Source organism: Quercus lobata, chromosome 2, assembly GCF_001633185.2.
Source record: "Quercus lobata isolate SW786 chromosome 2, ValleyOak3.0 Primary Assembly, whole genome shotgun sequence".
NCBI lineage: Eukaryota > Viridiplantae > Streptophyta > Magnoliopsida > Fagales > Fagaceae > Quercus > Quercus lobata.
Window position 1 is genome coordinate 75,314,060 of NC_044905.1, and position 62,926 is coordinate 75,376,985.

Sequence of the window (62,926 nt, forward strand, 5' to 3'; positions counted from 1 at the left end):
TCAGTTGATGATGGGTTTTTGGAGAGCTTTGTCAATGTGCCCAATTTGATCTCTATGGGCTGATTGATTTCTGGTCTTGTGCTTGATTGGTATGTTTTATTTTTTCTTTTGATAATTTACGTTCTATTTGGTTGATGGGAAATTTGAGTATTTGATTAGAGGGTTTGTTAGTTTTGTTAAAAACCTGAGATTTTTGTATTTATCAGTGAAAATGCTTGTGTGGGTAGTGGTGATTAATTTCTGGTGGGTGGGTGGTGGCGGTATTATGTGGAGGTGGTTAGTTTTGATTGTGGAGGTGGTGTTAAGTTATTTTTGTGGTTGGGATGTGGGGGTTGGTTTTATTTGTGGTTGTGGGTGGAGAGATAGAGGTTAGGAAGAAAGAGAAAGAGAAGTAGTTTGAAATTAGGGGTGTGCAAAAAACCGAGAAACCGAAAAAACTGCTTTAAACCGACCAAACCGTTGCAAAAATTTCGGTTCGGTTCGGTTTCGATTTTATTATATAAAAAACTGAAAATTTCAATTCGGTTTTCGATGGCAAATTTGAATGCATCGAACCGACTGAACCGAACTGAAATATATTATTATATGTTAAATATATAATATAAAGTTTGTAAACGTGGGCTTGGCCTTGCCAAAATTATTCAAACCCATTGCCTTTTTTTTTTTTTTTTTGAAAGAAGCCCACTGCCCATTAGATGGTTAGATTAACTAAATAAAATTAAACTAATTAACTTAAATTAAATGAGTGTTTGTATCCAGATGAAACGCACGTTTTGCGTTTTGCGTTTTGCCTTTTACTTTTTTTTTTCCTTGCATGCGTTTTTGCTTTAAGGGACAACAGTACTGTTCACGCACTGTTGAGTACTGTTCATGCATTATTTAGCATGGTTCACGGGTTAAAAAATATTAAAAATCGGTCCCACGGTATTATTCAAAAATTTAAAAATTATTTTGTTATAGTATTTTCAGTTTTCAATTTTCAATTTCAACAAAAATAAGTTGTATCTAAACGGACCCTAATTAAGTTAAAAGAGAAACTATTTTTTATTTGAGAATCGTTTAAACAGAAACTAATTGAAAATTAAAATAAAAACCCTACCCTTACCCTACCTACGGACCCTAATTAAGTTAAAAGAGAAACTATTTTTTATTTGAGAATCGTTTAAACAGAAACTAATTGAAAATAAAAATGAAAACCCTACCCTTACCCTACCTACCTTCACTTTTACTTACACGCCTCCCTCATCTCCCTCACGCCTCACGCCTCCATCTCCCTCACGCCTCCATCACTCCCTCTCACAGAAAGGGTCCGTTTGGATTGAGCTTATTGTTGCTGAAAACTGAAAACACTGTAGCAAAATAATTTTTAAATGGGTAAATAGTATCGTGGGACCCATTTTTAATATTTTTTAATACATGAACAGTGTCAGCACAGTGTATGAACAGTGTATTCACTGTTCATAACAGTAAAATTTGTCCCCCAAAGTCAACAAATGCGGGCCAAAAAAAAAAAAGGGGGGGGGAAAACGTGAATTGGAGAAAACGCAAACGCAGAAACGCGCAGCCCAAACGCCCTCAAAGCCTCCATCACTCCCTCTCACACACACACCAGCCTCCATCAGTCGATATCTGCCACCGGCCTCCACACTCCGGCCTCCACGGCTACTCCACACGCTGGCCTCCACAGCTACTCTACATATCCCACAGCCCACACGTATTCACTGTCACGCCTCACAGCCTCCACTCCACACGAAGCTGTCTCTGCTGCCGCTTCCACATGCCGACCTTTACACGCCGGCCTCCCCACGCAGCTTGATCTTTTCATTCTCATGGTGACCTTCTCTCTTTTTAATTTCTTGATAACCCTCTCTCTTTTTTGTATTTTGGGTTTTGTTTAATACTAAATCAATGCTATTTTTTGTGAATCTGTGACTGTGATGTTGAGTTGTTATTTTCTTTTTGTGACTGTGATGTTGAATTAGAGTTTTGGAAAAATCGATAGCCCCATGTGCTTAACCGAAAACCAACTGAAACCGACGGAAACCGAAATACCATCGAAACCGATTGATTTCCAATTATTTTGGTCAGTTTCGGTTAGGTATTTCACAAACCGAAAATTTCGGTTTCAGTTGGCCAAAACTAAAAAAACTGACCGAACCGAACCGAACCGATTACTCCCCTAGTTTATATTATTTTATTAGGTAGTATATATTAATTTATTGGGTTGTATATAAAAATAGAAACAGGGATGTTGAGTGTATTGTTAAGGGAGTTGGTATAATAGATAAAGTAGGGTATTGATCCCCGGCTGCTAATGCTCTAATAGGATATGAAATGATAGAGCGAAAACAAAAGTTAAGAGTTTTTAACCTAATCAATGCAATAATTCTTATGTGAATTTAGCAATAATCCATTGTCTAAAAATGTTTGACATGACTTACGAACAAAACAAAAACAGCATGGGTTTTTACGAGTTAGGGTTTGGTCTTAATGGGTTCGGGTCATACGGATAATGTGACATGATAAAACATGACCCATTTAACACAATTTATTCATGTCAACCTGAAATGACCCATTTAACACAATTTGTTTATCTTAAATACTCATTTTATTTTACATTCACCAAATACCTTTTATATCCAACCTATATTTTAAACTTAAAAAGAAGAATAAGAAGATAAGAGGGACATAAATGAGTGGAGTAAGTTTTGAAGAAAACAGAAATGAGACAAGAAAATACATCTCAAATGATGTTTTAACTTGCCTATGGAAATGAAATTAAAAGAAAAGGAAGGGACACAAAACATTATGAAGAATCAAATCACAAGACAGTTGAACTTGACCAATATGTGAAATTAACATAGACTCTCCATTGGGAAGATTGACAGAGATATGAGTAACTGATGTGATATTGGATAGAAGTGAAATGGAATGAAACATGTGGTCTGTGGCACCACTGTCAATTATCCACTCATTTCATGTAAGATTGGGTGGGGCATTAAGATTGGAAGAGAAGACAGAATGATCTAGGTTAATGGAGGAAGTAAGACACAAGTGTGTGGGTGAATCAATACTCGCAGTATTAGGCAAGCTAGATGAATAGGTTGTGTAGACCAAGCAATGGCAGTGGCTACTTGAGTAGACCTAAGAGCGAACTCTGAATTAGACTAACTGCTAGGTTGTGAACCTAAGGCATGAGAATGAAGTATTGAAATAATCAGCTGGCATTGAGACGCAGAGAGGGCAGTCAATTCTTTTGCACCATCCATAGAAAAATCAGTAGATAGTGAAACTTGATTAGCTGGGTTGTCTTTCCCTTTGTTTCTATAACTAGGTGGATAGACATGGATCTTATAGCATTTATCCACCACATGACCTAGCAACCCACAATGTGAACAAAACATATCTTTCTTTATTCCTATTAGACCTTTTAGCATTACCATTCTTGACATAGGAATTGGAATCTCTAGAGAGCAAGGCTGCAAACTCAATAACAGTAGAATCAGAGCCAATCTTTTTTTGCTTCTCTTCTTGAGTAATAAGAGAGAAAACCTTGGTCAAAGAGGGTAAGGGCTTCATCATCAAAATATGTCCTCTAACTGAAGCAAAAGATTTTTTTAAGGCCCATTAAGAAATTCATTATGCATTCCTCTTCTTGGTACTCAGCATGTGCAGCCATAGAACCACAAGTGCAAACTCCACAAGAACAAGATGGAATAAACTTGTAATTGATTAGTTCATCCTAGATAATCTTGAAGTATAGTAGCTACTTACAGTGAGATTTTCTTGAGAATGATTGCTCACCATCCTCCTTAGCTCGAAAGCCCTTGGACCATTGCCTTGAGAAAACCTATTCTCCAAGTTGGTCCAAACTTCTTGTGCAGTGCTCAAGTATATAACACTTGAAATCAAGTCTTCTGACTTGGAGTTGAGAATCCATGACAAAAATATTCTGTTGCAGCGTTTCCATATTGGGAACAATGGTTCTAAAGTGCTAGCAAGTGCTGTAATGGTGTCATCGATAAACTCTGTTTTGTTCTTGGGATCAAGGGCATAGAGGATGGAACAACTCCAAGTAGCATATTTATCATCAATTAGAGGCTAATTAACCAATATTGAGCCAATATTATCCCCATTATGCAGATAATAGGGTAAATTTTGGTGGTATCATCTAATTTACCATAACACCATTTTCTCGGTAATTGCTTCATGTAATCATGTAGAGTACAGTCGATTCTCTCAATTACCAGCCAAATGCTATTGGATTTTATGACCATCAGTGGGCTCACAATCTCTTCTATCCCAGCTGTTTGGAAGATATGCATGTTCAAATTAGCGTCTTTAATATTCGGATACCGAACAAAAGAGACCATGTTGCCTTCCAATGCACCCTGACTTATGTCTGCACTTATCTGGTTTGAGGCGGTGTCGGGTCTAAAGATAAACCTGGGCAAGTTAGAATTGGTTCCAGTTGGGGTAGTCGATAATATTGACCTTTTGCTGGTTGTTCTTGGCTGCAAGCAGGGTTCTCTTCCAATGAAATATCTGGGTCTTCCTTTGGGTGCTAAATTCAAGGATAAGACTTAATGGAATCCAATTTTGGAGAAAATGGAGAGGAGATTGGCGGGTTGGAAACACTTAGGGTATGCTTGGTAATTGTTTTTTTCCTCAGTTTTCTGTTTTCAAAAACAATTTTCTGTTTTCTAAGGCAAAAAACTTGTTTGGTAACTGTTTTTAGGCAAAAATCAAAAACTATTTTCAATTTTCATATTGTGAAGGAAACTGAAAACTGGTCTGGAGCTGTTTTTGTTTTTTAGTTTTCCCTCACCTAAGAAAACACGCTAAAACACGCCTGAAAAACAGCCAATTAATGAACCAGCGCACTGGTTCGACCCACAAGAATGACAAAAAGTTTTTCCCGTGCCTTTTTTTTTTTTTCACTCAATATTTTAGCGCCTAACTTTGATAACCCTTTATCTTACTCTGCTCTTCCACTGCCTCCTTTTCTCTCACAGAGAAAACCTTGATTGAGAGAACAACTTGTAAGGTAAGTGAAAGGTCTTCACTGGATTGTCCTTCATGAATGCCTCTTGTTTTTCACTAGATTCTTCTACTCCTTTTCTATCCATCATCTCACTCTTCTTTTTTTATTTTTTCTTTTTTTGTGTGTGCGTGATGTTGTAGGTCTGTGCGATCTTAGATTTGGGGGAGTATTTCATAATTTTAGGGACCCAATCACTCAAAGGTATGGGTCTTTTCCTTTTTTCTTTGTTCATGGATTATTTTGAAATTGCTAGAAGTTTGCTATGTATTTTATGTTGAATCTGGGTTTATTTAGAATGGGTATTTTCTGTGTGTGTTTGGTTTGGGATTTTGGGTTGGCTTTGGCTGTGTTGGTATGCTTGTGGGTTCTATAGTGTTGGGTTTGTGTGTGTCTTGCATTCCTGTCCGATATATATATGCTCTGTTTAATATGCTTTGTTTAATAAAAAACTGTCCAATATATATATGTATAAATTCCAAATTGAAGGCTTGAGAAAGTCCTTGATCCCATGGAGTTTATTCAAGTGCGAGGGAAACAATGAGAAACAGTCCACGATGATATAATCTAATGTTAATTCAAATACAGAATCTTGTCTGCAATGGCATATTCAAATTGAAATTAGTAATCAATGCTTGAACATGTTATCACATTCACAGTTGAAAAATTAAATAAAAAAATAGACGAGTATTTTGGAGTAGAAGCTGGTACTTCCTTGCCATATTCTTAATTTTAAAACTTTCCATTTTCTTTGAATGTTTTTAGCCCTTATCTTGGATGTTTAAATTAGTAAAATGAAAAACAAGCATTGAGGGTTTGTTTGATCAGCCCATGGGAATTTAGTGGCTCAATCTTATTCTGATTGGCATTTTAAGGAACTTTTATGTGGCCATTTGAGAACTGCTTTGTCAGTCAAATTGATGTTATGACTTCTGTTCGAACTTCTCATGAATATTTTTGTTTCTAGTTTATTATATTTTTGTTGTTGATGACTGCTTTTTTGGTAATGGCCTTAATTAGAGTGATAGATTTCTCTATGAAGTTATATAAAATAATGGTTCTTTTTAATTTCCATGGGATGTTCAAATGCATGTTAAAATTTTTTTTTATGTTTCTCTGGCTACCTTGATGTATATGGATGGGACCATTTGAATTTTTCTTCTATGATGGCTAGTTGCACCAGAGATTCTTCTATAATAAGGAGTTTATAAATTATATAAACAAAAGATCTTAGAGTTCATAAAAATTTAGGTAGAAGGATATTAGAAAAGTCAGCTTGAGAATTGTTAGGAGCTTGGTAATGAAGAGAGGTTTTGCTGGATTTGTGTGGGAATTATTGTGTTTTTTTTCTAAGGGGTTGAGTTTTAACAATTTGGGTTGTTTTCTGGTTTGAGTTTGATTTGTTCTTGTCAGTTGTTGAGTGTTTATATCCTGTTTATGGTGAGGGTTTTTTTTTTTAAGGCATTTGTTGTATACAATAATTTTGACTCATAATAGGAACAAAAAATTTCAGACAAAGGGGAAAGTGAGAAGACGAGTATTTGACTCATAATCAATGCATTCTAGGTGAAAATGTATCTTCTATATAAAGGACAAATCAAACTAATACCACAATCAGGTTATCCAAATTATTTTTTTGGGGTTTAATCATGACTAGGCAAACTTGTTTTGCTGTCAGATGTCCCAAGTATGACTGAACTCTTCTCTCTGGTTTGGGTTCAGCCATTTTACCCTTAGGCCAATAAAATGTTTTATTTATGATGATAATGTTTTATTTATGTTAATAAAAATCACTGTTTGAGATCAAATTTGCTGTTTAATTCTCCAGGATGAATGTTGAACGAAATTATTATTTAGTGGATTCTGGTTATCCTTGCACCTTGGGGTTTCTACCTTCGTACCGTACTGAGAGATACCATCTATGAGACTTTCGAGGTGAGGATCATCTTGAAGGTGCTAAAGAGCTTCTCAATTATAGACATTCATCTCTTTGTAATGTAATTGAAAGATGTTTTGGCGTTTTAAAGGCAAGATTTCCAATTTTAAAAATGATGCCCCGTTACAAACCATGTCGACAAGGGAATGTGATGAGAGCTTGTTGCACAATTCATAACTTCATTCGAATGGCAACAAGAAATGATCGCTTGTTTACTCAATTCAATATTGATAACCTTACTGTTGAAGGTGAAGGTGGGGATACTTTGGGTGAGCCATCGCATACTATTGACTTAACTGATCAAGTCGCTGAAGCTATGGCAACTTATAGGGATCATATCGCAAGATTGATGTTGGCAAAAAATAAGCATCATTGATGCCATGTTATTTTATTTTTATTTTTTAGATGAAATTGATTCCCTGGCATTGATGCCTCAATGCCATGTAGTAAACTTTTTAGTTATTGATTATCTTTTATAATACTTGATAATTGTTATAGTTTCAGTCTTACTCATATGATTAAAGTTTTAGGTTTGAATGTTATATACGAAACAATTGATTTATAATTTCTTTTGGTGTAAGGATTTTAAATACTTCGGAGCAAACATGTTTTTGAATTAGAATAAATATAATTTAAAAAAAAATTAACTAAAGAAAGAAAAATTCAACTTTTTCAAAAACAACTACCAAACAAATTTCCTGAATTTTGTTTTTGAAAAATATGTTTTTCAAAACAACTAACCAAACGTGTTTTTCATTTTGAAAACAGAAAAAAATTGTTTTTTTCTTTTTCCTTTGAAAACAAGAAAACGAAAATAGAAAACAAAAGCAGTTACTAAACATGCCCTTGTATTTATCTATAGGAGGTAGAGTCACTCTAATCAAAAGCACCTTATCTAATTTACCCACTTATTTTTTATCGTTATTTCCTATACTTGCTAGTGTGGCTAATCGAATTGAGAGGCTCCAACAGAATTTCTTATGGGGCAGTTTTGGAGATGATCCTAAAATTCATTTGGTTAAATGGGCTACTGTTTGTGCTCCTATTTCTTCGGGTGGCTTAGGGATAAGGAAGATAAGACTTTTCAATGAAAGCTTTACTTGGGAAGTGGCTATGGAGATTTGGGATTGAGAAAGATGCCCTTTGGAGACAAGTGATAGAGATGAAATATGGATGTGTGTGTGTGTGTGTGTTTGGGGGGGGGGGGGGGGGCTGGTGTACCAGATTTGTGAATGGCCCTTATGGTGTTGGTTTATGGAAAAATATCAATCAGGGATGACCTTCTTTCTCACGCCATATTCTGTATGATATTGGTGATGGGTCTTGAGTGAAGTTTTGGCAAGACCGGTGGTGTGGAGAGACATCTCTTGCTGTTAGATATCCTAACTTGTTCAAATTTTGTAGGAATAAGGATGCTAGTGTGGCTGAGCTTATGAAGTCCTCCAATGGTGTCCTCTTTTGGGATGTGAGACTCTTTAGGGGTGTGCATGCTTGGGATCTAGAGGCTATGTCAGACTTCATGGAAACCATATATGGTTCTCCTATAAAGGGGCTAGGTGAGGATAAAATGTGTTGGATACCTAGCAAAGCTAAGGGTTTTATGGTTAGTGATTATTATAGAATTTTAGTTGGCAACACTTTCTATGGTTTTCCTTGGAAAAGTATTTGGAAGTAGAAGATTCCCTCTAGAGTAGCTTTCTTTGTTTGGATTGTTGCCTTAGGGAAATGCTAGACGATTGATAATTTACGAAAAAGGAAGGTGTGGATTTTGGATTGATGCTACATGTGTAAGAGAAATGGTGAATCGGTTGACCATCTATTCCTTCATTGTCCTTTTGCTATGGATCTATGATCTATTGTTTTGGGTCTATTTTGAGTAACTTGGGTTATGCCACACACTGTTTTGGGGCTGTTATGGTGTTGGCAAGGCAGCTTTGGTCGTCATCGAAATGGTTATATTTGGTCCATCATTCCTCATTGCTTAATGTGGTGTCTTTGGAGGAGAGAAATAGTAGATGTTTTGAAGATATTAAGAGATCTATTCTGGACCTCAAGCTACTCTTTTTTAGAACTTTAATGGATTGGTTGTTTGCTTTGCAAAAGCAATCATTTCCTTCTTTTATTGATTTCCTAGACTCTTGCAGTTTTTGTATTTGATTTCTTAACTCTTGTTCACTCCCTGTGTACTAGGGTGTTGCTTTTTGTTATCAATATAACTTATTACTTATCAAAAAAAAAAAAAAAAAATTTCTTGTCAGGTATGTTATGTCTTAATATGTTATTTTTATATGAACCTTCAATGGTAACCTTTCTTAATATGTTATATCATGTTCTACTAACCATTTGTTTTTTATCAGAGATATCATTGGGGGAGTTGTAGAAGTGGAAAGACACGGGCTTGTGGCCAAATTAAACACCAAAGATATTGGGATTATTAATGGTCATGCCAAGCTGATGAAGCTTTCGAGTTCTAATGGGTGTCAGCTTTTAATGCAAAGGCAAAATCTAAAAGCATTAATGGAAGAATTGTTAGGACTGAGTCATAATTCGAAGGAATTAGGAGATTTTTACTCTCGGGTTAACAGGTTTCCTATGTAAGTATTATATGAACTATTTCTCATATATCTTCTCTTTGCTAAATTTAATGATTCCAACTAGAGCAAAACAAAGTGCTATCGTTTTATTTATAAATTGATTTTTTGTTCATGATTAATTAATTTATTTTTTACTTTTGAAAGGTGTCGACTTGGCCACCTAAGAAATCATCCGTTGTTGTTGACGCCAAAAGAAAGATTTCTCCTCCCTGTTATAGCGATTATTCTTCTGAATTACGGGAGGACTGCATCAACTTGGAGAACATCATACAATCAACAATTTAAACCTCATAAAGTGGATATAAAGAAAAAAGTTCAAGGAGATAGGGAGTATTGGAGAATTTTCACTCATAGAGAGATGAGCCGTTACCAACCGACGCCAGCAAATCAAGTTGTTTTTAGCCAAAACGCCAAATCTCATTTAAATGATGAGTATCAATGTGTAAGTCCTGTTAACTTCTTTTAGAAATAGGTTGTATTAGAAGCCATATCATATGTTAATTAATGTTGTAATATTTCATTTTTATTTCAATGACTTTTTGCATTTATGTTATTTTATTTTATTTTTATTTTATATATACAAAATAGAAATTCTACTCTATTTTAAAACAAAATATTACAATATTGATGTAACACCCCAAATAAAAAGATAGGAAAAAAAAAGGGGTTTTGGCTATAGAATTTTAGGTGAGGATAATTCTGTAAATCTGTTCCTAACAAAGCCCCCTCCACACGTTATCTCACCCTCCCCTTCTCAGCCCCTGTTTCTCTTTCTACTGGTTGGCCGAACTACCTCCCTCTCTCTCATCTCTCATTACTCTCAGATACCTGTTGCCCATTGCTTCCATTGTGCTTTCATTTTTCATTTTGTGGTGGAAGCTTTTGGGTTAAGGATTTTGGTAAGAAACTTATTCAGAGTTCTACTTATTACTCCTAAGATTTAGTCTTCCATTGTACAAGTCTAAGTAAGAGGGTATTTAGTTCATTTGTTTTTGGTTGTGCTAAGTTTCATTGGTAATTCTTAATCTATCTATATGACAATCCTTTGAGTGGCATATAATCAAATTTGAACTTACAAGAACTTAGATTATGTGAATGTCTCATTAGATGTATTCAATACTCATTGTGCCTTGAGCTTGCATTGTGTTTGCATACCACGTGTTTGATAAAAGGCATCAACGAACATATTGTTGTTCTTTGAAAATTGGGGCATGAACCCTTCACTAAAATTGTCTCCTTTCATAAGGAAAGCTTTACTCCAAAATCTAGATCATTCTTAGTCATGTTAAGGTTTTAAGGTTTTAAATTCCATTTTGAATGTCTTGTCTTCGTATAGACACCTTTGTTATACAAGCTTGTTATGAACTAGTTTGCACATCTTTTGGAATTCTGGATAGTTGCTTTGTCTCACTTGGGTTTTGTTGTTTAGTATCAAATGAAATACATATGCCTTGCTACCTCTATATTAAAGAGATGTGTTTTATGTTATGCTATAAATCTACATTGTTTACGGCTGGAAATTAAAATTATTTTGAGGTTTTATATGGTCAAATGGATTTCTTGTATGCTTATTTGGTTCCTGTTAGGGAAGGGGTACTTGTCTTAGGATGGTTAAGTTAGGCTTTAGTACCCTTGGTTTGATTTTAGGGGATCCTTTTCGATCTTGGACACAAGTATGATGGTAAAGTTTGTGATAGGCCTTATTATTGATAGGCTTGATCCTTATGTTTATAGGTTTTGATATTCTTGGTGATGGGCCTAGTGATTGGGTTGCTTGATTTGGTGGTGCATGGTTGAGGTAAAATTGGTTGGCATTTCGAGGTAAGTGGCTTCTTAATGGGATTTTTGAAAAAGAGTCATTATTGCACTCAATTATTTTATGGTTAAACCCATTTTGGAACTTTATTCATGATTTTCCTAAAATGTACTATGTGTGTATTATTGTTAGTTATCATTTAGGAAAAACGCATGAAGAATTGAAAGTGCATCATATTTGTCAATGCATTTGTCAGCATGGAAAGGACAAGCATCCTTGATTTAATTCTTGGGAATGGATTATATGGATTTATTGCATTATTTGCAAATTCTATTATTGTTTTTGTACATAAATTTGAATATATATTTGATTTTTTTATAGAAAACCCTTGAGGAGGTGGAGGAGGACCTAAATAGGTTTTTCCCAAACATGCTCCCTGATCTTAATGCATTTTTGATGGATCAAGGGATCGATGCTTTTCATAAAGAAAAGTAAGTGGAAATTAATGAAATATTCTTTAGTAGAAAACATGTAATATTATGTGCTTACTAATTGAGTTATTTAAAAATAATAGTGACAAATATGGAGAAGATGTCCTTAGCCATTTGCACCCTATCCTAAAGCGTTGCATGTTCAAAAATGGTGATTGGGATACTAAATACTTTTGTGAGATTTGTCGATTGATTTTCTCCTTAATTGGTAAAATTCACCTCTTTATCATAGTGTGTAATTGTCATAATTTCTTTTTTTTTTTTAAGTGAGAAATATGCTTAAGTAAATCATTACTAACAATTTTTTCATAAACATACTCTATCAAATGCTAAGGACTTAACTAAACATTGTTGAAAATTATGAATTATGATGCCTGTAGTTCTTTTCAATTGTTAGTATAGATAGAAAATTGTTAAAAACACTAACCCTGTTTTTCCCAAATAGCCCCCTAGAATTAGGAAAAATGTAAAATTAGGATGAACAAAGTAATGTAAGGTTTTTAGAAAACAAATATGACTAAACTTATTATGATTTGTTTGAGTAATCTCCACCTTACTGGTTGTTTGAAATTATTTGATGGATAGTAGAAGAAAAAGTAGACTCTATTAATATCCATAATTTTTTTTTTTTTCATATTATCCTTTGGATACTAATTAAAAGATTTGCATGGTATATGATGCTAGAGATCTGTTCTTATGTGATACCTGAGGCTTCTCAGAGTCAAGACCTATCAAGCGATCAAACCAATTTTAAAGAAAAAATTCAGGTTTGTTCATCCCATTTAACTACTGAAAGTCTGAAACTCAAATGTGGGTCTTGATTTGAGCCAAAATCAATAGTGTGATGTTATACCATTTGAACTTAGTTGAGTGTTTCTCAACAAAAAAAAAGACTTAGTTGAGTGTTATTTTTCTTCTTCTCTATTGTAGGGGTTGGAATCACATTTTTTAAAAAATCAATTTAGATTTCGAAACTTGAGGTTGATGAGTCAAGATCCAGTGGTTGATAATTGCAAATCATTATTCTCTTTTTTCCAAAGGTAACTATGATTGATAATGAATGACTTTATAGAGGAATATGCCTGTAATCTTGAAGCTGATGTAAGCAAACTGGTTAGAACAATCATTGATAAATTGGAAAATCCACAGGAATTTCGTGTATGCTTCCATCTATCTCAAGACTTTTTCTTTGTTGATGTAGATGTCTAGCATTTATCCTACTTATAATTTGTTGGCTTGGCAGTATCTACTTAAATATGTTCCCAGTAGCTACCAGCTAAAGGAACCGCTAGCAAATCCTAAAGATATCAGGTGTGGATCAAGTATAGCAGGTTTCTTATTTCAGTTGGCAAGTCATTTGGGTCAATTAGCGGTAAGTTGTTTTTATGCTTTAGAAACATTTTTTGTGTAGTGTCTTGTGCTTCCTAAATAGATGCCGATTTATTCTTCTATTCATAAAATGAAAATTAGTTGGACACTTTAACATTGAGTTGTATTGTTTTACTTTTGCTATAAATAAACTTGAGACAGAAAGTGAGAGACTCCTAAATGGCCAAAATGGTCAAATGACCATAAAATTCTAACTATATAGTTAGTAGACCCAGTTTCTAAACTTTATCATTTACTAGCATCTCGAGTCTGTGAGACTCGATTTTGGCCCATAAATCGAGTCTCAAAGACTCAATTTTCATGGTCTGATGTGGCAGTTGTTTCCTATGTGGAAATCGAGTCTCTAAGACAAAATTTATAAACCAAAAAAATTTTAAAAAATTCTAAGTCTCTCGTACAAGTTGAAATATCCAAAATCCAAAAAAAAATTTAAGAAATCCGGAGAGACTCAGATCAGAGAAGCCAAAATACCGAATAAAAATTTAAGAAATCCAGATCAGAGGGAGAGACTCAGATCAGAGAAGCCGAAATACCCAAAAAAAATTTTAGAAATCCAAATCAGAGGGAGAGACTCAGATCAGATCAGATCTCGGCCAGCGTGCTGCCTGGGTCGCGCGAGGCAGTGCATTGCCTGGGTTGCGCCCTCGACCCAGGCAGCGCGCGATCTGGGCCGCGCGACCCAGGTCGCACGTTGCCTGGGTCGCGGGCCGTGCTCTGTCTCGTGCAACCCAGGCAGTGCGCAATTAGACCATAAAAATGGAGTTTTTGAGAGTCGATTTATAGGCCAAAATCAAGTCTCATAGAATCGAGATGCTAGTAAATGATAAAGTTTGGAAACTGAGTCTACTAACTATATAGTTACAATTTTATGGCCATTTGGCCATTTTGGCCCTCCTAAATCTAAGCCAAACAAACATATTATGGCATACTATGAATTAGCAGTTGAAAAATACAAATGAAAGACAGAAAAGAGCAATTAGGTGTGGATCAAGAGCTCCGGGCTCCACTTAGTGAAATATATCTTATTGTACAAATTTTTATCCTAGTTGTTAAAAGAGTAATACAAGTCCTAAAATGCTTAGCAAAAATTAAATAATGTACAAATTTTTATAGGGTACATAATCTATTTTTATTTGATACCTAGAGATTTTTCGGTTGCTGCCTTAATTATATACACTGAAAATGATGTTCTTACCTATTTTCTTTTCATTATGTATAGCAATAGACTGCCCAATCACTATTGGTATAATGGTAGACTTTCGGGTTCTTTCATTTTTTTTTTAAATTTTATTTAACTTGCATATATCTAAGATCATTTAATTTCAAGAAAAGGGTTACTCATCCATAACTATTTGAGGAATCTTTTATTAGTAGTTATGAATGATCAATTTTCCTCAATCTTAAGATTGAGAAATACAACCATCAAATTTGATTAATTCTCAATAGCCATTTCTCAATCCGTTTGTCTATAGATGTTCTATTACACTCATAGTCTTTAAAGGGTGCAAACCAACTATGTAGGATCTATGTTGACATATCTAGTATTGTGCATGTCATTAGTATGCCAGGAACCATATTTAAACTGGTGACATGAGTATTTCAGTCCTCTGCTCTAGTAGCTGACTTATCCTTGACCATTACAGTGCATCATCCTTACTTTTGATACAAACCATTGTTAATCATTCAAATTTGTAGTGCATCTGTGCCTTACTATATGAACAAGTTCAATAATACCATTGTGATTGTTACAGGGAAAACGACCAAAGTAATTTCTTGGGGATCAATTTATGTGAAAGACCTAAGTCATGATAAAAGGCACTGGCCTCCAAAGAGAAATCTTTTGAAGAAACAAAAAAAATTTTGTGGTGTATGACAATCTTTCACACAATCAAATTTTTGGTGTATATTTTTCTACATATCATATCTCGCCTTTTAATTCAACTCTATTGATATTGCAATTTCTATTTCTACCTTACATTTGTATACTTGGCATTTGGCATATACAAATTAAACAGACTACAACTTCATTTTTATACTCCAGTTAGTTCATTGGTGTGAGGAGATTACTTGGGTTATAGTTAATTCTTCCTAAGGTGCTTCATTTAGAATACAAATCGCTGCTAGGATTAGAAGTATACGAGTTGCTACCTGAATGGGTTATGAGTTGCCAAGGAAGGTATGTGAACTTCCATGAGCATTGGCTACTGTGGCAAAAAGAAACCAATAATTATTTGCAATGCAATCTTCTAAATGGAGGCAGCCTACTCAGGGTACTATATACGTGTGGAACCTTACGTCACCTGGAGACACAAGGTTTAATTGGCGAGTTCTTACTTCTTGGATCGGAGTTCATGACATGAGTGGAGTCCAGAATTCCTTTATTGTTGGGTAATCTGAAAAAGCTACGGGTTTGTCCCTTGGTGATATTGTCATCATTGATGACGATATCACCAGCCATTTATTTATTTACATACATAAAACCCCTGTAAATCTATAATATGACTAATTGGACTGACAAATTTTTGCCACATGAAAAATTGCCAGCTCCACTCCAACTCAGCCAAGTCACTAATGGAGCTCTAAACACCACTCACCCTGTTCACCACCTTTTCTCTTCAGCAATCTAAGTACATTTTCAATACCGTACCTTGATCGATCTCAATTTACATGTAAAAAATTCTAGTTTGAGCCTTAAAAGTTCCAAAAACTGCATTTTCCATCTGGAAATTGGGAAATCATAATACTTGAATGCTTGTCCTGATTTGATGTCCGACAAACCAATTTTATGATTAGAGAGCAGAAGAATATATGTTATTTCGTGCAGATGCAGAATTTTAAGGCTTGGGAATTGAAAGGAAGGAGGAGGATCAATCAAGTAGAATTCCGCCGGTTGATTCCAAAACCGCATCTGTTTTGCAAGTAGAAAACTTGAAATGTTCTCCCTAGAAAGCATGGACACTTCATTTGAAGAGTCATACCTGTGTTGGACACTTAATACTCCTCAAACAATTCTACATGCGTGTCCCAGTAGTGTCAGTTTAAAAAAAAAAAACGCAAGATATAGCCAGAACACGAGAACAGTAGGAATCGAATGCCCTTTCACAAAAAAAGAAAATATTCATGCTCTTAATAATAATATTCCACTTGAAAATTAATATATATCTTTAATCTTTATTTGTATTCTAATTTCTGAACATCTTTTAATAGTAAAGAATTTGTTTTATTATCCATTATTACTCTTAATTTGATAAAATAATTAATAATATAGAAAAATAAAATATTTATTATTTCTCTTAAATTGATATATGTTTAATATTGTATGAAAAATAAATTCTCAACTATATATAAAAATAATAACAAAAATAAATTTAATAATTAATATATATTCACACACACATACATCCATGCCGTATCATATTCTACTTTTTCAAAAATTGTTGTGTCGCCATTCCCGTATTCGTATAGGTGCTTCCTTTAATGTCGTGATGGAGTTTTTTGATATTGCGCGCTATGGTGATGAGTACCTTTTTATTTTATTTTTTATTTTATTATTTTTATATATATATAGTAAATAGTAATACTTATTAGAATACACATAAAAATAGTAATACTAGTGTTTTAAACCGGGTTTATAATACATTACATAACCAGAGTACAATTACAAAATGGCCTAACCTTTATAGTTGTAGACTAGGATTATAAATAACGGATATTAGACACACACAACCAAGATGAAAAAAGTTACAAAGCAGTCGTGCAAATCATCTTTAGGCAATATGCTATTTTATTTTAGAAACATGTTGTCCTTTTTTACTAAATACTTGTGGTAATTTCTTGTTAGTGTTTTCGTGTGATATTTGTTTTTGAATTATCATGCCATCTTAGATTTTATGAAGTTGGCATATATATTTATTGGAGTTTAAATAGAAATTAATGGTTTAATCAAGAAATATATCGATAAGTGATTGTCATCCTTTTTAAAAGAAAAAAAAAAATTTAATCATATGATTAACAATTTTAATCTTGTGGGTTCCAATTAGCTCAACTGGTAAAGTCTTTGATGGTTGAATATGAAATTTAGGATTCAATCGCCTATACTAAAAAACCAATTGGTGTCTTAGTCTAATGATAAATAACATAACACAATAATTTTTTAAGGGTTCAGCTAATGTCTGCCCATCAATTTTGAAAAAGTTTTTATGGGGAATTGAAAAAATTGTCAAAGCAGTTAATCATTTTTTTTTTCATAAAAAGTTTCCTAAAATGGTTTACTAACATAAAAGTTTCCTAAAATTTTCCTAAAAGTTTTATTGATATTTTAAAAATATCAATGAAAATTTAGAAATCAGTCATATTGGTTATTATAGATACTTCATTTTGTACCTGTTAATAACTTTTGGTCCCCTATCCAATTGATGATCTTGACATATGTCAACCAAGGGTAATTTAAGAGTTCTCAATAGTTTGGAGGTAATTACAATTCAAAAGTGTTCAAATCCTGTATTTCAATTTGAACATAAATTTTACTTAATTTGGATTTAAAATGAGTGGGTTATGGCCGTTTTAAATTGGGCCAACAATGCATTCAAATTTAGGGTTCTACGCTTGTGTTTGGAAGCATGCACGTGTACCCATGACCATGCTCATGAATGGTGTGTTTTAGAACTTTAGAACTTCAGTTTTGGGCCCCAAAACTTCAATCTTTGATGGGGTGGTGGCCCCCATTTCCTTAGAAATGTAGTAGACACCCTATTTTGTTCCAACCTAAATCTGAGCTCTTCGGTCCCAATGACGAGAAATCAAATTGCTACCAAAATGTTCAGTGCCGTGTGTAGAGCCCAATGGCTTAACAGAGCCCAAAATATAACCCAAGAAACCAAGCCTAAGCCCAAAATCCATTCTCAAGCCTAGGATCCATTTTTTAAGCCTAATTTTTAGAAGGCTTACAAAGAGCGCACAAGCTTCTTTTTAGATGCGTAAGCACACTTTGTAAGCTGATTTTAAAAAGGCTTACAAAGAGTGCGTACATGTGTGTATAGATGTGTATGCACCCATGTGAATGCATATGCGTTCTCTGGTCAGAAACCTAAAAATGCTCTTTTTCCTTTTCGGTGAGAATTTTGAATTTAAACCTAAAAGTAAATTAAGGAAAAGACAAATAATTAATGAGGTATTAATTACAAATCTTTCCTAAAAGGCTTAAGGGTTTTAATTCCAAAATAGTTGACAATCAATAGATCATATTGCCTAATATATTGAAAATAGTTGAATTTGAATTTCGAAGTTGATTAGGAAAGAACAAAACAATTGATGACTTATTTAATTTTATGGTCGTTCCTAAGAAACTTGAATATTTGAATTCAAACTAATTTGATATCTAAGGCAATAATAGTTAAGTGATTGAAGAGCACATTAAAAGACTGTCGGGGGCGGAAAAATCTTCCTTTCGACAAATGAGATTTATATTGGGTTGGGGGCCTAGACTGAAACTCTTCAATGGGCTTGAAGCATGGCCCAAAGGCTATCGGTGAAGATTTGAAGAATTCGCCTTATTTTATGCTTGGACCTAGGATGGGACTGACAAGGATTATGGGGTGGCCCAAAAAAACACTTCCTACAGCAAACACGTCAGCACAATAAAAAGCATACTACAAAAAAAAAAGATAGCCCAGTAGTAAAATATTCTAGCAGTAAATATTCTGGCGATAAAGTATTTCAGCGGTAAGATGAGATAGAACAGAATGAACTTCCAGCCGTTAATTGTTTTATAGATTAAGGAAAGTATCTGCATCTTCAAAATCATCATCTGTTGGTTCCAATGAAGAAGAGTCCTCTAATACAATAACATGAAGGAAAAACTCTATAGTAACGATTACATCATAACCTTCAATAGTAAATGAATTAACAAATACCATGGGTTCCATTACAACAAATAATGAGGAAACTTGGCGTGAGATGAAGGGAGAGAGAGATTCTAGCTAGTGCAGCAAGATCATTATACCTTCAAGGCATGCTTATGGATATAGTATATGTAGTGAGTAGTGAGGGTTATTTTTGGGTAGTGTGAATAGCGAGTGAGAGTGAGTATTTAGTGAAGCTGCTGGGGCTTTCTGCTGGGGCTTTCTGCTGGGGATGGATAAGAGCTTAAAAGTAGAGGTGTGAGGGGTATTTATGAGCTAGGGGCTAAAGAACTTAGTTTCTAAGCTTGAAACTAAGAACTCAGAGGCTCAAAACCTCACTAAGAGCTTAAAGGAAATTAGAGAGAGGGAAATAGAGAAGTTTTTGAGAGAGTTCTTCTCTCTTGGTCTGTCTATTGGTGTTGTTGGCCCCCGTTGAAGTATTAGTGGAGAGTTCCATTTATAGTTGAGTTTGAGGGGGTAATTAGTAAATAATTTCTGCTAAATCATCTTCATTCTTCAGAAAATCATTGGAGAACCGTTCCTAGGAGGTTTAGCAAGAGGGGATTCTTGTTCCAACAACCATTTAGTGGGAAGCTTAACATCTTGCCATTGAATCATTTTTGGAACTTGAAATTTAGCATCAGGGGTTGAACATTGGATTAACATGGTTTTACTAGAGGGTTCTCTATTAATCTTAGCACCAGGATTCAATTGAGTACCCAAAAGTCTATAATAAATACGATAAATCAAAGCAAAAGGCTTACTACCTTCTTCCATGTGATAACCAAATGAAGCAATATTTAGTGTTAAAGCTTTAACAATATTAGGATCATCCAAAGCAAGAGTAATGTTAGGATAATAGTTGAAATATACAGGACCATCATACAAAGAAGCAATAATCATACCAAGAATACTATCTTTAAAGTTCTTAAATCTTGCATCTCTTAAACACATGAGAACAGAAGCATTTATTCATTTTCTAGTAAGTGGTTTAACAACAACTTGAACCATACCAAGATGCAAATAACTGAATTTTTTAACAATAAATTCATTAATATTTCTTTTAGAAAACAAACAACATTTTTCATGAGTTTTAGAAATAGAAATGTTTGTTCAATAGTTTTGACTTTGTAAGTGGGATGAAAAGTAGTTTTAGCCCAACTAGTTTTGTAAATAGTTTTAGTATCAACTTTAGGAATATTCTATTTCTAGAAATCAGGGAGCTCATGTTCTTCAACAGTGTGGTCTTTTTCATTTACAATATCAGGAGGACAACTAGTCCTAGTGCTGATGGAGGAGTTGGATCTCCACAATCTATCCATACTATCCTAGGTTTAACACTCAATTATCATGTTTTTCTCAACACTGTTGCATTTTGTAACACATACCCTAAGCAACCCTATACCTCTCATGCCCTACACGCCCTCTCTTGGCTCAAACGGGCCTTATAGTTCGGTTATGGGAATTCACTTTACGTCTAGGGTGGTGCCAACGACGGTAAAAAAGGAACACAACAAAGGAGTATCAAAGTTTCAGGTAGACACAGACATAAAGACAAAGAACACAACAACACTACCACCGGCCAAAAAAGAATGGCTCTGATACCACAAAGAGGGAAGGGACACAGCACTGAAGGCAGAAGCACTGTATAATATATTGAAAGCAAAGTAGAACCAGCCAAGAAGGTGGTATTGCAGATATAATCAAAGTAATTTAAAATAATAGTAAGGCGGTAGAACCAGCCAAGCTGTTCTATTTTCAATAACAAATATTTTCAGCTTTGTGTTTAATACATTTGTTGCTATCACCTTCTTGGACGGTTCTATACTTTAAATTTTTTTGATATATACTGCTTGGCTAGTTCTACCGCCTTACTATTGTTTTAAACGCCTTTTTGGACGGTTCTATACTTTAAATTATTTTGATATATACTGCTTGGCTGGTTCTACCGCCTTACTATTGTTTTAAATTACTTTGATACTGCCTTCTTGGCTGGTTCTATTTTGTTTATTTTACTTTCAATATATTATACTGTGCTTCCACCTTCAGCGCTGTGTCCCTTTGTGGTATCAGAGCCATCTCTTTTCTGGCCGGTGATAGTGTTGTTGTGTTCTTCGTCTTTCTATCTGTGTCTACCCGAAACTTTGATACTCCTTTGTTGTGTTCCCTTCTTACCATCATTGGCACCACCTAGACGTAAAGTGAATTCCCAAAACCGAACTGTAAGGCCCGGTTTAAGTTAAGAGAGGGCGTGTAGGGCATGAGAGGTATAGGGTTGCTTAGGGTATGTGTTACGAAATGCAACGGTGCTGAGAATGATATATATATATATATATATGGTTTTGTGTTAAATTTCATCTGATTGAGCATCTTTCTAATCGGATTTATAGAAAATTTTTGTGTGTATCTTATTAGGGTTTAATTTCTTATGTACAAGTGTAATCGGAGTTATTGTATTTTTTGTATGAATTGTTAGGGTTTGGCCATGGCTATGGCGGTGGATTTGTCCGGACTTGGACTGCCATGAGAGGAAGTAGATGGTAGCAAGTCTCTGTACACGTGTCTCTGTTTGCAAAGGCTACCCTTCGTACATAATCTATTCTATCAAATTGAGCCAACTTCTACCATTTGAATACATATCTAAATCAAAATTCAAAGGCTGTGGCAGCTTCAGCGACAATGACAGTGTCACCCTTTGCAGCTTACCCACTTTAACATTAACCCCAATTTCATACCCAACCATCTCCAGTTCTAATTCTAGTTCTAGTGCCAGTCCAAGTTCCAGTTCCAAGGAACAAGAAGGATGCAATTCATATTCAGAATTGAAATAGAATAAATTCGCAACTCTTGTGGGAATGGTCTCCCTGACGTTATGAATTGCTGTGTTATGGGCTCCAAAATTATTCTCGCCGGTGGCTTATTAATCTTTCCTGACATGAGTTCTAAATATAGCACTTGGATTTTCACCTTGGAAACCAACCCAGCTTTGGATCCCAAGCTAGAATTCCAGAACATAAACAAGAAGAAGAAGAAGATGAAGAAGAACAACAATAGGAAAAACAATTTGCTCTGAAACGTCTAAGCGCTGGCAAATCTGACCCCCTATTGGTGGAAATTGAGGGCAGGCTCTATGCCCTCGTTGGCATTCCCCTTGAGCCCTTTGAGGAGTTGCCCAGCCCTACTTTTGAGGTATATGACCCATCCACCCAACGGTGGTCACCTCTCCCTCCCCCTCCATTTTTCAACCGTAATCAAACTCGCTATTTTGCCCCATGGCACGACTATGCTCATGCTTGCTTCGATTATGTAGTGATGAACTCTAAGATCTCTGTTTATGGTCCTTTTAGTGTGGGATACACTTCAACATACCCACCAAAAAATGGATTCACTGTTTATACTTTGGTATGAATCCATTTCCATTTGCAAGCATGGGTCTAATGATAAAATTAAGTGCATGTGGACATAAGGCCATCATTGGCCATGATCAACTCGACAACTACTTGCGTGCCTACTTCCTGCATTATGCTTATGGTCATTGTCAATCTGTTCCTATACCTGTTGACATCCCTCTTGAATTTGCCTATTGCCGTCCTAATTTTGTTCATCTAGGGGACGGGATTATCTGTGTTGTTATGGCTATTGTTATGGCTGAGTTTGAGGAGTTGCATATCTTTGTTGCCACTTTTCAAGTTTCAAGAGTTAATCGACGGAGTATTTATCTTGACTTGTGGGAAAGGTGGGTTACATATGATCTAGACGGCTATGATGACGCCGATGTAACTGACACTATAGCAAATCATTGCAAATTCATTCACTTCAAAATCCTCAATACTCATCTCTCTATATACAAGTCAAAGCCATCCAAATACAAAATTGTCTCTGACTGCATCGGCGCCTATCTCCTGTAACTTGTAAGCCTACTTAACATTCATCCCCTCTTAATTATTCATATGCTTTATTTCGTGCTCCTTTTATATGTTGGATTTTGGAATCCTTCTCTGGCATGGTATGATTCACGCTCTCCTTGTTGATTGTATGCTTATGCTTAATAACCTCTTCTGTGCGACTTGTTTCTCTTATGGTTTTATCCTTTAGTTGTCCCTTGCTTTTTAAAATGTGCATCGGCTTTGTGACCTTGACTCTCTGCACACTTTAAGCAAGGTAATATTACAATTAGTGAGCAATCTTTTGTTGATGTTGATGTATTTGAAATGTCTATATGTGTGTGCTTGTAGTGGGCATACTTCTGATAACATAGGGGGAAAAGAGCAAGAATACTATTTATTGAAACAAATAATTTGCTGGAAAATCTAGATTGTGGTTGTTTATAAGTGGTGGGTAGATAAAATATGTTGGTCATATTATTATTCAAATGTTTCAATCTTGGCTTTCTTTTTTGGTGGGGGTTTTTATTAATTTCTGTCTTTTCATTTTTTTTAAAGGAGTTCTTATTGAAGTTTGTCTTGACTTACACCAAACCTTGGATGGGAGGTTAACTATCTAGTATCCATTCCAATCACATTAATTAGTATCTTGAACTGATTCTCACTTGGTTTTGCTATCCTATTCCTGAAACAATATATGGTTAACTGATGAGAGGTTAGTTTTGTGACCCTCGAAGCATGATAATGTTATTGGTATGGATTGTGAATTTGTGATTGTGTTGATGTTGAGGTATTGGAAGATTATGCATACGTCCGTGTGTGGTGATTTGAGAGTTAAATTCCTTTATTTGTGAGGTAGTCTCGTACACTTCTTGCTTTGTGCATGGTGCGACCCCACCTATCATTAGCATATCAGTGTCCAAGCTTGCTTGATGTGCTGAGGCAAGTACATTTGCGTTCATTCACACTTTCATGCACTCAACCTCCCTCCCTCCCATTTTTCATTATTGGATTTGGAGTTGGTCTTTATGTTGTAATTGTACATAGTTGCACTATATGCATATGCTTAGGTTGGTTAGTATTTTGTTCCAATTCTTATGTTCTTTTTAATTGCCAGGAAATCGAGGAATCAAACGAGGCACTGGAAGATTGCTCGAGGCTTATTGAGGAGTTACATTGTTGGGCGTGAGAAAAGCCCCAATTTTTTAAATCTGAAGTGCTAGGTTTTTCTTTTCTCAAACATTGGGGGCACAATTATGCTAGGAACCTGATTACCTACAGTTAGGTTTGGATGCAAAAAGTATAGGTCATTGGTTAGGTCCAAGCCATAGTTACTTCCCGCCCTATATAAAAATTGTATATATTTTGAAAATTGAAAATTGAAAATCAAACTGAAAGATTGTATACTCTTTATGTTTTTAACACACATGTAAAATGTTATGTCAATCGGATTTTATTCACTATTCGATCTATAAACTTATTTTTTATACATAATTTTAGATTACAAAAATTTGAAATTTAAACATTTGATTGATGATATTGCTATTGATCATTGATATTCTGGAAATTTTGCAAACATAATAGATATAAAAAGAAAATGTAATCTAATATTGGATTTTTCAAAATTCAAATCAAATAAAAAGATATTAATAGTGTTTGGGATTTGCTTATTTGTTTCAGCTTATTTGAGTTTTTAGCTTCTGTTTGGTACTATTTATGAGTCTTATTGCACTTTTTAGTACTATTTATGAGTCTTACTTTACTATTCAATTAATTTTTAACTTTTTTTTTCCTACACTTTTAGCAAAAAGTTTTGTTTCAACTAAATAAGTTATTCCTAAACTTAGTTGTAGCCTTAAACTACAATTAAGTTTGTTGCCAAACTTTATTTTTATATAAATTGCAATTTTTAATAACTTCTACAAGAGGCTCTTAGCGTCTTCATGACTTCAACAGTTACTAAGACTATTCCCTTTTAAAAAATTGGCGAGATTATAAAAATTGCAAAGCAAAAATGCAAAATTGACCCTCTAACTTTCACATTTTTTTATTTTAGTTCTCTAACTTTCAGTTTTGTCGATTCAGTCCTCTAACTTTCAATTTTTGTCAATGTAGGGCTCCATTACAACTCAATTAGTGGCTGCTGGTAGAACTCCTGAAACAACACTGTTTTGCATGTTTTTGTTTTTATTTTTATTTTAAAAATTTGGAATAAAAAGAAAATAAGAAAAATCTGGAAAAAAAAAAAAAAAACCATTAAGGGGAATGATGTTGTCGTTCCCCTTCCCCTGTATCAAAACAAAGAAATCACTCCAACCCAAATCCCTAACTTAGAGAAATAAGGGAAACAATTTGAGAGAGAGACTGAGTATGTTTGAGAGAGAAATTGAGTTGGACTGAGAGAGAGAGACCAAGTAGGAGACTATATATACATCTCTCTAGATCTGTGTTTTGGATTGTTGTGTTTTTTTCCAACTGAGTTTTGGTTTTTGATATCATGATAGTCTTCCAATAACTTTCATGAAGTATGCTAGAATTTCAAGAATTTGTAGGGTGATGTTTTAGTATATATGATTATTCTCTGCAGAAAGTTTCTGAGATTACAAGTTTTCAGGGTGAAAACCAGTTGGAGTACGTGTGGGTGGCTTCATTGTCTTTGTTTTGATATAGGAGAAGAACAACGACAACGTTGTTCCCCTTAATTTTTTTTTTAAAATTTTTTTTTATAGATTTTTCTTATTTTCTTTTAATTCCGAATTAAAAAAAAATGCAAAACAGCGTCGTTTTAGGAGTTCTAACAGCAGCACTAACTGAGTTGTAACGGAGCCTTGCATTGACAAAAATTGAAAGTTAGAGGACTGAATTGACAAAACTGAAAGTTAGAGGATTAAAATGAAATGAAAAAAGTGAAAGTTAGAGAGTCAATTTTACATTTTTGTCAAATTGCAATTTTACGTTTTTATTTTTTATTTTTAATTTTACCGTACTTACCTTTAGATGGTTGGTGTAATTATCTAGCTATTTATCTTTTTGAGGAAATATGTTACTTATAAATAGGGTGGCAAAGTAAGTTCAAACCCATTTGCCCACGCAAATCCACCCACTCTAATTGAACCCAAAGCCACCCAATTATTAGTTGGGTTAAATGGGCATAAACCCATTGAGACCCATTTAACCCAAAAACAATATATCCAAATTCAACCCAGCCCTTTCCATAAAAAAAAACCCTCAGACATTTCAGTGTTTTCATTTTCCTTCATTTTCTCAGCCTCCAAACACTTCTCTCTCTCCTCTCGCTTGCTCTTTCTCTTTCTCTCTCTAGCTCTCATAGAGAACAATGAGGCACAGCAAACACATTTCTCTATAGCAATCCGATCTACATTTAGCAAATTAAAAGCATGAAAATTCAAACCTGCAAGTTTCACCGACGCGTGGATCGGTGTCGCCTAAGGCTTCGATTTGGATCTTATGCCCTTCTTCATAGCAAGTGATTGAGCAATCCACCTGTCTAAGCATCGAAAACATGTCACCGAGTTGCATGTGACCAAAAAACGCCACGAGCGCGTGATCGGCGCCTCTAGGAGGATCCAGAACTTGAATGGCCCGCTCTAGAACCGGAATCGCCTCCTCGAACCGCCCTAAACTTGAGTAGATTGCCGCCAAAACGTGAAGGCTTATCGCCAAGTCCAAACTCGGCTTGCCGTCATCTCCATCGGAGCACTGCTCAAACACGTACTTTTTGACTTGATATTTTTCACATTATATCTCAAACACCATTATTGGGTTTGAATTTATTTATTTATTTTATATTTGGGTAATTTAAGAATGGAGTAATTGATAAGGATGTGTTCATTTTTCTCTTTTTTTGGTTCAAAAGAATTTCTATTTGTTTCAAGGACAGTTGCTTTCGAAATTCCAGGAAAGTTTTGAGCTTGAAATGACATTTCTTTGTATTTGTTGCACTGTTTGGTTGCCAAGAAAGTGAGAGAAAATAGAAAAGAAAAGAAAATATTTTTTTATTTGGATTTTTAATATAATTGCTGATGTGGATGTGCTTATGTGGAATTTTTTAATCCCAAGAATGGAGACTAGAGAGAGGAAAAAGAAATCCAAAAAAGTGTTGGGGTTTTCATTTTAATGACATTTTGGTAATTTTGATAATTGAATAATTGAATGGATTGGGGTTTACCCATAATAATTGGATTGGGTTGGATTTGGATTAGAAGCAATTAGTTTTTTTTTTTTTTTAGAAACAGACGCAATTAGTTAAATGAGTTTTAATGGGTAAATAAATTTTATATATTTAAACCAATTATGTTCATCCCAAACCCACCCATTTGACACCCCGGTCTAAAAAAGTTGAAGGATACAAAAGAAGATTCCACTTTCTTCTACTCGGCCCCACCACAACTATCCGTTTCACACAGTTCATCGCGTAAATCGGTAATTCCGCATCTCTTTTCCCGCCAAAAAAAAAAAAAAAAAAAAAAAAAAACTCCCTTTTCCTATATATATACCACTCCATTTCATTTTCCCTCTGTACCATTTTCTCTCCAATACTCTCTATTTTGAGCCAGCTTTCACTCCTCGCTCTCTCTCAGGTCTCTCTCTCTCTCTCTCTCTCACACACACACAGTGATGCGAAATTAATTATATCAGATTGTTTCTGAATTTGAATAATCAGCAATCTTAGTTCAAATTTTCCTTACAATATCGGTGAAGCTGAGCTAATTTTTATTGATCTCGGATTGGCTTACTATTGCTGCGATTTTTTTTGCTTTGGATCGTAGATTTTGAGAATTCATGAATTCACTTCGGATAGAGTTTCAAATTTCCATGGAGAAAGAGGTTTCTGAAACAATTTTGGTCAGATTTGACCAAATTATTACAGATTTTGAGTGTTTAAGTGGATTTACTGATTTACGAAAATTTTCACAAAAAAAAAAAAAAAAAAATCGGTGAATTTTGAAAAACTTTGCTACTCATTTGATCAAATTGTGAAGATATTTTGTGTGTCAGGAGAAGATTTCTGTTTCTGACTGTGATTGTAAAATTTTCTGATCAAAGCTCGAACGCCATGTCATTTTTGTTTCACAATATGGAATGCGACATGTCGTATTATACATGTTAAAAACTGCCTGCCGTTTTTTCCAATTGAATTGTCGTATTTCTTTTTATATATTGATTGATAATTTATATGTTGATATTCATGTAGGATCATGGATTCATACACACTGAAGTCCGTTTTAGATTTGCCTGCACATTTTCGTTCAGCTTTTAAATTCAGGTAAATTTTGAGTTTTTCTAAAGTTTGATATGTAAAATTTTGAAGGTAGGCTATTCTTTCAGCTTGTATGTTATCAACTTCTTTGATCCTTGTGTTAAACCACCAAGCCAAATTTCCCTTTTTTTTCATTTGTAAATGTTGTGTAATCGTGTATATTCAGCATTGTGGACATAATGATCTCTCTGTGAGTGTGTGTGATCTGAAAATTGTTGCTTTTATAGTCTTCAAAATTGTGGAAATTAAAATGAAATATAAAATATTGTTGAGAAAATTTTAGTGAGAGTGGAAGCAAAGAAAGAGAAAAGGAAGACAGGAATTGGGTAGTTCAGCCTATGTCCAGGGGATAAAGCCCTTGACGGCTACATCTTTGATATTAGCACTGACAGATTACAATGAACTTTAGTAGGGTTTATAAACCACTTAAACCAAATACTACAGATATATCTTTAACAATAATGTTATTATCTTCCTGCTTCCTGCACTTAATGTTTTGAGGTATGTTGAAGTTATGTTAGTTTTTTTCTTACGCATGAAGGTATGTTGTAGTTATGTTAGTTTTTTTCTTACGCATGAAGGTACTTCAATTCGCTGCAAAGTGAATGCTTTCCTGTTTGCTTCCATTCCGATGCAAACATGGTTATTTCAGCACCAACAGGAAGTGGTAAAACGGTGCTCTTTGAGCTTTGCATTTTGAGGCTTCTCTCAAAGTTCATCTCTGAAGATGGGAGGTTCATCCATATAAAGGGAACCCTCAAAACAGTAAGTCTCCTATACCAAGACGCCATGGTAGACGTTTTTGTTAGTACTTTAGAATATGCAAAAAAGTGCATTTCATCGATTTGGACTTCTAATATGATCGTAGATACCTTTACTAAAATTCTTTTTCTTTTGCTTTGATAATATGTTTCCAGTTCATGGTATGTTTCACTATGATATGGGCACCGATACCCAACTTATAATTAGATGACTGCAATTAAAAAGACAAACTCTGCTCTTTGATATAGTGCATTATATTAAGCTTGATGTTTATGTTAAATTTCATCTGCCTTGTTTCATGTTCTATGAAGATCTATATAGCCCCATCTAAGGCCTTAGTACAAGAGAAGCTCCGTGATTGGAAGGAGAAGTTTGGATCATGGGGGATAAATTGCCTGGAGTTGACTGGTGATAATGAATTTTACAACATAAAGAATATTCAAGATGCTGATATCGTTCTAACTACTCCTGAGGTGAGTATGCGTGTCAATCTTACATGCTCACACAAGACTTTTAATCCATACATAATGCTTACATATGAATTATGCACAATAATTACCAAAAAATAATTTGGCACTATCACCGCCCTGAGACATCAGTGTCTTGAGTCAACATTTGTATGTAGTTGTGTATCTCTATAAAAGAAAATTGTGTAGATTTATATATTTCAAGTTTCTGATAATATGGACTGCATTTTATCAATCCTCCTTCGTTTAGGTTTGTTTCAAGGTGATATCTTAGGAGCATGACTAAATGGGATTCTTTTTCTTGTTAAATAGAAATTTGATGCTGTGACTCGTTATCGCATAAAAGACGGTGGCTTGAGCTTTTTCAGTGATATAGCACTTCTACTTATTGATGAAGTTCACCTATTAAACGATCCACGTGGAGCCACTTTGGAGGCAATAGTTAGCAGAATAAAAATGCTTTCTCGCAACCCAGAGCTGAGATCAAGTCCTCTTGCTCATGTCCGCTACCTTGCTGTGTCTGCCACGATTCCAAATGTTGAGGACCTTGGTAAAATCTTCAGCCAATGATATTGATGTCTGTTAAAGACTCAAAATGTTTACATGTTATGTTATTGTCTTCAAACACTTACAAGTGGCTAACCAATTTAAACACTGCATTAATCTACTGCAGCTGAATGGCTTTTGGTTCCTGTCCAAGGAATTAAAAGGTAAGTTGCTATTAGTGATGACTAAAATTTATAAATTCAACGTCACTATCCAGTTTATCTAATTTACCTTTTCTGTGCTTTCACAGGTTTGGGGAAGAAATGAGGCCTGTCAAGTTGACTACTAAAGTTTTTGGTATGCATTTATAACTTGAACTTTATATTGCAAAATAAGTTTTACTATTGAATGAAATATACAATTTGGGGGCACAACAAACGTTTGCCTAAGATCACTTAGCATAGTATGAGCATATGACCATTATATTGTTTGATGTGGACTATATGGAGGGAAAGAAATCAGTGGACCTTTGAAGATGTGGAGTGCACATCAACTTGCAAGCATTCTTCAGTAGTTTTATAAGTGGTCCTTTGTGTCAGGTCGCACAGATAGTAACTCTATTCATTCCTTCATAGATTCAATTCCTATGTAGATAGTTCTTATTTTGTAATTCTTTAGGCTACTTCGTGACTATTTTCACAAGGTAGTCTTGTTTCAATAAAATTATTTTACCTATATATTAAAAAAAAAGGTGCGGGAGCATAAATTTGTCTCCGAAATAAAGTTTTTGTTGTTTTTGATATGTTTTCACATCTTTCTTGCAGGCTACACCCCAGCCAAAAATGACTTTCTATTTGAGAAGGTGAGTGTTTTGTTGAATGAAGGTTTTTCTTTTCTCTGTTCTAAAATATTTATTGACTAGGACAGATGAAATTCAAAGTCATAATTTAATGAACCACTTCTCATATTTCTGATAGTGTTTATTTGTTCAATTATCCAGCGCCTTCAAAACTATATTTTTGGTAAGCAGAGACTATTACACATTTACACTAGTTTTCTGATAGATTATTATTATTTTTTAATTTTTCCTGTATGGTCATCTGCTTTTAAAACTCGCGTAAAAAGGAATCATGAATTTTAAAGATGCTTAAAACTGATTTGCAGATGTTCTTATGCAATTTTCAAGGGGAAAATCTGCTCTGGTTTTTTGTTCAACTAGAAAGGGAGCACAAGAAGCAGCACAATGCCTCTCTCAGATAGCAATGACCTTTGGATATTCAAATCCATTCATTAAAAGCAATGAACAGAAGGAAAGGCTAAGGGAAGCATCACTATCATGCAGTGATAAACAAATGCAATCTTATATCATTTTTGGTGGTATAGAGCAAACTTATTCTCCCATAGAATACTTTTGAGCTTGGAATTATTCTTATGATCAAGATGTTGAGTTGTTCCCCAAGTTGATCTTTAGTGCATTGTGATTCAATAAATTTCATTTTTGCAGTTGGTTATCACAATGGTGGGCTTTGCTTGAAGGATCGCAATCTCATTGAAGGTCTTTTTCTTAAGGGCGATATTCAAATTCTGTGCACTACAAATACTCTTGCCCATGGGATCAACCTACCAGCACACACAGTAGTGATAAAATCAACGCAGCACTTGTATGTTGAACTATTTAATCAAAGTAAGCTTTGCAGTAAATTCCAGATGCCTCCTTGTTTAATTTGTCAAAACTTGTATTTGTCCAGCAACAAGGAAAAAGGTCTCTACATGGAATATGACCGATCCACAATATTACAGGTTTGGCACCAGTCATTAAACACCTCTCAGTAAATGATTGCATTAAATCAGTCTCTTTTGGAGAAAATGTCCAAATATAATAATTGAGATTGAAATACCATAACTGCTATATTATTGTACACTTTTAAGTAGTTTTATTGCTTGTTTATATATTAATGTCATATTTGAAAGGAATTGAAACCAAGAGAAGGCATCTAAATGGATATAGCTTTAGGAGCTGCTGCATTAAGAGGAACTTAATAAATAATTTGGTAACTGCATTGCAAAAAAATGCACAATAAAGCCTGAACCTGTTATGCCAATGGACTAATCACGATGTTAATGGTGAATCCAAGTTATTTGGTCAATATGACCAGAAAATTTTTAATTTTCAAGTGCAAACTATAGGGTCAATATATGGTCAGACTTGTTGTACTATGTTATTCGGAAGAGATGTTTCTACAAATAGGGATTCTTGTCAATTATAACATAAGAAAGGGTGCAATATCCTCAATAAGCAGACACATGCTGTGTACAGGCATAAATATTGCCTTCATCTTCATATTAACTGTATTTAGCCCAAAAAGGAAGAAAATAAGAAAATTAAATACAACTTTCATACTGACCACATGCTTTTCTGCATTCATTGGTGTTATTGCCAACAGTATTCCAAAACTGTGGGGTCTATTATGGATCCTTAGCAAACTAATTGGGGTCAACCACATGTATTCTTCTCCCTCATTCTATCCAATGCAAAATCACCCTCTCTGCTACCTCCTTATTAATATGTCCTTTTTCACTACAACATCAACAATGTCTTTTTTCAATACTTCCACTAATGTTAGTTTGTGTCTTCCTCAATGTCTTTTCGTTCACTCAACTTGAATAAATCCATTAATTCTTATTGGTGCATTAGTCGCTCTCTTTTGCACACAACCAAACCATATCAAGCAACCCTCACTCATCTTTTCATTAATAGGAGCCACTTTTATCTTTAAAAGAATTTTTTCATTCTATACTTTTCTTTGTTTCCATTTATTCATTTTAATATTCTTATTTTATCCATGCTTATATTATAAACAGGTTACTTCTTAATAGCTCAACATTTAGTACCATAGAGCTTAACCAGTCATATTGTAGTCTTATATATATTTTTCTTTAAATTTATACTCCGTTTATTTCAATAGAAAACTTTATGTGAAGATGGTTTTCTAAACATGTTACTTCTTAATAGCCCAACATTTAGTACCATAGAGCTTAATTGGTCTTATTGTAGTCTTATAAATTTTTTTCTTTTTATTTAGTTTCCATTTGTTTTGATGGAAAACCTTATGTGAAGATAGTTTTTTGCATTTCCATATATTTGGTAGCATAAAAAAAGAAGAAGAGTAAATAGAAAACTGTATTTGGTCAACGGATAACTCAAGACTTATTTTTTAGAGGTTGTTTTCCATTAAAATTTTGCTTAAAACAATTCTATCTCACATCATGTGAAACAAATGAGTAAAGAATCATGTTTTCTAGCTTATTTGCAAGGTTGCTATCAAACACAAGAAAATGAGATAGTTTTATAGAAAATGCTTTTTGAAAAAAAGGAATCATTTTTCCAGAAAATTATAATGTCAAAACAAATGGAGAGTTAATAGATATTCTACAATTAGACGATACTTCTAATGCATTTTCTCCACTTCATTCCCTGCTCTTATTCTATGATTCATATCCGCTTTGATCTATCCATCCTTATGAATTATTGATTTTAGATATCAAAGGCACTCAATCTTTGGTATCTGTTGACCATCAAGTTTTACAACCCCCACATCTTTGTTTTTACTAAACTTACTCTCCATGTACTTTGTTATTGCTAATTGTAATATGCCATTAAAAGTTAGTCAGTTTTCTTGGCTTGCAGATGTGCGGGAGGGCAGGCCGGCCACCATTTGATGATACAGGAATGGTTATAATCATGACAAGAAAAGAAACAGTAAGATAAATCTTTCTCCTTCCCTTTTCCTGACATGTCTGTGAGTAGATTGCTTTATAATTATTAGTTTATAAATTTCTTTGTAGTAACTGAATCAGTTCTGTTTGATATCAAAGTTTCTGTCCATTCTGAACTAGTCTTTTTTGATTTTATATGATATCAGGTACATTTGTATGAGAATCTATTGAATGGATGTGAAGTGGTGGAATCGCAGTATGTTTATCAATTAAATTTTATAATTGATTTGGTCCCCTGGGCTTTAGTGAATATTCTGAAAAACTTCACATCTTCTAATCAGATGACTCTTGTTGTCTTTTCACTTCAGATTGCTTCCATGTGTGACAGAGCACTTAACTGCAGAGATAGTTCAACTGACCGTCTCTGATATTACAAAAGCAATTGAATGGATGAAGTGCTCATATTTGTATGTCAGAATGAAAAAGGCATGTACTTGTACAAATCCCTTTCAGGATATCATATACTTTTCCATCTAGTTACTTTGTTGACACTTTTAATGCATAAGCAGAACCCTGAGAATTATGCAGTTAAAAAAGGGACTTCAATTGACCGTATAGAGAGGCATATGCAAGGTACTGTTATCATTCACTAGTATAACTATCATTTTCCCCTCTCTCCATTGATTATCAATGTTTTTTTTATGTCAGAGATTTGTGTCCAGAAAGTTAATGAGTTATCCCAACATCAAATGATCTGGACTGATGAAGATGGTTTCCTCTTGAAGTCACTAGGTATCATTATCAACAAAAACAGTATTTTGCAGTTTTTATGAATGACAAACAGTATGAAGTACTATCAATATGCAGACCCCTGCAAACTGCAGCTCGTAACCTTTCCTTATTCTCTGTGTCTTCAGATCCTGGAAAGTTGATGACAAAGTACTATTTGAAATTTGACACAATGAAACACATTATGCAGACCCCTGTAAACTGCACTATAGAAGATGCACTTCATATCATATGCCGTGCTGAGGAAATTGCTTGTATGTATATATGTAATGATTATGTATCCTCTGGTACTTGAAAATTTACTTCATGGAGTGATATAGTTATTTACTGGAATATGAAGGGATACAGCTCAGACGCAATGAGAAGAAACTTCTAAATGACATAAACATTGACAAAGATGGCCGACTTCGCTTTCACCTCCTTGATGATAAGGGGAAACGGAAAAAGCGTATCCAAACTAGAGAAGAAAAAATATTTATTTTGGCAAATGATTGCTTGACTGGTGATCCTTCAGTTCATGATTTATCCCTGAGCCAGGTTTTCATTTACTCATATTTTCAATACCACTATGTTGTGTTTAGATACACCTAGGATTTATATATGAAATTATAATTTTGGAGTCTGTGCCATAGGACATGAATTCTATATGCTCAAATGGGAGTAGAATTGTGAAGTGCATGAAAGAGTATTTCATTTACAAGAAGAATTATAAAGGAGCCTTGAATTCAACACTCTTAGCGAAATCCTTGTATCAAAAACTCTGGGATGATAGTCCATACTTGCTGAAACAATTACCTGGCATTGGAATGGTGACCGCCAAGGTTTTCTTTATTGACTTCATTATTTTATCCTATGACATGATTTCAAAGTCTTCGTTTAGTTAAAAATCATCCTAATGCTATTTGTAGGCACTGCATTCAATGGGAATTAACTCATTTGAGACTTTAGCTGAAGCTGATCCAAGGAGGATAGAGATAGTCACTGGTCGAAAATATCCATTCGGAAACCATATTAAGGATTCCTTACATTCACTACCTCCAAAAGTCGACATGAAGGTTGAGGAAATTGAGTGCCAGAGGCAGGGAAAGTCCAAGCTGGTATTAACATTGACTAGGCTAACACAATCAGTGCAACCAACAAAAAGACATTATGCTGATATGGTATGGTATCTGGAATCTTATACAGCAATTTGTTCCAAACTTATTCACAAAGTATCAATTGTATTGCAACACAAATGTGCTAATGATGAATTCATTTCTGCAGATTGTTGGTTCAGAAGAGGAGAACTTGATTATCTTCCATGAGAAAATAAGGTGATATTTTTTTTTCTTTACATTCAACAATGGGATATCAGGATAGTACCACAAGCATAGTATTGAGGGGTTTTGCCTGTACAGATTTGGTTGTTTTCAGTTGTGATCTCTTGATATTATGCTTAGAACTGTATACAATCCTCAGTCATCTATATAGTGTTTAACTCCCTCTTTATTGTTGCAGCAGACTGGAAGAGTTCTCCAGGTATGAAGATATAAACCCTTGGTTCCCTTCTTTGTTTGATGACTCAGAAACATTTTGAAGCATTCCTATACTGTATCAACAATGCATGAAACTATTAAAATCATAGTACATATTTACAGGGATCCAGGATTTGAGATATGGAGACTTAGAAAAGCAATATTCAACATGAACTAAGATTTTTTAAATAACAAAAAATTCAAGGATTTTGAATCTTCTAAACTAGTAAATTATTGTAATGCTAATTGAAACTATAATTATTTAAAATTATAATGATGACACTAAATCTTGTTGATGTTGGTAAACATGAAGAAAGAAAAAGCTATAGAAAAATCAGCTTGGCTTCTGGCTCTATGTCAGAACTACCATCCCCATTTCTGTTGGAAGTTAAATCAACTACCCATGTTTGTCTGTGCCATATTCTTTGTCTGAGGTAGTTGGTTTTCATTGCAGCCCCTATAGTGCAGCAATTCTCCTGTCAAATCCTCATCAAGGAAAGCTGACTATTAAGGCTGATCTTATTTTTGAAGAGTACAGTATGGCCTCAGCCATTATATGTCTAACTTATTTTGCGTTTGTTTATACTGGCATTGGATTCCAGACTAAGAGTTCATTTTGTATCATCATTCATGTAGTTGGTATTGATCTCCGCCAAAAACTTTTATTGATGAAAGAGAACAATTTAAGCATGAATTATAAAAAGAGAAATAAGCAGCCTTCCTTTTTTCCTCTGCCTGAGGAAGTATACATCATAGATGATGATGAACCTACATCTCGAGCTCCAGCCAAAGAGCATAACAGATCAGTCAACTCTGAAAGGAAAAATGATTCCTTGTGAGTATCTTGTCATCTGATTTTTGAATCTCCTTAGTGGGACCTCAAAATTTGTTTTGATAGATCAATTGGTTTGGTTGTTCTGTTCTAGGCCCACTTTCAACCTCCTAGATGAAGAGATGGGGGAAGGTATAGCTCAAAAAATAATCCAAGACATTTTTTAAGGTTTGTTATTTTTTAGTCCCTTTCACTTACCACTTCTACCCCTAAATCAATGCAGGTGAGCCTGATGTTGAAGATAAAGAAGATGATTGCAAAATCATCACTGAAAAAACAGTGTTTGATCACATACGTGAAAAATCCAAAAACTTTCCTATCTTCGCTGCATCAAGTAGTGCCTGTTCTCCATTATCAGAGACCTTGATTTTCACAAGAAAGCAAACTCGTGAGAAGCAGCTTGAACTCCAAAGTGAAGTAGAAGTTCTGGAAGAGACAGACAGAAACAAGATTCCACGACAGAGTGTGGTCAATCCTTCTTCAGAAACCATAGAGGCAGAAGACTATGGACTTGGTACTTACAAATGTATGACTCCAAATCACCACATTACTGCCAGAAGCTTAGATACCATGATCGAAGGCGGGCCTCCTCCAGAATCTGCGGAAAGCACATTGAAAACTTCAATTGAGGAATCAATATTTGATCATATACGGAGAAAATCTAAGAATTTCCCTGTTATCAATAAATCAAAGACCAAGGATTTTGAGTCTTTACTCTGGACAAAGGAACATTTCTCTGACAGTCAGGCCGACTCTAGTAGTGCTTCCTCTGAAATATTGAAAGAGATGAATCCAGATAAAGTCCTAAGAACTTCAGATTCGGAAAGCACAGAGGTCAAACACAACATATATTTTGGAAGCTCCTATGGGTTGCTGAATCTTCCTCCAAGAGTTTCAAGCACCAATGCTGATTCATCATCTACTAAGATGCTGTCATTTGATATTTCCATGTTAAAGAATAGAGAGCAGTTAGCAGAACCAGTGAGCTCCATGAAAAGTAGCAGCAAACAGCAATGCTCTCCAAGAGAATCTAAAAGGCAGCAGTGTTCTCCAAATGAATTCAAAAGACAGTGCTGCTCAATGGAAACAACTAGCGAAACCAAGGAAGCAGATTCATTTCTTGGGTTTAAGAGTGTCTTTTCATTTCTCTGAATCTCTGATTCCTCTCTTGCCAGAGCATTAAAGCATTGCATAAGCTTCTAAACCTTAAAATGATATTTCATGACTAATGTAGCAATGTACATGAAATTAGAATTTAATCTGACGGTGCAGGTTGGCCCCTGTACTCTAAAAGCTGCATCACTCTACCTGATGCAGATACCTAGGGTCAAACAGGAGTTATAATCAATGTCAATTCATCTGGCAACCTTGTGAATAAATGCATACCATGACAGACAGAGCAGCGAACAGAGATTTAAAAAAAAAAAAAAAAAAAAAAAAAAAAAACCTGCTGTAACAGAGTTTCAGACTGCTTGTGAATGTGCCATTTCTTTTGAAATTCATCTTGACGTGTTCAAACTCTAGATTAGATTTATCATAAACAAAAAAATGATTAAGTGACCATATAGGGAAGGTTCCAACCTCCAAGTTTTAAAAAAAAAAATATTAGGATGTGGTAGCCTGGTGGATCTGGATTAAGTGGTGAAAATGTTTGGTTACTTTAAAAAAAAAAAAAAAAAAAAAAAATTTTAAATGTTGATGTGGCTTTTTTTTTTTTTTTTTTTTTTGGTGTAGGCCCATTAAAATTTTGACATATAAACATTTTTTGTTAATGAGTTAACAGTAAAAACTAAATTGATTGTAAGTTAAAAATAACATGGATTAAATTGATTGTTACTAAAATGTAAAGATCAAATTGACTGTAACTTGATGTAAATGGTGTTTTTGCCAAAAGTAAAAAAAAAAAAATTTACATATCCATTCCATTTTTTGAAACCTAAACCGGGACCGAAACCCAAAATTTTATAATAAGAGTGTAAAGCCCACTAGGCCCATCCTAGTCCAGCGACTAGCAAAAACTAGGGCCCGTGGTCCACCACAGTTCTACTTTTGTCCGAATTAATCACGTCCTCTACTGGTCTACAGTCTACTAAGGCTTGAGACATTTGGGCTACTAGTTGTTGACCGTGCTCCGCACGATTTTTTTTATTACTTATTTATAAATTTTGTAAACATTATAAGTAGGAAATATTATAACAATATTAATTATTTAAAATAATAATAATATTATTATATAGAGAAGTATAATATATATATATTGAATTTTTTATCGTCTTGAAAATATAAGTTGTAAATGTCAAAATGCAAGAAATTATTAAGCGTACTTGAGAAGCAAGTTAGAATGCTAAGTGATCTTCTTACTTAATAGTATAATACAAAGTAGTTAACACAGTATTGGAGGCCATTTTAGTTTGGCTACAAAATGGGAAAAAATGGTATTAATGTATGCTGGTATGTCAATTTTTTGTTTTTTTAGATAGATATATAATAATTTTTTTCTTCATTTGAGCGTTAGATTTATTTCTGTTTTTTAAATTAGATATAAAATAAGTTATATAATAAAATTTACTTTTATTTTTTCTTATGCTATAGATATAATTTTCATCATTGCTAGTCCCAATATAGTTGGTTTGTTTAGTGCAATACTATGCTAAAAATAAACAAAGCTTGCTCTTTTCTCTAATCATCTTCTTTTGTTCAGAATTTTCATGCTCAATCACATAACATACACATTAATATATATAATAAAATATCTCAAATCCAAATCCAATTCAACCTCAATTCCAAAGTAGGAAATTATCACATTTTGATTAAATAGAATTATTTATATAAAAATTGTAAGCAAGATAGAAATAGAGAGAGAATATCTTCCATGGCTTTAAGTACAAAGTAGAAATTATAAATTTCAGAGAAGGAGAGAGAGATTAAAGAAGAAATTATATGGTTTGAATGACCGGAACATCCTTTACTTCTTTACATAGTATGACAATAATTTGCCCCAATTTGGTCATTTGCCAATAGGTTATTTTCTAAATTTTCTTTCTTTGGTCAAAATTATCATGCTCAATCACATAACTTGCACACACACACACACACGCACACACACACACACACGCACATGCACACACTCGTGTGTGTGCGTGCATGCGTGTGTGGAGAGAGAGAGAGAGAGAGAGAGAGAGAGAGAGAGAAGATCCCAAATTCAAATCAAAATCAACCTTTGAATCTACACCACAAATTACCAAAATTTCAAATGAGAAATAAAATTATCATATCTTATTCAAACAATTATGAATTGGAAGCAAGAGAGAGATACAGAGAATACCTTCAGTGGTTTTATATACAGAGCACAACTTACAGTTTCAGAGAAAGAGAGAGATTGAAGAGGAAAATTAGGGTTTTATTTGAATTTTTCTATTGTAAGTTGTAATCCTTGCCTTTTGTTATATATAAAGGGAAATTACACTTTGCCCACCTGTGATTTGCTCAAAAAACACTTTACCTACATGTGGTTTAAAAATTGACACTTTATCCACCTGAGGTTAGCTCTGTTTATTTCCCATTACTCACCTCTGTTAAAAATAAAAATAAATTTGTATTTTTGTTACCCTTTTATGTCTCTTTCCTCTCAAAATATAAAAAAACTAAAAAATTAATGGAAAAGAAGATTTAAAAGCTAGGTTTTGTAAAAATTAAAACTTAACTTTTACATTTTCTTTTCATGTATCAACTTTTAGATCTTCTATTTTAACACATTAAAAATTGAAATTATGCGTTTCCTCACAACCTAAACCAGAGAATGGAAAAAATCAGTTAAGTTCACCACAATTTTTAATGTTAAGGCATGACTTAATAAATGATGGATGGGATGATTGTCTTCTATACCCATTGAGTTTTAATATAAGGCTTGTTGGGTGTATCATATGGCAAATTTGAACTTTCCTAGATGTGGTGCCTCAGGACATTCTTACTTGACACCTTGCCTTGGATCTAGACTTTCATTTGGCAGTGCTTGCACAACAGCATTGGAGTGGGAGAGTGTCTTGTCAGAAGGTGCATCAGTAATTCTGATATCTGCCCTTCATTTGAAACTATTCTGCACTGGCTAAGGGACTGTGAGGCAACGAGGCATGCTTGGAGTAGGTTAGGAGTTAATGTTCCCAGCAACTTCTATGGGGGAAGTCTGGTTCACTAGCTAGAGAAAAATTGTAAGGATAATACTTGCAGAATGAGCAACCACCCCCCTTGGAGAATAGTTTTTCCCTCTGCAATTTGGCTTTTGTGGAAGCATAGGAATGATGCTATTTTCAGAAACCAACATGTCCAGTCCAATGTTCACAGGGATGCTCTGTTCCGTGCCTTGGAATTTCAACATTGTGGACTAAATCCTAAGCTCTCAGGTAGCAGAAAGGTCGTGCGAATCAGGCGGGAAAAACCTCAAACCGGGTGGGTTCGTCTGAACACTGATGGATCAGCAATAGGAAACCCAGGCAGAGCTGGTTGTGGCGGTCACATTAGGAATGACCGAGGGGAGTGGATTGAGGGCTTTTCTAGGAGTCTCGGGAGCTCAAACAGCTTTATAGCAGAACTTTATGCCCTCAGAGACGGTCTAATTCTCTGCAGTAACATGCACTTGAATGCTGTTGATATCCAATTAGATGCTAAAGCCATTGTTCATCTTATCACCAACCCATCTGATGCTAACCTTTTTGCAATGCCTCTTCTTGATGACTGCACGCAGTTGATTTCCTAGATAGCCCAAGTCCGGATTGGGCATTGCTTTCATGAAGTCAACTCGTGTGCTGATCTTCTGGCTAGGATAGGGACTGCCCAAGATAGGACTTTTATTTTGTATCATGATCCGCCTGTGGATTTTTTTTTTGGAGCTTTTAAGCTCAGACAAAGCTGGATTGCATTATAACAAGACCATCACTGAACCTCCCCTTCCCCCTTAGCTTTCGTTAATGCAATTTCCTTTTTACCAAAAAAAAAAAAAAAGTTATAACTTATAACTGAAAAAAAGAGAGGAAGAAATGAATAGGCGCATTTAAGTATCTATACTTCTGTAGTTATTTAAAGATATATTAATTTAGGTGTAATTATCATAAATCTGATTAATAGTAAGAAATTCAACAAAATTGTGTTGCGTTTCTAGCAAGTTTTTGTTTACATGTATGTGAAGCTGTGAATTGATCAAAGATGCGAATTGGCAAATTAGGAAACTAATAGAATTGTTTGTTAGCCAAATAAATTTGATGTTTTGAGATATTTTTATATCTTTTCCTCACAATAAACTGGTCCCAAAAGCTTGAATTTGAACAATTAACCATTATTTTAACATTTCAATTCAACATGTAGGCATAGATTGTGTAGGCATGGATTCTTTGTCCATGTGTGAGCTTAGACTCTCTTCAATGAGTGGGGTGAGTAGCGTAATAAGTAGATAGAAAGTATAGATAGCATTGATAAAGTTCAAATTTATTTCGGTTTGTTCTAACATCATGATAAACTATCACTTTATATCCCAAAATCACTTAATAATTGTTCTAACATTTTAACATCTAGTCCATGTTCATCGTGTGGATTTTGCAGGGTAGACATGGCTTCTCATAACATAGCACAGTCTGCACTCTGCATATCGGGTTCCAAGTTTGATTAAGGAGATTTGCTATGGGATAGGTCTTAGCCTCGTGGCTGGTTTCCTTTGGAAAATGCATCATTGGAAACTCCAGAGGAGGACCAAGGAATTCTATGATGTGCTTAAGAAAGGTGAAATTAGTGTCGTGGTGGAAGATGAGTAGGCTATAACATACCTTCTTGTTTTTATCTGATTCCACTTATCTTCTTATTTTGATTTCCCCCCCCCTTTTTTTTTTGGAGTGAGAACTTGCAGTTTCATTTAGCAGTTCAGTTTGTTCTGTAATATGTACTACGTAATCAGTTTTCCTAATAATGTAATGTGATGAGGGGTCCCTTTGAGTTTTGGATAAATTAAGGGCGTTATGAGATGTGGCAATAGCATCAAATCATTGAAATGGGTGGATTTCCCAGAGGCCCAAAGTGTTGTAATTTTGTCTAGGTATAGCCCCACTAAATGTAGGGAATAGGTGCCTCAGTCCGTGTGATTTTTGTAGATTTGTACTGCCCAATTGTGAGGAGGAGAAAAGGATGAGGCCCATGAGTTATCTTCCAATCGGCCTAAAAAAAAAAAGTCCTTCAGGCAGTTATAACTTAGTCAATCATTCATCAGTCATAATCTATATCTACATAATTTGGATTATATATATCTCTCTGTGTGTGTTGTTGAATGTAAATACATTAAATGCTTAATTAAATAAAACTTATAAAAATATAAAATACTTCTAAATAACATATCAATTTAATCAACCAATTTTACATTATATTCTTATAAAATAATTATAATACATTTTTCCACAAATCACATAAGTTTGCAAAAACCAATCGTTGGTACATAAACACAAGGTTTTCAGACCCGGACCGTTCATTGAACCGTAAAAGGGAGAGGTTCAAGGGTTTTGAGGTTGGACCGAGGTCGAACCGGGGTCGAACCGTGATGACGTCATAATTAATTTAATAATTATTTTAAATATATATAAAAACATTAAATTAATAAAAAAATAGAAAAATTAACTAAAATAGCCTAATTCATTTAGAAAAGCTTATTTCTAAAAAATACATAAAACTTACAAAAATACAGTACACAATTACACGTTGTTACACACTAGACAAAAAAAAACTCCTTCCCATCAAAAATGCATGAAAGAAACAAGTCACTAGACAAAAAAACTTTTCAAATGTAACATCCTTTCCACAAGTTAATTGAACCATAATACAAAAACTGATCCCTAAAACATCCTAATCCCACATTCACTTTTCCTTTTCAACTTTCCACAGAACCTACTCATTATGCAACAGACCCAAAAAAAAAAAAAATAAAACTAAATAATTAACTTGTATTGCTGGGAAAGCATAGGGTTTCTGAGAATAATGTCTTCTTATCTGGGAAAGCACAGGGTTTCTGCAAGTCATTGGTACTTGTATTACTGTTTTTGCTTCTTCTCACTTTGACTAGCTATTAGCTTACTTTTGTTTCACACTGTTTTTGCTTCTTCTCACTTTGACTAGCTATTAGCTTACTTTTGTTTCACATTTTGATTAGTCATTTCTTCTTCATTGTGCTTGTCAAGTATGTGAGACATTAGGGCCAATTGTTTTCAGGACACCATCATAAGAAAAAGCTAGTTAAGATACTATAAGGCGTCTGCCTGTTCTATCACTGAACTCATTTTGAAACAGGTCCATGGTCCACCTGTTCTATTCTTGAGGGTCATTTTTCTTCTTCTCTTTTTATTTTTTTATTAATATGTGGTCTGATAGCTGTAGTTAAGTAAATTTGAAATCTAGCATATTCAGATGCTATGTTAATTCTGGGATTTCAATTATGTTGAGATTGCTTTTAGTAATGGGGCAAATGATTTGAGAATAATGTAAATATTATTGAAACCAACAGCAATAAAAAATACAAAAAAAAAACATGCAGCAAGAAGTTGCAGACACAACAAAGTAATTTTGGCAGACAGAAACACCAATTGACCCAAATCAATTTTCACAATTACAATAATATCACAAGCCTTGTCTTCACATACACCAACACTTCAGATCTATATCATCATCCACAATCAATTTTCAATTGACCCAAATCAATTTACACACCAACACTTCAAATCTATATCATCATCCACAATCAACTTGCAAATATTAACAAAGAAAAAACAGATTAAAGTACCAACGACGGCGACGGCGACGAGGCACAGAGTGAGCTGCGACGGGGACGAGGGAGAGAGGCAGAGATGAGCGTGAGAGAGTGAGCTGCGATCTGGGTTGAGCTGCGACGGCAACGAGGGAGAGAGGTAAAGACGAGAGAGTGATTGAGACTTTGAGAGAGTGAGGAAGAGATCTGGGCTGAGCTGCAACAGTGCGACGGCGACGAGGGAGAGAGTGATTGAGAGAGTGAGGATTGAGGAAGAAATCTGGGCTGAGCTGCGACAGTGCGACGGTGACGAGGGAGAGGCAGAGACGAGAGAGTGATTGAGACTTGAGAGAGTGAGGATTGAGAGTGATTTTTGAGAGAGGCAGAGACGAGTGAGGATTGAGAGTGATTGAGAGAGGGTTTCAGAGTGAGGCTAAGAGTGATTTTTGAGAGAGGGTTAAAAAAAAAAAAAGGTGGAACGACGCCGTATAAAAAAAAAAAAAAAAAAAAAAAAAAAAGGCTGAAATTAGGGAACCGTCTGAACCGTGTGAACCGGTCACGGTTCACAGACCCAGACGGTCGGACCGTGGTCCGGACGGTTCCATGCTTTTTTCGCATGGAACGGTTCCTTACCTTAAATGGACCGTGAATCTGAACGGTTCCCGGGTTTTCCGGTCGGACCGTACGGTCCGGTCCGGGTTTAATAACCTTGCATAAACATAGCAGTAGCTAACACAAAACACTCGCCACTAACAACAAACTTAAAATAGATCCTTCTCACCCAAAAAAAAAAAAAAAAAAAAGGCAAACAAACCAATAACCTAGCTCAAAAACAAAAGCAGGAGCCTCCAAAGACCAAAGAATTCTATTTTTAATAGATATCACGTTCTTACACCAAGTAAGCCTATGTTTAATGTCCAGACCTTAAAAATGGCAGACATAATTTCTCCATTACAAATCCTAGCATTCCTTTTTTTTTTTTTTTTTTTATTTTATTTTATTTTATTTTTACACTTAGCTTTGTGTTTCATAGAATACTAAGAAGGTTTACTAGACTAAAATGTTTGGAATCATTTGGACAGATGGTTCTCTTACTGTTCATTTAGCATCTCACAAGCTACGCCTATGTAGTTGAGGTTTAGCATATCGTGGGGTAAAAATTAGGTAACCATCTCATTGATGTGAACTTGGAGTTAATGTTTTCTTTTGATTTTCTATGTTCTTACTGTTCTTTCTTTTGTTTTCTTTACGAATACTGTAGGTAATGGTCCCAACTACAATAGACAAGGATAATATACTTGGCAGAAACTTATTAAGCAGCTTGTCGACATGTATGACCCATGTGGCAGTTCAAAAAATATAATTATCCAAAGCCATTGGCATTGCTATTGACATATCCCTGAATGGTTTACATCAGACATTTATTGAGAACTACCTCCTGTATGCTGCACAATTTAATTGTGAAAGGGCCTTAACATGATCACCAACCGCATTAGCTTTGACAATAGAATTATAATTTTGATGATGACTACTTAGCCATTTCATCAAAATGATAAGAAGATTTAACCAATAGAAGAAAAGAGAAAGTTGAAGATTTTGCCGTTTTGGTTAAGTTACAAAAACAAGCCGACACAAGGAAGTGGGTTACAAGAAACTACCACCCTACTTGATCAACTTTTGATATTTATGGAAGTATTCATGTGCTGGAAGAAGGCCAGAACACAAAAACATGTCATCAAATGTCCAGGACTTCCTCATTGCATACAAAAATATTTATAAATATTAAAAAAAAAGAAAAAGAAAGAATGAATCTGAACATGACTTGGTGTAAATCTGCTAATGAAGTTCTGAGCTGGCCATACTTTATACCTTAACCATGTCCTAACTTTTGAATCTGCTACTTCTGTCCAACTTTGAAGTGCCTTTAATTTTGTTGCTTTGGGGTATGTAGCTCAAACATCTGATATATGCATCTCTCTCCTACAGTTGTGTAGGATCCACATGATAAAAATGCATATATCAGACCCATAAGATAATTATTGATTGCGCAGATGTGTGCTTCGTTATATAATTTCCTCCTAACCTACAAATGTCAATTTGAGGATTGAATATTAATCAGTCTTGGGATTATTAGAATTTTACTCTGAATCTACTTCTGAAAAAACTCTAATCTTGAAATCACATCTGAACTGTCCCTACTAGAGGACTCTGTGGAAGTATAGGATGCTTCCAGCTTTCTTGCTGCGTTTAACACTAAGCTGTCCATGCTATAGGTCTTAAGGGAGCTGTCTGACCCAAGCGCATTGGTACTCAGAAAAGGAGGTTGGTTTGGTATAGGAATCTCACAATCTTTACTAGTTAACTTCTGAACTACTTCCTCCATGGATGGTCTTAAAGCAACTGAAGCTTGTGCGCACAAAAGCCCAATTTGAAGCACATCTGATGCCTCTTTTCCAGGAAATTTATCTCTCAGGCAAGGGTCAACAGCTTCAACCAATTTATTTGTTTTGTAGAATTTCCATACCTGAGGTCAAAATGAAACATAACACTTCAGCAAAAAGAGCCTATAAGCTAGTATGGGTCTTGTATCCTATAGCACTATTTGAAATATACATGGATTCTGAGTCTTACTGTTTGTAGAAGGGAACTTGAGTCCTCAATGAAAGAATTATTCCTCCTCCCACATACAATCTCAAGTACCAGAACTCCAAAACTAAAAACATCTGCTTTCTCTGTAAGTTGTCCTCGAACAAGATACTCAGGAGCCATGTAACCTCTGTTAAAAAGACATACACTTTTAATGAGAAAGGGAAAGAATTGAGACACTTTAGGAACTATAAGGTGGGAGAGCTTGATCTGCTAAAATTTTACTTCCAAGTCAAAATTGGGATTCCAAATAACAGTTATAATGGGTTAAAACGATGGAAATCTAGCAGGTTGACATCAACTGCAATGAAAAATATAATGGAACTGGACAGCGCAGGACACCATATTTTACACATTAAAAAAAGACTTATTTTCTCATAATTCTTACTTTATCAGATTTCATAGAGGCATACAATTAAAATAAACATGAAGACAATGAATTTATCCTAGTATAATAGACTTTCAGTTTTACATTACTAAATCATGTAATGCTTGAAGTAATGGTATATGTCAGTATAAAAACATGATCCTATATGAAGTGAAAACAGCAGGCTAAATAGAACTTTTACAAAATTTACTTACAGTGTACCAGCAATTCCAGTACTAAGATGACTTTGATCAGCAGCGAAACATCGAACAAGGCCAAAGTCGGCAATCTTTGGGGTGAGATTCTCATCCAGAAGAACATTGCTGCTTTTTATATCCCTGTGAATTATTCTTACTTTGGCACCTCCATGAAGATATGCAAGCCCCTCAGCTGTCCCAATAATGATATCAAATCGCTGCCTCCAATTTAGAATCTGAACTTTGTTCTTGTCTGCAAAAGATATAGAGATCATCACCATTTTGAAATGGTAGTTTTACCTTTTCTTTTCCCTGCATTTCTCAGCTTGTATGTTTTCAATTGCAAAGATATATGTTGCTCATTCAGGAATGACTTATCTACAATTCAGCAATGTAACAAGCATATTCATGTCCTAAACCAATTCAATAATTTGTTTCAAATGTGGATCATCATTTGCATGAATAAAGAGATACTGTGGCTCTGCATTAAGCAGAGCCTTACATAGCTATTAGAGTTACAAAGCTCTTAAAGCAAAAAATGATAACAAAAGAGATTTAAGAGGGGAAAAGCTGAAAATTGAAACTTTTATGGAAAAAACTCTGCAGTTCACCATATTTTATAAATTCAGAACTTCAAAGCACTATTCACTGTAATTTGCTAAACGTTCAAAATGCTAAACAACTTTTCAGTTGAAGACCTATGTCGCAAAAGCTTTACTAATAAAGTTTTTGAGCTAAAACTCTACTTCTTACAGCAAACCAAAGAGGTATAAAGAAAATAGGATTACCAAAAATGAACTGATCGAGGCTCCTGTTTGGTACATACTCATAGACCAAGAGGCTCTCAGGGCCTTCAATACTGCAACCCAAAAGCTTCACAAGATTCTTGTGTTGAATTCCACTGATTAAATTTACTTCATTGAAAAAATCATCTACCCACTGCCTGGTATTGTAAATCAATCTCTTAACAGCAACAATTTTCCCATTTGGAAGAGTCCCCTTGTATACAGAACCAGCTCCTCCTTGGCCTATTTTTCTTGAAGGATTAAAGTAGTCTGTTGCCTTCTCAAGAGTCTCATATTTGAAGTTCAAACTAGCCCTATCAATACTTGTTGAAATTTGGCCTATGTTATTGCGCTCTGAAGTGCAAGACAAGATTAATGAATTAGAACATTAATGGATGATAGATCATAAAAGCTATTATAATGCATGAGAAACTACTATAATTCTTGTCTTGATCATGACAATTTCTCAGAATTGTACCTTCTTTGATCCTTAATAACCTTGCATAGCCAGCATATGCAGCAAACAGAAAGAGCATTAAGAAGGCAACTGCTGATAAAACTATGGCTACGATGGCTCCTGTTTGAGAAAAACCTGGACAATATAAAAGTATAAAACACATAAAAGACAGCAATTAAAAAACAACATTATCAACATGGTCAGAGAACATCAAATAGCACCACACATTATGGAAATTGACATATGGAATGGGGTTTAAAATACATAAAATGAAAAGAGAGATACTCAAAGACAAACCCACCATTAAACAGAGTGACTTTTACTCCAATATGCAACTGCCATAATGGAACAAAAGAGAGAGAAAAATAAAGTACGAATACTCAATAGACAAAAAAAAAAAGCCTTTAGTTTCTGTTTGCAAGCTGAGAAAAATTGATGGAAAATAATAGAAAACAAAATCTTTGAATTTTGTCCCCTTTTCTTTGTATTCATTATAAGACCCAACAAAACTAAAATCTCCACTCAAATGATCATATCTTAGCTATTCATGCCAGTTCAATTAAATTGCATATATACACAACCAAAAAAAAAAAAACAAGAATAATCAGATTCTAAACATTGTCTTCTCATTCTTTTCCATTCCCACAAATCAAATAGAAAGGTTATCAAATTAAAAATGCCACCACCCGAAATAAAAAATGAACCTTTGATTCAATTTCATTCCAACTCACCCCACAAAGTCCACCAAAATCATGAATTTCAAAAAAAAGAAAAAAGAAGCAAGAAACTTAATTACCATGACCATTTTGTGCTTCTCCATTATCATAGTAAAACTTCTCAGTGGAATACCTCAAATAACACCCTGTATTCAATCCTCTCCCTTCCCTCCTTGGCAAGCACTTACTGATCACTGCCTTCCCTGCCTTCTCCAAGCACTCTCTGCACCCATCACTCCCAACAGTCTTCCAACACTGCGCCAAGGCATACACACCTTTCACTTCAGCCACTGCAAACCCTTTGTTTCCCACAGCAGCTTTTGTCACATTTTCAATCAAAACCCCAACATTCTTTACAAACTCAACCTTGGAAACTTCATCAACCTCCACGCCATATTTGGAGCTACAGTTCACAGTGTCAATCAAAGGGTTAGTAGCTTCTTGGTAAAAGCTGTAGTTATCATAGCGCAAAAAGCACCCATCAAGGTAAATGCGAGCTGAGATGGAAGGAAGGCATCGAGGGAGCTTTGTACGGCTTGCAGCATAGCAAAGAAGACAGTCTGTGTGAGAAAGGTCTTGGAAGCATTGAGCTAAGCCATACATGGGAGGGGTGGAGTTGACAAAGCTTGTGCCCCAGTGGGTGGTGTTGACAAGCTGAGATAGGCTCTCCATTTCTTTCACAAAGGTGGGGATGAAGTTGGTGAGTGGTGGAGACTTGACAGTGCCACAGAATAGGCCTGACTGTGATATCCTTGGATCAGAGAGTGAGAAAGAGATTAAGCTGAAAAAGAAGAACACCCAAGTTGGATTTTTGTAGCTTGGGCTTAGAGGATGCATGGAATTCATGGTTGGTGTCATAAAGATCATGCAACAAGCTCTGCAGAGTACAGATTGCAAAGCTACTATAAGCTAAAGAAATGGGAGAGCCATTATTAAGAAGGTGAAAATGGAAAGGTAGTTTATCATTATGTTGGGTTTGTCTTCTTTTCTTCTTGTTGTTCTTGCTGTTTGGTTGTGTTATATTTGTTTTCCTTGTTGCCTGTACTTTTGATTGTTTTCCTTATTTTCTGGAAAGGTTTCTACTTTCAAAGTGTGAAAATGTAGCTCACAAAAGGAATACACAAATTAATGTAAAGTTGCTTTTGTTAAAAGAAAATTTGACAGTAGAAAACCACAAAACGCGACTTTTTTGAGAAACCATGTGGATTGAGTTTTGTAATCTTTTTCTCTTTTTTTTTTGGGTAAGATAGTTATGTATTTTCCACACGATCTTAAAAAAAAAAAGGGTAAAGTAATCATTTAACTTATTAAAAAAAACTTATTGAAGAATACCTGTCCTCTGTCTCTAAAAAAAAAAAAGAATACCTGTCCTCTATCTATGTATTGTTTTTTTTTTTTTTTTTTTTTGTTTGCAGTGTCAACTTTACTTGTGTTAAAAGTTTTTTTTTTTTTTTTTTGGTAAAGAGGAAATTTCATTAAAACAAACTAAAGGCTACCAGAGACAGAAGGAATAGCCCTGATACAATACACACTCTCCTTATCCGCACTAATAAGATCAAGCAAGTCCACAGGAGGGTCCTGATACACATAATAACAACAATCTTGGAACACACCTCTCCTAGCTAAAAAGTCAGTACAAAAATTAGCTTCACGATAGCAATGCCCAATCCAAACTTGGCCAAATTGGGATATCAACTGTCTACAATCATCAACAATAGGCATAACAACCCGGTTCGAATAATAAGGATCTCTAATAATATCAACAATTGCTTTGGCATCAATTTGAATATCAACATCTTGAAGATGCATGTTGTGACAAAAGTTGAGGCCATCACGAAGAGCCCAAAGCTCAGCTATAAAGCTTGTGGTGACTCCGATGCATCTAGAGAAGCATAACTGACAAGTATGTAAAGAGATGTAGCTCTTATTTCATAAGTATATGATAATAATGTAATGCTTAGCGTATAAAATCTAATCATTTTTTTTTTTTCATTAAATTGAACAAACAAACGGTAAAAAAGAGGAATACTTGTTTTTTAATGAATAAAAAAGAGTAGGAGTGACTTAAGTTGGAATCTTCTATCGGGGCGTGAGTAACGTGATCATAATGTTACTTTACTTGTTGTGGTTGGACCTAAGCCTAAAAGAAAGAAAAATACTTTTTTAAGCTAAAAAAGATTGCAATAATGTATGTGAGCAAACCTTCAAATGTCACTTCATATATATTTGAAAATTTTAATAGAAGAAAAATTAATTCTCAAAATTAATTAAGATGTAAATGTTAGTTTCAAACTTTAATTGAGAGGCCAATTCCAGCACACGACAATTGTGCAACTTCTTAATGTGTGATTTTGGGTAGATTGTTGATTGTACAACTAAAATGAATGATTGAATTTTTGCTCATTATGCTAGATGTAATGGAACAAACTAAGTTTGGAAGGGTTGTGCTCCTCCGATGGTCCAACACCTTTTCCATCTGGACTGTTGCTAAAACTTGTGTGTTGGTGCTTCGCTTTGTTGTAACTCAATTTCAGTTTTTAATGGAATATTTCCGCATCGAAGAAAAAATAAAAAATAAAAAAAGAGGGTCGGTCGGTGTAGCTGCAGGTGTAGCTGTGTAGGTAAAGAGAGATAAACTATTACACCGTCCACCTACTGCACAAATTAAAACCCCAATTCAATTTTTTCTTTTCTAAATCCATTTAAATATGACAACAAACTCTCTTGTCGGGACCTTTGCTTTCACATCATCTACCTACATTATCATAATATTTATTTATATTTATTTATGTCTCTGTTTATATCTGGGCCATGTGTACTTTTTTATTTGGACTTAAAAAAGTGTGCAAAAAACAAAGCTACAAATCTCAAGGTACCCAGCAGCCACGTTTGACAAACAACGGGTTTGCAAATTAGTGCAGCGCAAAGTTGATGGCATCTATGACGCTTTTCCTTTACGGCTTTTTAATTACCCTTGATTTTTGGATCCCTCTTTCTATAATGGAATCATTACCATCATTCTTGAAAGAAATATTTGCAATTCAAAGCGAGTGATGAAAGGTCCAAAATCCAAGGTACCTTTCGATAAAAGATTTTTATTAATGTATTTGAAGTGTTGTAAAAATATATATCTAAAAAATATTATAGAAATACATATTATATTATTTAAATAAATGAAAACTATCATTCAAATAAGATTACTAAATAGGTTCTAAACTGTGTCTAGTTGGTAGTTGGTAGAATGATTTTGGAAAGATAATAAGGGAAAAAGAAAAGCCAACAAAAGAAGAGAAAAAAGATTAGTAGATAAAGTTTGACTATTTCATGCAAGAGAAAATAGGAGAATAGAAAGGAGTGAGGGGGAGCATTTTCCAATTGAACCTAACAAAATTTGTCCTTCCAAAAGTGGGAGGAAAAATTAGAGGAGAACTTGGGTGAAATAAAGAAAAATAAAGTGATGATAGATTTGTCCCAGACTTATAAGTTTTTAGTCAATGAATAATGATACGGTTTATATAAAAATTAATATTAATATATATATATATATATATATATATTTTTATATATTACTAAAAGTTGAAGCGTAGCATTTATTGTTGTTACGCTCTAGTTAAACCACATCAGCGCCATGTCATTATTTATTTTGGAGTTGTATTGTTTGTCTTAAAAATTTTAAAGTTAGCAATCTTAGTTAGGTGGTCTTTGAAGGACTCTGTGTGTGCTAAAGTGGCTGTGTTGGGCTGGTTGTTCTGTTTGTAATTTGTTTGCTCTTCAATATAATGTCTGAATTATCCCAAAAAAATTTGAACTACATCTTATGCACTGGATCATGTGGAACAATGTTAATCTGCTTTCATTTACTACTTTCTATTTCAAATGATTATTGTTGGTTGCACATCACTACTCTCTATTTTATATGTTCGAATATGCTATAAGCCTATAATTGGGGAATTTATCCCTCCTTGGTGCTTGTTGATTCTTAGCTAGCTTGTAGGGTTAATGATCTATTGTTTTTTTTGCTAGTAGTTTCTGCTTTGAGTTTGTATCGGGTCTCCCCTGTTATTGTGCAGGGGTTTATTTTGCTTTTAGGTTGGCCTTTGTGATTTAGAGGCTGATGGTTTGTTTGTTTCATTTGTAAGGTTTGATGGCCTAGACTTTGTAAAGTTTAAAAGAGATGTCCTATCAATTAAACTGGAGAAAAAAGGCCTAAAGCTTTCAAAATACATTCTACAAGTGTTGATTGTGGACCCAGACCATCATGAGCCATCACTACTAATATTAATTACCTTACCACTAAATGTTATCTTATATCAGCATTCACTAGATATTATTCCACTTGAGTGTGATATGATTATAACATAAAATACCAAATAGTTAGACAAATAGTAAATTCTATAAGTTTCTTTTCATAAAAAAAGCTACAACAAAGTATTGAAAGTGAATGGAATGTAATCTAAGATAGTGGGTATGGGTATGTTACCCACCCAAATCTTAGTCATATATTTTTATTGTTTTAATCTTTCTATAATGGAATCATTACCATCATTCTTGAAAGAAATATTTGCAATTCAAAGCGAGTGATGAAAGGTCTAAAGTCCAAGGTACCTTTCGATAAAAGATTTTTAGTAATGTAATTTAAGTGTTGTGAAAATATGTATCTAAAAAAAGTGTTGTAGAAATACGTATTATGTTATTTAAACAACGAAAACCGTTATTCAAATAAGATTACTAAACAGGTTCTAAACTGTGTCTAGTTGGTACTTGGTAGAATGATTTTGGAAAGATAAAAAAAAGAAAAAGAAAAGCCAACCAAGGAAGAGAAAAAAGATTAGTAGATAAAGTTTTGACTATTTCGTGCAAGAGAAAATAGGAGAATAGAAAGGAGTGAGGGGGAGCATTTTCCAATTGAACCTAACAAAATTTGTCCTTCCAAAAGTGGGAGGAAAAATTAGAGGAGAACTTGGGTGAAATAAAGAAAAATAAAGTGTTGATAGATTTGTCTCAGACTAATAAGTTTTTAGTCAATGAATAATGATACGGTTTATATAAAAATTATTTTTAATCTATATATATATATATATATCTCTATATATTACTAAAAGCTGAAGCGTAGTATTTATTGTTATTACGCTCTAGTTAAGTCACATTAGCGCCATGTCATTATTTATTTTCTTATTTTATTTTTTAATTTTAGATTTACCGGTTGTCATTTATTGAGCATCTCTTTAAATTTGGATGTTACTCTTATATTCAACTTTATCATGTGTCCCTCCATTAACCAAGACTCTTCAAATGCCCCTATTATATGGAATTTTGACAGTCACCAATAGGTTACAACCTCCTCACATCCTTTATTTGTTGTAACTTCTTCCATTTATTGGGTATGATATGACAATTCTATACACACACACACAAATTTTAGCCAAGTGGCTACATAAATTTCAGTCACATAAATTTCAGCCACGTTAACATTTAAAAACACCAAACATTGTGACTTTTTAGGATTTTAAATTTTTAACAAACCGTTTAATTCAGTACTTTTTAAATACACATTTTAAGAATTAACTATAAACAGGTGCCTTTTCATTTGGTTGTTGATGTGAAACATTTTGATTTCTAAATTCTACAGATAATATCAATCGACTAAAAAAAAAAACACAAACTAATGCAACATTTTGCCTGGCTCTGGATAGTTTTAATTTTTACAGGTTTAATAGCAATTCTTCTTTCCAAAAAAAAAAAAAAAAAAACCACAAACACTTCTCTCCTCCCTATCTTTGTACATACTTCTCCTTTTCTCCGCCTCCCACTGTACTTTATTTCCTACAATAATAATTTTGAGACTTTAACTTCATAAAAGTTTTGCTTATTTTGCAGAAATCCTCAGAATCAAGCAAATTGTCAAAGCAAGCCAAAAAGCAAAGGTCAGATCCCTTCTCTCATTCTATAATTTAGTAATCTAATTTTACCTATCTTAAACCCAAACCAATAGATACAATGAATGGATAGAGCTACTTTTAGCTTTCTTACCCTTCTGATTCTTTGAATGACGCAACAGATTTTTCTAATTCATCTTACACGCATGTGAAGGATATGGGAGAGCAAGTAGTTGACGAGGAAAACAAAGAGTCAAAGTTGAAGTTTCCGTTCTTTCTGAACTTTGAAGTCCTTAATCTCCACTCTACTCTCTTCCTCGACAACGATATTGCTCAAAACACCAACTCCTTCAAGATGGTCACTCTCTTTCTCTCTCTTTGACTAAATCCATTTTAGTACAAATAGCATCAGATATCTATGAACTGTTTTAACTTTTATTTAGTTTTACTAATTCGTGAATGTGTGAATTGCTTTTAGTTTTAGTATTGTTGGTTTCAAAAGCAAATTTGGATTTTAAGAGTCTATTATAAACCAAAGAATTTTTTAAATTGACTAGGATTGTTAGTTCGTTTACTCATTAATTTTTTAATGTAATTCCTTACAATGATTTCGTAGCCGATAAAGCACATCTCAAGGTCCCTAAAAATTGAAACTTCTATTGCAGTTCTTGTGAATTAAATTTGAGTTTTTGGAAAAAAGTTTGATTTCTTGACTGAATATTACTTAGTATTGGATTTGCATTTTAAATTTTTGTGTGGTAGTTATTTTTATAGGTTGGTAGAATGGCAAGTGAGTCTGCGAAATCGAAATTAGAGCCGTTACAAAGGGGACTGCACCTTTGGATTTCACAAAGCATGGGTATGTGCCATTTAATATGCAGATTCTCTTTGGTTTCTTTTATTTTTCTTTTTGTTTGTCAGCCCACCATGAAGCTTAAATATAATTCAAATTATTGATATTGAACCATACTTTTATTTTGTTGTTTTGCTATGATTGTTTAATATCTAGAACATGCTGCTTCTTTTTTTACTACTATCCCATTTGGTTATACAAGTTGAACATCTGATATCTATGTTTTGAATATATCATATAGATACAGATCAGTGGAGATAAAAGATGATATCATATCCTTTTTATGTTTTACTGATACAATGCATGCATATTCTTCAAAAAATTAGGTTCTAGTCTTCTCTTTACAAGCCATGACCTACCATTTTAAAGCCTTTGTTGTGTATTATTGTGATTAACTCAGGTGAGCAATGATGAAATGAAGACATTATGGTTGTTGATTGTAACATCTATTTATTTTCCTTTCCTTAGTCTTTTTTCATTCATAAATGTGGTGTTTACAAATTATTTGATTCCAAAAAAATTTGTCACTGACAAGCATTTAATAATTAGCAGTTAATGATCGTTAGCTTATTTGGTTATTTGCTTATGTACAACTTTGAACAATTTTTAAGACTCTTACTTACAACTGTAATTCTGTCAACTTTCAACAAAAAAAATTTTCTTAATTAAATTCATTAAAACCATTGTTCAATTTTTCTTTATATGTTTGCATAGTGTTTTCTATTAGAAGGCGGCTTGGGTTTTGAAAAAGGTTTTCAAATTGGTTTTTAGTGAGTGAATAGTTTTGTATTACTAAAATAATTTAATTTTCTATTTAATTATAGTTTTTTTTTGGAGGTTTGTTTAATGAATTGTATTTCTTCCTAATGTATCATATAATATTATATATTGTGGTACATGTTATATACTTAGTTGCTTCCCTTTGCATCGCACGGGTTAGCGACTAGTATATATATAAAAGTAGAAGTATAGTATTTATTGTTGTTACGCTTCAATTAAGTCACATTAGCATCCACGTCATTATCTTCTTTTTTTTTTCCTATAATTTTTTTCTAACATTCACTTAAAAAAAAAAAATATATATATATATATATATACACTTTCTCAAACCTTTCTCCTTCTCTTACATTTTCATCTCCCCACTAACTTCTACTTTAATATCACTATTCATTTTTCCATTCATCTTCCTTTATTTGTCTCTTCTTATTTACTTTCTCTTACTATAAATTTGTAATCTTCTCTTCCATTCTTTGTATAGTTTTCCCTCACAAAAATGTTATTTATCTCTCTCTCTCTCTCTCTCTCTCTCTCAATTTTTTGGTGGATTTTTATTTTTCTTGCATCTTTGGTTTAGGTTGATAAATTTTTGTTTTTTTTTAGAACTCTAATTTATGTTGATACGATTTAGTTTTGTATTTTAAGTTATTATTATTATTATTATTTTTTGTTCTCTTTGATTGTTAAATGTTATCCGATTACACTATAAAGAATTAAAGATATTAGATAAGAATATAATATTATTCTATTACATAACATGATTTGAATAATTTAGTGTTTATTGTTATATCTTTTAATTTTACTTATTTTTTCTTCTCATCTTATTTTTTTCAATATTGAAATTCAACCACATCCTTTTTATCATTAAATTATTTATATTTTCTCTCCCTTTTTGTTTAAAAAAAATAAAAAAAATGTAATATTTTACTTAAATTCAAATAATAAAAAATTGTCATCATCAAATTGTACTTTTTTTTTCTGTTAACATTTACACTTTTTCCAACATTTCTCATTCCCTTTACCTTTTTATCTCCCCAAATCTTCTACCTTAATATCACTCTTTTTGTTTCCCTTTATCTTCCTTTATTTTGTTTCTTTTTATTATCATCCTCTTAGTGTAAATTTGTCATTCACTCTTCCATTCTTTGCATAATTTTCCCTCACAAAAAAGGGCTATTTCCCTCTCTTTCTCCCTCATTTTTTTGGTGGATTTATTTATTTATTTTTCTTGCATCTCTACTTTAGCTTGATAAAATTGTGTTCTTTAGAACTCTCTTTTGGGTTGATGAGATTTAGTTTTGTGTTTTAAGGTTTTTTTTTTGTTCATTTTGATTGTTAAATGTTATCCTATTGCATTATAAAGAATTAAAGATAGTATATAAGAATATAATATTATTATATTACACAAAATGATTTGGATAAGTTAGCGTTTATTGCTATATATTTTATTTTTACTTCTTTTTTCTTCTCATATTATTTTACTCAACATTTAAATTCAGCCACATCCCCCATCTATATCATTAAATTATTTATATTTCCTCTCCTTTTTTATTCTTAAAAATTAAACATATAATATTTTGCTTAAATTCAATAAATAAAATTGTCCTCATAAAGTGGAGTAATGCTAAGGAAACACTCATTCTCACACCCAATGCATCAAAGGAAAAATGGAATACAAAACAAATGTCAATTTAGAAACACTAAATTTAATGTCATAGAATCATCATCAAATTTTGAAAAGTGATAGGTTGCCAATGGAGAGAGAGAGAGAGAGAGAGAGAGAGAGAGAGAGAGATGGTAAAAAAAAATACAAAGTAATAAAGAGTAGGTAAAGAAAAAAAAAACGTCAATTAGTAATCATTAATTGGAAAACAAAGAGGTTGTAAGGAGAAGTAAAAAAAAAAAAAAAAAAATAGAGATGGCTATAAGGAGAACATTAAGAACTTTACAGTGTAGTCAAATAAACTGTTAAATTCACTTAAAAATTAAATCAATAATCAACAATTAAATACATTCATAGTACTAAATTTAAACTTAAAACTAATCAAACTCCTAAATTTAAACTTAAAACTAATCAAACTCTAACTATGGAAACCATACTTCTAATCATAACTAAAAAAGAGATGTTCTCTAATAATAGTAGAAATTACATAAGAAATAAAGTTAGAAAATTTTAAAATCCCTTTTTTGACATTTCATATAACCTTATTTATAATATGTATATATATATATAAAATTTTCATACACTATTACTTTTGAAAATCTAATGAATGATACTACCTCTCATTTAATGTCTTTATTATGCAAATCATCAGTTAGATTTATATGATAATGATAAGAAACGTTACAAATGAGATCATTAAAAAAATAATAAAATTAATTAGTCATTGTCATTATGGAGTAATGGTCTATAGTGTTACACATCCAAAGAAGTGGAATATATAGAGTTTACTTAAAGGTATGTGTAAAAATTCACATTTTATATATATACACACACACACACACACACACACTTAAAAACTAATGAAAAATCAATGGTTATTAACTAAAATTATAGTATTAATAAAATACTTTATGAGATCATCCTAAAAAAATTATTACGTGCAACACACGGGTATGTGATCTCATGTGGAAAAGCATGAGGTTCTGTTAAGTGGCACATTCTATGTAAAGATAATTGAAATATTCTTAAATGCCACATTTGAGATAATAATAAATTAAATATTGACATTTTGTTTCATTAATTTGGTTCAATGTTTCAAGATTTTTCTTTTTAAAAAATAAATATTCTTTGTTTCCTTTGGTTTAATGTTTCAAGACATTTCATCTCTCACACATACACACAAACCTTTTTGCATTTCAATTCACTATTTTCACTTCTTACACTTCTAACCATTTATATATACCTACTCATAACCCTTCATGTCATCTCATGTCAAATACACACAGACCAAAAACGATGTCATTTACCTTCAATCTTTCAATGACACTTACCTAACTCTATCATTGTTGTTTCATTTAATCCTAACCCCATATGAGTTGGCTACAGCCAAAGAAGGGGGGCTTGCATTTTGTATTGAGTGACAATAGAAATTATGATTTAGATGTTAAGGTCGGACGTTGTGAATTTTTGGGTTTTGTAAATGATGTGATTAATTGTGGGTGTTTAGGGTGTGTATTTTATTTTAGAATTAAGGAGAAAGAGAAAAACACTATTTATATCAACTTTAATTTTATAATATTCCTCCAAAGTTTTTTTTTTTTTTTTCAATTGAATAAATGATGTGTGTGCAATATATAATTGTTGTTTATTTATGATGAACTTATTACTAATAAAGTTCTATAACAATTATGCTATAATACTTATACAATCTTCTCCAAAACCATTTTACATAAAACATTACAATATTATCCGTGCATCACACGGATAACTTACTAGTAATTTTAATAGTTAAAAATCAAAATATGATTATATAATTTTTTTTTTTTTTAACAAAAGAGAGCATATAGACATTTTCGAGTATCTAACTATCCTGTATGGTGTACAATGTTAATGTGACAATCCTAGTAAAACTTGTTTAAATACCTCTATTCCAAACTTCCGATGAGAACAAGAGACGTTGAGACAAGAAATTTCAAAAGCGGTTACGGGAAGTAATTAAAACTATGGGTAGTTAATTGCTGGAAGTAACCATCTACTCTTCTGATTAGTGGGTAGTTATGGACTTAAAATAGCTACATTTTTTACTTATAGGTAGAGGTATTGGCATAAAGAGAAGAAACAACGAACAACTAAGAACATATCAGAGATCAATATGAGAGCATATGTACTTAATTTCTTCAGAGATTTAGTAGTTCTTAGAATTTAAGAAGGCTTTATGCTTGTAAGTTGCTTCCTTTGAGGTTATGATCTTGTTTAATTAAGTATTAGTCAAGTTTGATGAATTATTTAATTGTTTGTATGTGTTTGATCTAAATTTTTGCTTGTTTAGAATAAATTCAATGTTAGAATGATGAGTTAGGCTTTAATCTGTTGTAATTGCTTTGATCATATTTACTCCAATTAATTTCATTTCAAGATAGTTCACTTCAATCCATTTTAGTTCAATTAGGTGTACTTTGAATCAAAGCACTTGAATTTAGTTTGTTTAGGAATAAATCACTTCGAAATAATTTAGCTTAAATCAGTTCATTTTGAATCAATACAATTAAAGAAAAATTAGGCTTTTGGGGATTGGACTTAGTCAATTAGAAAACCGAAGTCACTTTTAGGTCATCTTTCATTGTTAAATTGGTGCATTTTCTCAATAAGTGCTCTTGATTGAGACATTTCCAAACCCCAAACCCTAACCCTTGAAATCAAATTTCACTTTAAATTGGGTTTTGCACCCCTCTAATTTCACTTTAAGCAACCTACAAACATTAACAAGGGACCAAACTTATTAAAAATTGATTTCTACTAAAACAAATTGGCAACCACTGTTGGAAATAAAGGAGAGATATTACCTGATTTTTCATTGAAAATTACACAATATGATTTTACCAATAGAGGTGGCGGAGATGAGGCATGAACTAAGTCATTGTCTTAAGACAGATCGTGCCATCTACAGTATATCCGATGTAGTTAGACAAAATATTTTTGCACATTATCCCCAGGATACAACAACCCAATCACCTTTGCTAATTATCCTTGCAAGCCTACACTGCTTGTAGAATATAAACTCTCTATAGTACTTTCTTTTCCCATAAAATTTAGTAAAAGATAAAATATTTTTGTGAGTAGTACGAAACAATAGATGACAATTGTTTAGGACAATAAAAATTGTTTTTGAAAGTTTGTAGCTTTGTAATTCAAAAAAAATAATGTTATATGAAACTTTTATTTCTTTCCATATATATAGAGCTGGATATGTAACTTGTCCTTAGCCAAAGAATGAAAACGTTTGGTAACACTTAAATGGTCATAAAGTTATTGAAATCAATATATAATCAATAGGTTTCTATATATATATATATATACATATATTATAAATCCGTCATCAAAAATCTTTGCCAATTAATATTGAAACAAGTTAATAGCCAAATCAAGTTGTTTTACTGTCATAATGCTATTGAAAACAAAATAACAGCCCGTAACGTGGTTGGCCTTTAGATATCAATTAATATTTTCATTTGAAACTTTGACTATACACAATAATTACAACCAAGAATGGAAAGCAAGTTGTAATGCTATAAACCATCAACGGTAAATTATATAAATATATAGTTATATAATTTTCTGGTACTTTCTATCTATAGCGCTACCATTAAATGTATTAAAAGAAATGTTTTAAAGCAAAAGTTTATAAAAGAAAGTATACTAAAAGCTGTCAATATATGGTATTAAAAATCACATTAATTTTCAAGAATTTTCCTAACTAAAACCATTAACAATAACTATTCAAATTTTGAATTATATTTGAATTTCAAAATTTAGCAATCAACGTATTTGATATTAAGGGATAATTGATTTTCTCAATTCACATAAATGAGTATTAAAAATAAATATGATATTTTTTATAAAAATATCCAACAACCACACTAGAAGTACATACTCAAAAGATAAAAACTCATGGCGAACTGCACATTCTATATTGAATGAA

General features: G+C 33.6%; 4 protein-coding genes and 1 long non-coding RNA gene across 11 annotated transcripts; 4 read left to right on the forward strand and 1 right to left on the reverse strand.

The window, feature by feature from the left end:
* Positions 1–4,954: 4,954 nt before the first annotated feature.
* On the forward strand, positions 4,955–7,474 carry LOC115978265. Its single transcript, XR_004088675.1, has 3 exons — positions 4,955–5,047; positions 5,185–5,245; positions 6,870–7,474. It is a non-coding gene; the product is annotated as an uncharacterized LOC115978265 (long non-coding RNA).
* A 1,804-nt stretch (positions 7,475–9,278) lies between these two features.
* LOC115978266 lies at positions 9,279–15,075 on the forward strand. 3 transcript variants are annotated; one of them, XM_031100289.1, is made up of 7 exons: positions 9,279–9,571; positions 9,716–10,013; positions 11,709–11,818; positions 11,902–12,026; positions 12,503–12,585; positions 13,062–13,190; positions 14,959–15,075. In XM_031100289.1, the coding sequence occupies exons 1-7, from the start codon at positions 9,432–9,434 to the stop codon at positions 14,974–14,976; spliced, it is 903 nt and encodes a 300-aa protein (XP_030956149.1). In that variant the 5' UTR covers positions 9,279–9,431; the 3' UTR covers positions 14,977–15,075. The 3 variants fall into 3 exon arrangements, 2 of the variants coding, with proteins under 2 accessions (XP_030956149.1, XP_030956150.1); XM_031100290.1 differs by having other exon boundaries at positions 11,902–11,969; XR_004088676.1 differs by lacking the exons at positions 9,279–9,571; positions 11,709–11,818; positions 11,902–12,026; positions 14,959–15,075 and adding an exon at positions 11,306–11,392 and having other exon boundaries at positions 9,928–10,013; positions 12,749–13,143.
* Positions 15,076–27,505: 12,430 nt separating this feature from the next.
* LOC115976618 (DExH-box ATP-dependent RNA helicase DExH17) lies at positions 27,506–38,245 on the forward strand. 5 transcript variants are annotated; one of them, XM_031098033.1, is made up of 27 exons: positions 27,506–27,592; positions 28,207–28,278; positions 28,854–29,037; positions 29,346–29,507; positions 29,814–30,051; positions 30,175–30,211; positions 30,298–30,344; positions 30,812–30,849; positions 30,988–31,009; positions 31,152–31,364; positions 31,492–31,648; positions 31,736–31,787; positions 33,676–33,747; positions 33,911–33,960; positions 34,073–34,190; positions 34,274–34,337; positions 34,413–34,496; positions 34,622–34,747; positions 34,834–35,030; positions 35,126–35,314; positions 35,402–35,653; positions 35,757–35,806; positions 35,991–36,011; positions 36,462–36,544; positions 36,644–36,842; positions 36,934–36,971; positions 37,063–38,245. In XM_031098033.1, the coding sequence occupies exons 2-27, from the start codon at positions 28,211–28,213 to the stop codon at positions 37,989–37,991; spliced, it is 3,690 nt and encodes a 1,229-aa protein (XP_030953893.1). In that variant the 5' UTR covers positions 27,506–27,592; positions 28,207–28,210; the 3' UTR covers positions 37,992–38,245. The 5 variants fall into 5 exon arrangements, with proteins under 5 accessions (XP_030953893.1, XP_030953894.1, XP_030953890.1 ...); XM_031098034.1 differs by having other exon boundaries at positions 35,994–36,011; XM_031098030.1 differs by having other exon boundaries at positions 36,462–36,842.
* A 3,969-nt stretch (positions 38,246–42,214) lies between these two features.
* Positions 42,215–42,640, forward strand: LOC115970805 (cytochrome c oxidase subunit 5C-like). Its single transcript, XM_031090420.1, has 2 exons — positions 42,215–42,262; positions 42,458–42,640. The coding sequence occupies exons 1-2, from the start codon at positions 42,215–42,217 to the stop codon at positions 42,638–42,640; spliced, it is 231 nt and encodes a 76-aa protein (XP_030946280.1).
* Positions 42,641–46,186: 3,546 nt separating this feature from the next.
* On the reverse strand, positions 46,187–50,904 carry LOC115976620 (cysteine-rich receptor-like protein kinase 42). The gene is made up of 6 exons (XM_031098035.1): positions 49,859–50,904; positions 49,084–49,197; positions 48,609–48,959; positions 47,839–48,073; positions 47,242–47,386; positions 46,187–47,134 (listed from the first exon to the last, which is right to left on the reverse strand). The coding sequence occupies exons 1-6, from the start codon at positions 50,643–50,645 to the stop codon at positions 46,760–46,762; spliced, it is 2,007 nt and encodes a 668-aa protein (XP_030953895.1). The 5' UTR covers positions 50,646–50,904; the 3' UTR covers positions 46,187–46,759.
* Positions 50,905–62,926: the final 12,022 nt, after the last annotated feature.

Bases quoted from the DNA above. Each gene is read 5' to 3' on its own strand.
- LOC115970805 (XM_031090420.1), top strand. From the start codon at position 42,215: ATGGATTCTTTGTCCATGTGTGAGCTTAGACTCTCTTCAATGAGTGGG. The intron at 42,263-42,457 runs GTGAGTAGCGTA...CTCATAACATAG, and splicing joins GACTCTCTTCAATGAGTGGG to CACAGTCTGCACTCTGCATA.
- LOC115976618 (XM_031098030.1), top strand. From the start codon at position 28,211: ATGGATTCATACACACTGAAGTCCGTTTTAGATTTGCCTGCACATTTT. The intron at 30,212-30,297 runs GTAAGTTGCTAT...GTGCTTTCACAG, and splicing joins CCTGTCCAAGGAATTAAAAG to GTTTGGGGAAGAAATGAGGC. The intron at 35,807-35,990 runs GTGATATTTTTT...TTATTGTTGCAG, and splicing joins ATCTTCCATGAGAAAATAAG to CAGACTGGAAGAGTTCTCCA.
- LOC115978266 (XM_031100289.1), top strand. From the start codon at position 9,432: ATGAAGCTTTCGAGTTCTAATGGGTGTCAGCTTTTAATGCAAAGGCAA. The intron at 9,572-9,715 runs GTAAGTATTATA...TACTTTTGAAAG, and splicing joins CGGGTTAACAGGTTTCCTAT to GTGTCGACTTGGCCACCTAA. The intron at 12,586-13,061 runs GTTTGTTCATCC...TTGGCTTGGCAG, and splicing joins ATTTTAAAGAAAAAATTCAG to TATCTACTTAAATATGTTCC.
- LOC115976620 (XM_031098035.1), bottom strand. From the start codon at position 50,645: ATGATCTTTATGACACCAACCATGAATTCCATGCATCCTCTAAGCCCA. The intron at 48,074-48,608 runs GTAATCCTATTT...TATCTTTTGCAG, and splicing joins CCTCGATCAGTTCATTTTTG to ACAAGAACAAAGTTCAGATT. The intron at 47,387-47,838 runs GTAAGTAAATTT...TCTTTTTAACAG, and splicing joins ACTGGAATTGCTGGTACACT to AGGTTACATGGCTCCTGAGT.